This window comes from Corvus kubaryi, unplaced genomic scaffold (genome assembly GCF_017639235.1).
Source record: "Corvus kubaryi isolate FWS band 111438036 unplaced genomic scaffold, C.kubaryi_AGA036_p1.0 37385, whole genome shotgun sequence".
Classification (NCBI taxonomy): Eukaryota; Metazoa; Chordata; class Aves; order Passeriformes; family Corvidae; genus Corvus; species Corvus kubaryi.
The window spans coordinates 9,806,190-9,869,296 of record NW_024581127.1 but is presented as its reverse complement, the minus strand read 5'-3'; the positions used below and the strand labels follow the sequence as shown (position 1 = coordinate 9,869,296).

Below are 63,107 nucleotides of genomic sequence, written 5' to 3'. Positions count from 1 at the left end.
CGTGCATACCTTATAATCAGTGAAGCTCTTGAGGAGCATTTGTATGGTCCCATTACCCCTAGAGCAGAAGATCATATTTATCCCGTGGCCGAGATCGCGCGGCCGCCATCCCGGGAGCACATGTCTGCAGCCGTGCCGGCGGAGGTGCCTGCACTGGATGCGCCCGGCCCCCTCGGGAGCGCGCCCCTTACCGCAGACCCCATCCCTGTCTCGGGGTCCCCGGCCACACGGCCGCGAGTGAGGGAGCGATGCCGCAGGTGCCGCGGTGCCGTGGGCCACGAGCAGCCAGGAACCGGGCATCGGCGGGGCAGGCCGCTCTGAGCACACGGCTCGGAGAGCCCTGTGGAGGGAAAAGCGGCGGTTTCCACAGCGACACGAGAAGCCGCGCAGCGCAGTGCCGAGCCGGAACGGGGCCGCTCTCAAAGCAGCGTGGAGTTTGCGGAGCGGAACCGCTCACAGGGCACGGAGCCAGCGGCGATGGCAACGCGGGGCCGTGCAGAGGCCAGACACGCGCCGGAGCAGCGCCGCTCGGAGAGCGCGGAGCAGCCGCAACGCGGGGGCCCGGCCGAGACCTTGGAGTCGGCGAGGCGGCGGCCACGCGGGACCAGCAACCACGACAAACACGCAAGCACGGGATAGGAGGAGTTGTAGCAATGAAAGTCACAGGAACTGTGAAATGGTACAATGTAAAAAACAACTATGGATTTATAACACGAGATGATACAGGGGGATCCATAGAACTGCCATTAAAAGGAATAACCCTAAAAATTACCTGCAAAGTGTAGGAGATGGGGAAGTTGTACAATTTGATATAGTGCAAGGAAAGAAGGGTTTACAAGCAGCAAATGTTACTGGGCCTGGGGGTATTCCCGTCAAAGGCATCCATTATGCACAAAATTATAAACAATATCCATCCCAGCAATTTCCCTACTCACAGCCTACTTTTCCCTTTTACCCTGTACCTAATATGAACCCTTTCCTAAATTTACCCCATCCCCAGTTTATTCCTAATCCGTTTTTCACCCCATGGCTTCCCTATACAATTCCCTTTCCCTACAATTCCTCTCCGATGCCGAGGGGGGGATGAAAAGGGGGAGGGAAGAAATTAAACCCTCTCCTGCCTCAGTTTCCCCACAAAGCATGCCCGGAGAGTTCTGTCTCCCTCGTGTCAGCCCTAAGATGTTCCACAGAATCTGTTTGGACATTTAAAGACTCAGGAGGGTGGCTTGTTTTGTCTTGAAACTGTTCTTGTTATCCAGTCATTTTCATTCTCCTTTTATTAAAATAAAACGGGTGAGATGTTGGGGTCTCCTCCCCTGCCATGGAGCCCTGGGAGATGGGCCCTGGGGGGGAGACACGGGGTCTCCCTGCCCCTGGCCAGCCTCATTCCCCATTGGTTGGTTTGTGTTCCCCTGTGTGGCCAAGGACCCTCGGGTCCCGTGACTGCGGGGTTCCTGAGCTGAGCCCCAGCCATGCGGCTGGAGAAATAAACATCTCTGAAACATCTACCACGAATCTGTCCATATATACTTCGTTTCCACGGGGCTCCTGGTTTGAAACATGCTTGTTGCAATAATCCCCGCTGTAACACTTAAATGCTAAGTGTTTGACTTTGCAGAAAGTGTTGTGGTTTAAAATAAAAAACGAAGGAAAAAAAACAGTAGGGAACATCTAAGAAAATCCCTTTATGGGTGATATCAGCATGTGCAGTGAGAAGCTTTCTGATGATTTAGTGGCTGTAAATGTTTTCTGGGCACACACCGTTTACCCTAGACTGTGACCACAGGATGAATACACACTCCCAGTACATCAGAAAGGAACTACTGTGTGGAAGCATATGGACTTCTGTTTGTAGACATAAAACTTTCTTCTTGGTCTTTCTACTATGTTGGCAGGAATTTTCACCAGAAACACGAAGTAACCTAAGTTAGGTGTCCAGCCAAACAATATATTCCAATTACCCAAGAGAAGAAGAGGACCAGATAATGAAGAAATGGTAGACAATCAATTACATGTGGTATCGTCAGTACAACAGTCTAGAAAAAAATTGATTAGAAATACCTAATGGTTGCTTTACTAGGAAAGGGTATTGCAATCTATAGGAGGAAGATGAAGAGCATAAATTGCTTAGACTAACAAACCAAGCCTGAGCTAAGTCAGTAGTAAAAAATCATGGTGTTGAGAGAATCTGGGGCTTGAATTAAAGCCTGATGTCACAAAAGTACAGTTAAAACAAGGTTTTCTCAACTACCATAACGTTATTATTTTTCTATTAGTAAAGCTTCAGAATGAAGTCCTCTATGTCACAGTGTCTCAGGATGGATGATACAGTGTTTGAGAATTTTCTGCATTCATGTTCTACTGAAACATCTGCCATACAGAGAGTTTCTTCTGTTAGCTTTGTGACAGAGGCACCTTTACTTAGGTGCCTTGTGCGGCAGCAGAAAAAGGAAGAATATCCACGTACTGAGTAATAACTGTGGAGTGTGTAGTGAAAAGCATCTGAGTTGCAGGAAGAAAGGAACCAACAAAACCCATGAACTACACACCAGCTCCTTCAAGTAGTATTACCTCACTGGTTCCCTGGTCAGACCTCCAGCCATTGCTGCCTTCCCTCTTTTTGCTGTTTTACTCATTCCCCCCAAATATAGGTGAAATATGCAGAATTCAAATGGGAAAAGAAAAAATTACAACATAGTCTTACTGAAATTCCCAGAAAATTCAATTACAGTACATACATGCACACAGGTATATTAATTTTGCTTTTTTTTCCTCCGTAGCCAGGAGGTTTCAGTTAGTCCAATTCACAGACTTAGTCTGTGACCAATTCATAGTCAAATTCATGTTAGTCATACACATGTACAGAAAGCTACTGGGTTTGGTTTTTTCTTGCTTACTAATCCTTATCCCCAGGAAAAACTAGTGCAGTTATGAGACAGCTAAAGTTACCAAAACAATGAAACAACTACATTCTTGTGATGTGCTGTCTTTTTTATTTTGTTCAGTTACTCACAGATTCACAAAATTCAGCAGTTGGTAGTGGGTCACCAAGTCATTCATTAGTGCAAATTCATTAACTGTGACATTTAGCCCTCCTTGTCTTTTAGGCAAGTGACACACACTCCTGGTGCCTGGCCTTTGACCTTCTTGGTTTGTTTTCTTAAACTTCCTCCATTCTAATCAGCAAAAGTGATAATTTAAGTGGATTTGCACTTCAAACGAATTCAGTGCTATATAAAAATGGTTTTGCAGAAGATATTTGGTGATGTATGAAAAACCCTCAAAGTGGTGGAAATTTTTGAAGCTCTTACAGAAGAGTTCATGTAAGACAGCAGTCTGTTGGGCCCGCTGCACCACTGCTGTGACCAGAGCTCTGTACAGGTACAGCTCCAGTGTAAGCTGTGCATATTGAATACAAAGCCTCGAGACAATCCCGTATGTAGAAAAATAAATTTCTGGCAGAATTCAGCTGCTGTATTGTAAAGATACATGAACAGATATAGCTATTTTTTCCACATGTACACTTTTAACAGTGCAATATGATATGTTAACACAAGTGTGTTGAATTGTATTCTAAAATCATTTTAATGTGTGTACAAAATTCTGTGTAATTTAAATGTAATGGAATTTACAGATAATATTTAAAGCATATTACAAATGGTGATTTAAAACATTTTTACTCTAAAATAAGGAAGCACAGTTTGCTAAAAGTAGCATTTAATATAATTCACATGAATAAGGTGTTAAATTTTAGTACTTTTTTAAACACATCTTTGCAGTTCAGCAAATACATGCCAATAAAATGCCAATAAAACTTAATTTTAAAATGCTTTTATATTATTGTGCACTTAGGACAAACCTGACCTACATAGAAGGATGACAGGTTTTAGATGTACTTCATTCAAGTACATCTAAATTGCTGTTATGAACTTTAGAGAAATGAGAGTATTTAATACTAAATATTTTTATCTGTGCAAAGCTTAAGTAACTTTCATTTTATTTGAGTTTACTAGATCCAGTATCTGAAACTGAACATGAACACAGAAAGCAGCAAAATTCACATTAACTTTTGTATACCCTTACAGCTCAGTTTACATTAATATAACTCTACAACGTTATAAAAAGGACATGATGGATTGAAAAGGGAAACCAAATAAAACAAAACAAAACAAAACAAAAAGCCTGCAAGACACCAGACCAAGAAGATAAAGGGTAGTATTTTCTCTTTTATTATTTTTTCTTTGAAGATTACCTAACATCCTCGTGGTAATAACCCAAGGTACTATGTAAACAAATTTCAATGCTGCTCAAATGAATTAAAATACTCTGTTCAGCTCCTGCAGTAAGTCAGAACAGTGGCACCAATTCCTTTCAACATTAAATCACATTCATCTCATTGTACATGACTCTTGTGCAAGTAGTAAAGGCTTTATTCATGACCTTGGCTACATCAGTAAGGAGGGATATATCAGCTATTTATGTATTTAAAAAAATTAAACTGACAGAAAACAGATTCTGTCATCTCAAATACCAGCAGCATCTTTCTACATATTTAGGATACGTTTGGCCTAAGCCTTTAACACCTTTTAGAACAGCCATGCAGTAAAACAAACTTGGAGATGTTTCTTAAGAGAACACTGAGCAGTTTAAACATTTTTCTGAATGATAAAGCCAAGATAAAGCAAATCCAGGCCCTTTCAAATGGCTGCAACTTTTCATACACTTAAAGCTCTATAAAACTAGAGCTCATTAGTATATATATTTATATTTTTTTATATATATATTTTAAATAAGTCTCTTGTCTGCTTTCAAAATTTATGGAGGGGTTTTTCTGGTCTTTTGAAAGGGCAATAAATAAAAGTAGAAAAGGCTGAACTGTTTTGCATATATTTGTGGAAGAACGGAGAACAATTAAACTTTTAGAGTTCCAGAAAGATCACTGTACAGAACAAAAAGCTTATATACAATTAAGTGTGCAATTTTAGTTGGCTGGGCCTTTTATTATGCAAGAGATCCTTTTTGACTAGAAGCCACTTCTACTCTTGTCCAAATCCCTCAGTTTCTTCAATGGCAAAGAGCAACTTCTCTTTTAGTTGTTCATAGCTTTTATATGGTGGCAAATCCAAACGATTAAAACTGAGCAAAAAGAAAACAGAATTTTGTTAAGTTTATCTAAATCCCATGTAAAACTCTACAGAACTCCACTGTTATAGTAGAAGTTATAAATGTTCTGATCTAACAATTAGAAAAAAAGAAATAAAAATCAGCACTATCTCACTGCCTTGACATTTCTACAAGAAGTAAAAACAAATTTTCAGAGGAATATTTTAAGAAACAAAAGACTGTTACCAGATAAAAAACTAGAATCATTAAAGACTGAAGACAGCCCAAGATACAGGGAACTATAATACTTAGAAAAAAAATCATATAAAAACATGATACTTACAATAATAATTACTATTTCTTATAATAGTAATACTTAGAAAAGGAAATTTTCAGCATGAAGTTTAATATAGTCCCAGTTTGATGCATCTCCAAATTTCAACAACAGCATGAAAATCAACTTTTCTCCTTCCTACACATGCTTGGATATAGGTGGGTGTTTTTTCCTCCCAACTTTGCCCTTAAAGGCTTCTGCCAAAACATTTCATTCCACATCTTCCCCAAAATTATCCTAGACAAGACATGTGTAACTCTTGCAAACATCACTTAAAAAAAAATCCAGTGGAGAAAATGTAAAATGGAGGATAACCTTTAAGTAGTTTAAAAGCATGATGAATATTATTGTCACATGGTGCCAAAGGAAAGTGTGTCCATCTTGCAGAGTTATATAAAAAACTGATCTGTGTACCTGTTGCACCAGTTCAGTATGCACAGGAATGCCAAGCCAATAATGGCCCATCTGAAGCTGGTGGGAAATAATATCAGCATTCTTGGCTAAGCATCCTTGTTTTGAGCGTTTGCTGTGATTTCTTCTCATGACTATACATTTTATCTTTTATAAGGTTACTGCATAATAACTGTATCTAATAACTGTATGTACCTACTACTAACATGACTTGTTCAGTTATTTAATATTCTCTAAAATAATTAGGAAAACACCCCTGAGTTCTACACACGGATGTTCTCATACTTTTGATAGATCTGGCACTGACAAACTGTTCAGCACAGTAGCAAAATTTAAGAAGAGGGCAACTAGAAAAGTTTTCAGTACTGTCATAACAGGGCAATCAAACAAAGCTGAAGATGGAGATAGAGATTTGATTCAAATTAGATTTCATTTAATTTGGCCAATGCAAGCCTGGAAGAGATAAACCACTAAAAGTACAGAAAGTTTACATGTAACAACTCACCAAGTGTGACTTCTTGGTAACCAGGTTTCCTTGCCAACTTTTTCAATGCAGAATTTCTGAGGACCATTACTTCCTAGAAAAGAAGATTTTGAAAAGGGTAATCTGTTCCCTTTAAGTAGCATACATGATATATACGTCACATAAGACACAACTCAGACACAGCAGACAGAATTCATCAGTTATATGAACATGCTTCTCACAGAAACAAGCTAATTTCCAAATAGTTTATAAACGTATTCATGGGATTTATGATGTCAAAAGCCCTTCTAGATACAAGGTGATGAACATGAATTTCCTCTTACCTGTACGCTTGCAGCACGGTTCATTTGCAAATGACACAGTGACAATATAAGAACTGTTTTGGTCACCTTTTACTTACCCATAAGTTCAGCAAATCCACCCAGAGGTAATCTGCAAGTGCCAGTGACAAACTGCAGAAGTCGCATGCGAACCTCGTTGTCTGTTTCTTTTACAAACTAGGCACAGAAATTCAAATTACTTAATAAAAAGTTTTAACATAGCTGGACAAAAACAAAAACCCCATGAGGTGGTTGGAAAAGTCTAATTCCATTTAAAAATACACCACCTTCGTACCAGCTTGCATTTCTTGACTTTAGCAAAATTGGGTGGAGGGAGAACAGTGATTTCAGATTATATGCACTGTCATCCATTACAGTGTGAAGGCACAGCAAATAAGAAGAATCCTTACTATTTTATTCTACACTAAAATATAAATCATGCCAATGCTTTTTATAAAGACTACTGCCATTGTTATTAAACACAGCACTAGTCTAGCCACAGACTCAGGGTATTTCAAGACTAAATATTCCTTGTATGTGGAAGTCTCAGTGAGAGAAAACCCATCCATAACAGCTGCATCACTTTGTCAGGAAATTCACTGGGAAAGGAAGAGGAAGAAAAGAGAGCAGAGATGGAGAACATCTCAGTAAGACAGGGGGCATTAATATACCTAGAATTTTGACTCAGAAAAACTTGCATATAAATCTTGATACTTAAACGTCTTTAGATTCTTTCAGTACCAAGCATCTTAAAAAGATATATCATCAGATCTTACAATATAAATAGGAAATAATTGATTTGCATCACTTTCCCAGAGAAACTTAGTCAAAAGCATCTCTAAAATGGTGATTTTTCATACGATAGGAAGACCCTAGGTCTGACTTCTCTTCAGGAAAATTCATAGAAGCTGTGAGCCTGAATAGTATTTGAGGATTTTTCCTTAGCCAACTTCATTAAAATAAATGTGAGTGAAGATTATTCAGTGCTAGACCAGAGCAGTTAATATGACAATAATCAAAAGTACTATGTGCCATTTTTAGATCACAGAATCATAGAATGGTTTGGGTTGAAAGGGACTTTAAAGATCATCTGGTTTCAGCCCTCTGCCATGGCAGGAATACTTTCCACTAGACCAGGTTGCTCAGAGCTCCATGCAGCCTGGCCTGGAACACCTCCAGGGATGGGGCATCCACAACTTCTCCGGACAATCTGTTCCAGTGCTTCACCACCCTCACAGCAAACAGTGCCTCACACCCTCACCCTCTTTCTGAACCCATTTCTCCTTGTCCTGTCACTACATGCTCTTGTAAAACGTCCCTCTCTATCTTGTAGGCTCCCTTCAGGTACTGGAAATTGAAGATGTACAGGTGTACTACATACATAAACATTAAGAAGGCAAATGACTGCTCAGAATAAAAAAAAAACCTCATTGAACAATCAGTAAGGACAATATACAGAAGAAAATATTCATTAGCCAGCATCCAAATGTAATGTGTGTATCTATCTGCCATTTCTCACCCTAAAGTATGCTCCCTAAAGACCAGTAATCCTCCTTTCCTTCTCTGAAAAGAAAAAGGAAAGGAGGCTGTAAGAACCTTCATTTGGATGGCCCTCCACTCCACATGTCATTTGTGCTCCAGAACAAAACAAAACCTAAAGAAGGCAGAACTGTAACTGATTAACATACCTGCCAGAACCATATGATCTGCTTGCTATTCCTTGTGTAATGACGATAAACAGTGTTCCTCTGCCAGTCTGCTAAATCAACTTCTTGCATACCACAGAGCATAACCTAGAAAAGAAAACAATTTCTTCACATTAAACACATAAATTAAGAGTATTTTCTATTTTGTATGAGATATAGTAAAAAAAAATGAAAGTTTTTGCTCCAAAAAAAGGACTGGTAATTTCTTCATTTTACTACACAATTAGATTTTTCTTTTTCCAAAGTTTACAGAGCTACTGCAAAATTGTGTACGTATTTAAGTGGTCTGAAAGACTGAATACCAGAAACTTGGTATCTTCCAACTAATAGCTCAATAATAAAAGATACTACCTTTCCCATAAGAGAAATTTTTATATTAAGAAGGAGATTACCCTCTCCATTAAACTTTTGCCTCATATTCCAAAATGATAATGATTATATTGCTGCTGCTACTACTAATAAAAATAAAACATACTGCAAAGTGTAAGTCTGAGAAGTATTCAATACAAGAGGCAGTGAAAGCCTAAAGTTCTAAAGGCAAAGCCTTCTACAAAACTGAAAACTGAATAAGATCGAGCAAAGCCTTTTCTTAGAAAAAACCCTCCCATTTTACTTAAGAAGGTTTCAGAAAGCTGCTCATATACAGGGAACCTTGGCAAGTCACACAGAAATAAATGAGCACAGCACTACAGAGCCTGTTGTCCCTACTCCAAGTCACAACCCCAAGATTGAACACAGGGCAGGCTGATTGTTAAGTAAACATGGAGCATGCAAGCAATCCCTGTTACCAGCCTTTGGGTTACATACTGAGGATCTGCAAAGTTCAATTTCAAACCTTGTTGGTTGCTCCAGCTTTCTGTCTTTAAATGTAAGAACCCTAGAACCTTAGACTGTCAATGTGATACCAAGCAATCGCTATATACTACACTCAACTTCTTTGTCATCTGTTACATGTCTACCCATCTACCAGAGAAGGAAAAGTCTGTGACTCAGAGATCCATAAGTGATCTGATACACTTTCACAGATAACTTTCAAAAAAACATTTTAATGCTGAACTGTGGGGTATGCCCAGCCTGGAGGGATTGCATAGCCTCCCAGCAAGATCCCCTTGGAAAAGGCGGCATTTCTCAGTGAGGGTGAGAGAAAACAGAACCACGATCCTCTGGGAGACCCTATGTAGATCCTTTGTAACCCACTGGCTTTTACCCTCTCACACCCACCCTTGCATCCCTATAAGAACTATCCCTATTCCCCCTTAGAGATCGGAGAGCTCATCCCTGGCCTCCCCTTCGCGGGGAGCGGGTCAAATAAAGCTGCCCCATGCAGAACCGCCAAAGGAGCCTCTCGTCTCTCTCCTCCTGGTCCAGCCTGGGGTTTGCCTTGCAGGACAAGAGCTGAAATCACTCTCACTGAAATCCCTAAAGAGCTGACAGCCTGCTGAGACAGGCACCCCTCTGCGGAGGCAGCCCGGTGGCTGAGGGATCCCCGCAGACCTCTGGGGGACTGTCCCTTGCAGGACGCTCTCTCTGGTCGGTCACGGCTTCCTGGGTCTGAGCCACAGACCCCATCCCAGCCGCAATGCTGAACACCACAAAACGCTGATTCAAAATACTGATTCAATTTTATCATGATTTAATCCCACTGCTCCTAATAAATTCTCCATGTTCTAGAAGCTATCAAATGGAGGATGCACAGATGAGATTCAAGCTGACATATCCATTTAATCTCTCCATATGTATAATCCTTGCAAAAGGTAAAAATGTTGAATAGAAAACCTCACCTCCAGTTCCTTTTCATCAAAATAATGTAGCCATTGTAGAGGAACTACTTCATTAAAACCATCAAGAAAAGCTTTGGTTTGTTCTCTAACTCCCCGAGAAAATCGCCACTCTGCCATTAGCCTGGGGTAGAACAAAACCAAACGTGAATTAAACATCAATTGTGCATTCAACATGAAGAAGTTCAAACACATAGAATTGTGTGTGTGTTCCCATCAGGTAAGAATCCCTCAAGTTTTACTTCTTACACTGTTCAATTCTATTAACTATAAGGAACCTACTATACTCTATTATCCCAAATCTTCAAACTCAGGTAATAGTAAAGTAGCAAGATGTAACTTAGATTACCATTCCAGTTAAAAATAAATATTATTATTAACTTTAATTTATCTATATACTATAGAATATATATATACTATATATATATGTATCTATATACTATATTTCTCTCAGAAACTGAAGACCACTAATTTAAGTGGAAACTTTATTTGTAGCACTGGATATACACTGCATCACAGAAAAGGGTCTGTGTACATCTGCTTTTGCGATCAACAAATAGACAGATCAGAAACAGAGGTTCAGAAAAAGAAGGGCAGTGATAAAATTAGGAAATAAGTAGAAAACAGCAGCAGAAAGAGTTTAAAAACAACAGTTGAAGTCACAGCATGTTACACAGCATTCTGAATTTCCGTTTCCACATTTAGAGCCAAGTTCTGAACAATTTTAGAATCTTCTGTTAAACAGATATCTTCTCTCTACCTGGATTTGTTACCTGAAGTTACTGAAAATAGGCTTGCTTATTTCAGTTTCACCTGTTCTCTCACTGTACATGTACAAGAGCACAACAGGTCATCTCCTCACATGGTCTCCTTCTGTACCAAGTGATTGTGTATCAAGATAGCAACATGTACCAAGATACCATTTCAGTAACAGCCACAAGAATTACATAGTATCATGGGAAGAAAAAAAAAAAAAAACAAAACCAAACCAAACCAACAAAAACCACTGTGCCAAAAAAGACTAGAGCAACAGGAGAAACATGGAACACTTTTTTCAGCATTTACACCTTCCTACCCAATATATTCTTCTTTGTTCTCCTCAGTTACCAAGATATTTGAACCTCCTGATTTCAGTTCATGTGAGGTTACTTTTCCTAAGAGCTCCATATCCACACAGAAGTACATTTCCAAGTTACACTCCTCAATGTTATTATCCCTGGATGGCAAGAAAAAAATATTGTAATGAATTCTATATAAACAAAAAATCCATAAAATATCAAAGACACACACAAAAAAATTAACTACAAACCTTATCCAAATTAGGGAATTGTAGAATTCAGTATCAATAGATTCTAAGTCCTTAATAGTAAGCTTTTTGCTCAGCATTCGTTTGTAGAAAGGCAGAGAAAAACCAGTGTCAATAAATTTCCCATGAAACAATGCCTGTTGAACAGAAAAATATGTTCAGTTTTTATTGAACTACTGACTTATTGAAGTGTTTCTGGACTCAAAGTCTTTTTTTTTTTCCTTTCTCCTTCAAATAATAAAAAGCACCCAATAGCAGTACCAGCTTTTTAAAACTGTATTTATAAAGAACAAAACATTAAATTAAATGGGAAGCAAAAAAAAAGACAAAACTTATCCAAGCATATGTTATTACGATTTAGAAATTCTTTGATTAAAAAAAAAAACTTCTCATAAAAGGACTTCATCCTTTCTTCACCTTCATTATGTGAATAGGCATAATTGTGTTATTTTATCCTACTTGATCATAATATTTGATCCTACTTGATCATAATATTTGATCCTACTTGAGTACTACTGCCATTTTTTACTACATACATACATCCAACAACATCATCCATTACAGAATGCTACTGCAGCTTGTAAGAAAGAGCTTTGGGAATCACATTTTTTTATAGGTGAGTAACAGAACTGAGGAATTGAGTTCTCCACGAAACTGAAAAAAAAAACCAAACCCAAAACATGGTCACACTTGTCTCACCACACTGATTTCTAGAATTAGAAACCTGCTTTCTAGTACTGAAGCATAGCATTACACACACACAGACACACACACACAGTGTTAACCTCTACACTGAGTCAGTGCATCTGAGAGCTCACAGAGCACAACCATAACCCTGAAACCCTTTTTTCCCCTCAGCTTTATCAAGTACACTTTCCTCACTAAAATAGCTCTTTAAAGAAATCATCCTAAACATAGGCCATGTGTGGCATTCATTGCTTCTCTTTCATCACATCTGAAATTCTGTGAGCAGAACAGCCAATTAACAGCCCATTTCCTCTAGGCTCCATCTTTTTTCCCCACCTAATTTCCCCCTTTTAGGCTTAGCATGCATTTTCTTCTGCTTAAGGAGAGCCTAAAGAGGTTCTCTTAGAGGCCTTTATTTGTTTGTTTATACATTTATTTATTTTTAAGCTAGTCTACTCTTCTCATGGGAAGGTGACCTGATAGAAATTCAATGTCAAGTGCAGCATTTGGGCATGTGATTTTCTGCTTTTTCAAGATTAAGTTCTTAAAATCACCTTATTTAATATGTATGGTAATCTTAGAGCAAAATATAAAAGCTGCCTCAGCCAACTTCATTTAACAGGTTTTTATTACGAAGTAAGATGCACATTCTTTATGTTTAATCCTGTTTCAGTTGAAAACATTTGTGGTTACTTCAGTACTTAAAACTTAAAAACCCACTACTATTTTAGAACTGTGAGAAGAACAGTAACTGCAACTGCATTTCCCAGTTACATTATTACCTGAGCTATCTTAAGCCACTAGAGGATATCCCAGGAAGCACTGCAGAAAATACCACCCAGTATAAACCATGAATACACTCAAACCTTGCACATCAGGCACTGTTACACAGGTCTCTCTCGCCCCACTTGGAGAATTTAAAATAGAAACACATATATACTTCAGGAAATAAAAGTCTGTCTTTTAATTACATTAATTACTTTAATTAAGCTTTTTACTTTGATCTGTACTGTTATGAAATAGCTTTCCTAAAGTTAACATTTCTTACACACAAGATCAAAAAACACCAACTAAAAGAAACAATGGCTCTAGCACGTAACTGGCTTTATCATGCCTTCCTTCTAAGTGGCATTGTAACTTGCTGAGGACTCTAAAATAAAGAAAAAACTTGGCAGCCTACTGAAAGTGTTAACACAATGAGATAAATTTTCATGACAGCATAAAAACTGTGAATTCAGCCATAAAACACTTGAAATCAGAGATGTTATCATCATAACTGAATAATTTCTCAAGAAGAATCTATAAGAAAAGCAGAACTAAGAAACCACCCAAACCTAATTTATTTTAAGTCTGAAAGTATTTTTTCATTTATGTTACACTTGGCTTGTATTTATTCTAATTTCATACACGAAGCCTGAACAACATAAGGCAATAGTCTCTTCAATATGAACTCTTTTTGGTTTCACTGTTCACCATGTTCAGGGGTGTTGCTGAGGACTACCTGTAGACATGATGATTATGTGGAAAGATGACAGTATCACTACATGGAAGGAAAGAAATGTGACAGAACAGGAGTCACTACAGAAGACCAACTCAGCGATACCAGAAGAAATGATACAACATGCCTGATCAGCTTGTAGTTAAAGAGAAATCTGATGGCAGAGAATCAGCTCCCTGACAGCTTTTGGTCTCTGCAGTATCTGACTTTGGTATCCAAGCATGTACATTTAAATTAAGGCTCAGTGTACTCTGCAAAACATCCTAACTCATTTTTTCAAATACACTAAGGTATACCAAGTCCAACTGAGGAGCTGTTTTCACAAAATATGTCACATTTTTCAGAGCATCAGTATTCAGACACTCAATCAAACAGCAATTTGCATGAAGTACACACATCCAATTGATGAAAATAAAATATTATATCGAATGTCATATTAACTTTCATTACTCTCCCAGGAAACATGAGTGTGGAAGAGACTTAACTCTCAGGGAATTGGCTCAATAAATTTATATGCCTTAATCTTCCATTTCTATGAGATTAATATAACCTTTAATAACTGTACAAACAAATACTGTTCAGGAGTAAATGTATAGCTACAGCAAATATAAAACCTTAAAAATCTAACCTACCATGGCAATAAAGCGCCCAATGAAACAGAAATATGAAAGATGGTCAGGATTGATTGTTGATGCTGGATTTATCTGCAGGCAATAGTTGCTCTTGCCAGCATATTCAAATAGGCAGTACATAGGGTTCAGTACTTCATGGGAAAGCAAGAAAAACCATTCTCTAAGGAAAAAAAACATGTATACACATAAAAAAACATCAAATACAGATGTTTATCACCATTCCCCTTAGGTAACTAGCAAAATGGTCAAAATATATGCAAACTTTGAAAAATAATATAAACAGTGTTGTATTAGAATCACAGAATAATATATGGCATTATACACTTCTTAAATATAGAAAATTAATTATCAAACCAAATAATGTTAGAAAGTCATAGTTTCCAAAGTTTAGAAATTATAGTTAAGATTTTCACCTTGAATGCACCCTCACAGCACAGGTTTTAGCTGCCTCTCAGTAACATTTTTTTCTTACGCAGTCCTTGCCTCAACTAGTACACAGCATTTACCCTCCTCATGCCTACTTTACTGTCTACAACTCACATCTTTACTCAAAAAAAATCACAGATTATTCCAGGCTTATTATAAACAACTTAGGTAAAACAAAACAAAGAAATTGAAACCTTAGCACACCTTATTTGCTTTTCCAGTCTGACAGAAAAACACACACTGAGTTACTGTAGTTTAACAAATTACCATGTATTGGTTAAGCCTACACGACATGACAGTGTAAAAGTATCTTTTTGCTGAGGTTAAATGAATACATGTTTTTCACCACTTCAATTGTTTTCAACTCAAGTGATCTGAAATAATACCAGGATCTGGCATTTCAGTGTTCAGATAGGTGATTCTTATAATATTCGTTGCTTTACAGTATTTGCAGAGACCTCAGAGCAGTCATACACACTCAGGAGCTCCTGTATCAGGCACTAAATGTTTGGTACTAAATAACCAGGCTCAGTGACATAAAAAAGCTAAAAGTCTGTCCCATAATAACTTCAGGGACTGAATTCCATTCTTACTGCCTTTCAGCTGTCACATTTAAGAGGCATCTTTTCTATCCCTCTGTATTTACTCAAGATCATGGAATAGAAATGAGGTTTGCTAGTATGTTTCTCCTACCAGTGCTGCAAAACTCAAGTCATGGATCATGATTCACAATGATACACTTCCAACCCAAAGGCCAAGTAGGAAGAGTAAACAGAGAAAGGCAGCCAGGATCCAATAACCCTAACAGAGTTCCACGTATCTTCCAGTAAGCACAAGAATGTTGTACAGCATTCTAGGCAAGTTTCATAGTGACACAATTACATTAACTACATAGAAGCATCAAATTTAACAGGCATTTAAATTAAAACAAAGTCAGATAACACGGGAGGAATTAACTAAATCAGTCATTAACAAGAAGTTGTGGGAGCAATGCATTTTTCACACCAGCAGCTAAAACTTGCCACAGGACATAATGTCAGATTGGTCCTGCTACATGCAAGGTAAAAATCTGAAGGGAACACTGAATTTAGTCTGCTGAGAGACAACTGATCTATATTTGTATTAATGCAGTATTTCATTAGTCAGTACATGAACATTTATTTAGTGTCACTTAACAATTCTCAGCTCAAGTTACAGTGAGATCCTGGCTGGTTCTCAGGGTCACATACAAAATCTTGGGCAAGACTTAAGTAACTATGAAACTATGAAATTACACTACTTATGTATTATTTATTTATTTATTCTACTACTTTCTATGATTAACACACTGCAGTTAAATTATTTTAATATCTTTTCTATGGAATACTCCCATTTCTATGGAAAAGGTTATGTGAACTGTCCTGGTTCCCATCTTACGCCTACAGCCCTCACAATAGGGACACCAAACAAACAAAATCCATGCAAAGCAAAAATTGAATTCCTCCCTGCAATCACTCCCCAAAAGCCTATGTGATACTGTAATCAGAAGCAAAACACCACATACCCAAAGAAGCTCAACCTTCAGAGGCAAGCTTCCTTACTTATAAATAGTACACGTTTTCACTGAATTCCATTTTAACACAGGAAGTTACATAAAACCAGAACAGAACCAAAACAGAACATTTTTACATTAAAAAAAAACCCGAAACAAAACCAAAACAACATGACAAGAAAAATTCTATCACCTATAACCTCTTCCAGTTCCCTGGATCTACAGCAGTACTGAAATTTTTATCCTAGCAGTAACATTTCATTCAAGTAACAGGCAGCAGTAGTCAGTGGTTGTATTATCTGTGGTCAAGAAATGAAATTTTGTCTGTGTTTTTCTTGTTATCAGGTTTTTCCCCTCCGACTTCCAGTTCAGATTCTAGAAAAACTCATACTCCAGCTGTTTCACATTCCAGTGGAGCTGACATGATCTGTTTGCTGTTCCTTCATGCCTGCACTACTCTCCTTTGGTTTTTTTCCTTTCTGTTCTTATCAGCCCCAATCTGCTGTTTGCTTGCCATTTTTCCAAATAAGCAGCAGAACACTTTATTTTCCCATAGTCCCCACTTCTAGGAAAACTGAGCTTTCTGATAGAAAGGTTCTGAAATAACTCAGTCTAGAGCAATTAATTTCATTCTAATTTAAACATCCCTCTTTGTCAAAGAACTGAACAACTGAGACCATAGTTTTACCAAGGTGAAGTTACAACCTGTAAAAATAGCCAGTGCTGCCAGTTCCACCTCCTTAATACATTTAGGTACCTAAGAAGGTACCTAGGGTCAGACTGCAAGAGAAATCAAGGCTAGAGTGCTATTAAAAAAATAAAAACTATTTAAGCAAATTTCTTTTACCTTGCCAAGCCACCATAATCCAATCCTTCTTCTCCTCTAAATATAACGTATAATCTTCTCCTCAAATCATAGGGTTTTAATGCCATAATCTATTAAAAAAATAAATTAATAAGTTATAAATTATGCATTGTCACTACATCACTCATTCAAATTTAATTTAATGCTGATACAGAAATGATATATATGTCAAATGTTGCACAAATTTGAAAAGCAAGTAGACCATCTCATGGAACATGCAATCAATGAACTACACACAAAAATACCAACTTGGATTTAAAATCCTTGAGCAGCAGACTGCTAGCAAGTGGAAGGAACACCTGGAAAGTATTGCTGTATGGGTACCCTGTTCTTACAGTCTTCCTAAGGCAGGCATTATTAAAGGAAAACAGGCAAAAAGGCACTTCATCTGATATATATGATTTTTGGGTTTAGGGAAATCACTTAAAGAAATAATTTAATCCAGAATAAATTCAATATACTTTCATTTATAATATACTTTTTACTTATAGAGAATCCCTGCCAAGAGGTCTTGATGTGGTGACAGCAGCAAGAATTTTCATCATACACTGGCTGCAGATTCTAAGAGCTCAAGGACTGTAAGCTTCAATTACACAGATTTAATCTTTGAAGGATGAAGCAGGACGCCAGTTTTAACTGGAGAAAACAACATATTGTAATGTATCTAAACACACACAGGAATCAGAAAAGCAAATCCAATGTGGCTGTTGCCACAGTAGGTTAAGCTATGGAACTCTACCACAGGAGGCTGTAGATGCAAAAAGTTCACCATAGGAACACAGACAAGCTCACAGAAGAGAAATCCCTTGAGGATTATTAAAATACTCAGAAACTACTTGAAGCTCAAGAAGTATTTCAATTGTAAACAGCTGGAAAATGAAAGATCATATGATAAAAGTATTATATACAATACTTCTGTTCTTACAGTCTTCCCTAAGAAACCCCACTAGCTAATACCAGGGGAAGACTACTGTGCCTGAAGGACCCTTAGTCTGAACTGGCTTTGGCCATTTTTGTTCTTCTGCTTTGACTTCATAAACAAACACAATCATTTTTGCAGGCTTACTTGCTGGAAGGAATCCTCAAACAAAGTCTGTCTGGATACATTGATTTTCACATGACTTGGCAGTGCATTGGACTGTAATCATAAGGCAGTAACATTAAAAGGCAGCACATACATACGTAAAAACTCAAATCATTTCAATAAGTAAATAATTACTAAATCAGTACCTGACACAAGTAACGGAAATGAGCAAGTTTCCACCTAAAGCTACGCTCATAAGCAATCTGTGGCCCTTTATTTCTGTAAGGAAACATATTTGAGATACATTAAGCATGCAGACATCAAATAATACTTTCAATGCTAAACAACAGCATGAAGATTTCAAAAATACACAGAAATTGTTATTGTAAGATAGGATCAAATGCAGCTGGTGGCTTGGAACGCCAGTCTTCCTTTCCACCATCCCTCACCCTTTTTTTTTGCAAGTCAATTTACCAAACTTGATAGAAAGATGAAAGATGAAGAGGATATCAAATCCCTATGAAACCTGTAAAAAGTACAAGTCACATAAAGGAGAGACATTTAATTTATCATCTTCACTGAGAGAAAGACTGCTAAGTTAGGCTTTATAAATTTAGCTTCTTCTGGAACTATGCAGGACTTCCTAGTGCAACATTCTACACGCTCATTGAATGAAAAGCCATCACCACGTTGTCAGAAGTAAACCCTACCCCATATAAAAGACATTAAGAAAGCTACTATAGGTTGGGTCAATACTTCTAAACAAAATATTCAAAAGAAGATTTGCATGTAAACTTTTTCAGAAGTATTTAGTAGCACTTTGTTTAGACATTACTGTTGCTAGAGTGTGTATCATTATAAGCAATACTCAGAATGATCATTTTCTGTTTCTTAAAAAATATAACTATTAGTTACATTAGTTCATCATTCAGGTTTACCTCACTTCCCCTCTCTATTAATAAAATTATTACAATCTTGGTATTTCAATCAGAGCAGTACAGCAAAGTGTGACATAGATAAAGTAACAATTAAAATTTAAAAATATATTAAATTTGTATTACAAAAACTTGTTTATAACTTAGGGTGCAATTCCAGCTAAAACTGTAGATCATTTTACAGTATGAGAAAAGTTCACTATTAAACTATAACAAGGTAAAACATTCAAAAATATATTTAATTTCTCACTTACACAGAAGATTTCCCAGTACGAGGATCATTGAAGGTGGTGGTTCTTGTATTATGATCAACAAAGTATCTGACACCTTCTCTGGTATATCTGATTTCCCAGCCCTCTGGGAGAGGGTCCTCATTTTGTAAACTGCAAAAGAAATTGCAGGCAGTGCTTTTTCTCCCATATCATGATATAAAATAATTAAGCAAGACCTTTTGTATCTGCACAGTCATTATACACACCTACCCTTGAGTTCGAGGGTCTTCCCACTGTGTTGTCTTTGTGTTATGATTTACAAAATACACCCTATCATTTGAATCCACTCTCCTTTCTACGGGAAAAAAAGAAAAAAATCCACTATACAACAACTGCATTCCAAATTTCTGTAACAGCCACCTCCTGAAATCCACAGCTAATTAACTTACCCCAGCCTGGTGGTAAAGGCCCAAGTGGATCATTTTCTGCTGACAACATCGAAGCCTATTTAAAAACAAGAGGACTTCCAGTTAGGCCAAATATTATTCATACTTTTTTCTCAGTGTGTTTTAAGATTACCACTAGTCCTGAAGACTATTCATTCTGCAAGAAAAAAACCCATCATGCCATTTTTAATCTGGTTTTGCAAAGAAGCTTAGATTATATGATAATAAAATATGCTTTGCACACTTGTTTCCAACCCAATATACCCTCCCTCTCCCTTCCTACAGCAAACTTGAGTAGTGGTACAAAGTGTTCATACAAGTTTTGAGGAAGCATGTATCAGCAGATAAGCACCAAGTTCTTGTTTATCATAATAAACATTTCCACGCACAGTGACTACTGCCAGCACAGGGGGTTTTACTTCCTCAATACATGATAACTTCCCTGGATGTTTGGCTATTTTCAAATTCTGTAATTTTTTTTTTTTAATGCAGCTGCATTCATATGTGGATGGGCAAAATTATACCAACATACAGTAATGCTAAAAGGGAAAAAAAAAGGGATTATGTTATTATGTAAATGCAAGCTAAGCTCATAATATACTATAACCTTGCAGAAGTCCCCAAGTAGCTCCCAAAAATACAAAGCATGGAGAAAAATAAAAACAAAAGGCAGAAATCCCACAGACTATAGGATCCATGCTCTAATTTATAATTAAAAGCATCCACCCCTAAAATTTGTGGACACTAACTTTTAGTGTGTGTGGGTGCAGAATGGAATTTTGATATAGGGGAACCAAGCTGTGTCCAAGCTATGTTTTCCAAAGAGTGTCTTAGGAACTAATACTGCTTTAAATGGCATTTGCAATACAAAAATGTCAAATGAACTTAGGAGTTTACAGCAGCAAATTCAGGCAAAAACAAACCTATGATATTTTTTATCTGAAGGAGAAATAGATCAAGGACCAGGAGGAAATGCACTAGTTACACTCAAAATTGAGCTGCGTAGTTGTTCCAGCCACCAGCTACTACACGAGAACAGAGAATTATAGTTATTTCAGCAGCAAATGCAGTAAGTCTTTTCTACTTTAGGAGACTACACAATCACAGTGACCCTCTAACCAAAGACTTCCCTGTGGTGAGTGTAAAAAAAGAATAGCGCACAAAAGCAAAATGCTGTCTGCCGGAGAACTGAATGGTGGCACAATTCAGATACTTCCAACCTTCTTAATGGGTCCGAGGATTTGTGTGTGGCTGCTGGCCACACAGAGCTGTATATTTAACAGAACACACTGAAAGACCAGGCAGATTCATTTCCAAAATGACTATGATAAATTAATCCAGGTAAAATTAATTAAAACAACTATACCCCATCTACTTTTCTTTCTTTACATAGATAAGCTTTGACCACAAAAGATAATTGAAACTTTCTCTAACCAAAAGTATTCATCTACTTTTTCCCAAAAAATAAAATACAATCTCACTCAAACTGCTATATAGGCAGACTCCTGGTACATCACCAGAGCATGAAAAGGTAGCTATAGTTTGACCTTAACTATTCTAGAAGAAAAGTATACAAAAGCACACTGAAGTGAAAACAAAACACTCTTTCTTGAATATAATTTCAATTTTTCCCCCTCAATAAACTGTGAATTCTACCTGTGCAACAGATATAATACTTAGAATTCTAAAGAGATGCAAACAGTCAAGTTTTCTTTTCCTTCAAGTATATTCTGTCTCACTAACAAATCCTCATTTAATGATTCTAAGGTCAGATGAGACATTTTAAGAAATGGGTCTGTGGTTTTCAGTAAGGGTTATCATTTAATGAAGGAAGTAACATAATTTTAAAAATACATTGTTCCTTGAAGAATAAATCTAGCTCAAAAGAAAGTCTTGGCATCAGAAAAGAGAGTTTTCTCAGATGTTTTATGCAACTGATCAAAGAAGTACACAAGTACACAAAGTCAGTCAACAAAAGGTTTTGGCTCAACATGCTTCAGCTGTGATTCTTGGATTTGCATTAGAAGTTACCAGTGTGTATAAGTACCTGAAGGAGGGTGCAAAAAGGATGGAGCCAGGCTGTTTTCACTAGTTCACAGAGGCAAAACCAGAGGCAATAGGTACACACTGAAACACAGGGGGGCTCCCTCTAAACATTGGGAAACACTTTTTACTAGGAGGGTGACCAAGCACTGGCACAGGTTTCCCAGAGGAGTTGTGGAGTCTCCATCCTTGATCTACAAGACATCAGTCCTGGATGGCTGGCTGTAGGTGGCCTTGCCTGAGGAGGGACATCGGACCAAATAACCTTCAGAGGTCCCTTCCAGCCTTGGCCATTCTACTTTTCTCTAACTGCATAAAACAAATTGAATTTGATGTACAGCTCTGGGAGTTCAAAAATTAGTGGTGATGCATGTTTCTTCTATTGCTAGTGACAAGATACAATGTCTAATTCAATAATGAGAGGTTGAGAACTTTTAAGTAATGCTGCAGCATCCTTTACTTCAGAGGGGTGTGTGAATAAAGTCCATCAAATTCAAATTAGGTCTGCACATGCAGAGTCCTATTCCAATGAAGCTGTTTGAGACTTGTACTTCAATGGTTTCTTCTTTACAACACTCCAGTTTTGCTATAGATGTTACAAAGTCTCTGGGATCAGATAATTTTAAGAAGCCAAGCACAATTCTTAAAGAGTTTAGAGTGACACTGTTTAGAGTGACAGCGACACACAGGCACCATTGATGCACAGGCAACATCGTTGTTAACACTGAAGAAACAACTATCCTATTTAACCAGTCACAGATGTGAAAATCTGACTCAAGAAATACCCTCTTTGAAGCTACTCAAATTTTCTTCAGGCAGAGGTAAGCAACTATCTGAGAGAAACGGAAAACCACGTAGGAAATTCCAGAGCTGAACCAGATGTATAACCTTCCAAGTAAGCTCAAAGTAAAAGAACTGCCACTTACATTAGTGAAGGACTCCTAATCAGTTAAACAGTTTTGAAGACTATTTACAGTTCAAAATGTCCCCTAACAGTGTTTACATTCCTTTTCATTTTAAGGGACTGCTTTAGTTTTACCCCTTCCCACTGGCATTAAAAGTCTTACAAAAATGCAGTACACAAAGCTCCAGTTGGGGAACAAACTCAGAAACTCAGAAGGGAGTACCTTCTGCCTCCAAGGATGATTTTTAACTTTTTTCAGAATAATCAGAATCCAAATTCCTGATGCAAAACATCTTCTAACATATATGATTGAATAGTTGTAAAATCACTTTTTCTAAAGTTAAAAAACAAAAAGTATACCTATACCTCTGTACTGATTTCTAAATTTTGTACACTTTACCGAATAGAGGTATCGTTGGTTGAATTGTTGCATAGCTCCCTGCAGTTGATTCCGTTGAGATTGCCATTGCTCAAAGTTCCTCACTGACTCCATTGTTGGTCGCTGCCACGTTGTTGTTCTGGTGTTGTGGTCCACATAGTAAACTCTCCCACGATCATCAACTCTTCTTTCCCAGCTTTCAAAAAACACAAATGTTAACAGCTAATTCTTTCAGTAGTATTACTAACCAATTTTCTCTTTATGCTAAATTCCTAGGTGGTACTTGAATGAACTACTGGAGTCACAGGCATGATTTTAATTTCTGAAGGACACAAAAGCACCCCAACTTAATTGGTAGAAGAACAACCGCAATGAGCAAACACAGACTTCTAGCAATTGCCTGCTCAGCTCTCTGTCACCTCATTTTTAATTTTGTAAACTCCTGTAACTGCAAGTAATGTTGGCAGATTTCACAGAGAACACGTTGCTGGGAAATCTGAGGCTTAGAACCAGTGCACTACACTCAGTGGTGCCACCTAAATAAAGGCAATCAAATATGCATTATTTCATGCTTAAGTTTTAAAGGAAGAACAAAATACCTTAGTTGCTGTACTTGAACAAGTGATCAAAACTAGTGACATCTCCAGTATCAACATTCCCAGAAAAATAGCTGCAATTAATATAATTAAATGAAGGCTAGAATTTCTTAATATATGATATAGAATACAGTTTTGATGAGCTGCTGTTTGTTTCCAGCAACAAACAAACAAAAATATAGTACATTTATCATATTTAATTCAAAAAAGTCTACATTACCCAGGAGGCAAGGGCTGTGGTCTTTCCCATGTTGTAGTTCGTGTGTTGTGATCAACATAATAGGTTCTACCATGAGGATCCTTTCTTTGCTCCCACCTTCAAGACAAAGAGACTTGCACATAAGTCAAGGTGAAAATACTTCTTAGGGACTTCCCACTAAGACAAAAAAGTACCTTGGCATTGCATGAAAACACCGTGGTCCAAAACCCATTCTAGGACAGGAAAGAAAATTCACACCAGAATACAGATCAGTTACTTCCTATCGAACTCATACCACCAAAAAGACTTCTTTAAAGGACTTGGCACATAATGAGCATACATCAATAGTCACAAGCATTTTCCTATTATATTTAAGCTGAGAACAAAGTCAATTAATTATGTGCTCAATGCTTGGACACTAAAACAACCTCACTCTGAAAGTGCTTAGAGATGCATTCTTTGGATTTCCAAGTTCATGCCTCTCAAAAAATGAGAGTGTTTACATTTTGAAGCTCTGTTCCCTGTATCCAACAAACAGTACCTTTCAGAGTGAACCTTAAGTGTGTGCTATCAGATGGCTTTCCTGTGTTTCTATTTCCTATCCTGGTAAATGCTGTATCTGATATCCTGGGGATTACTTCTTTTTGCAAAACAACCTTACATTGAAAATGGAGCTAGGACCAAACATTATCAACAGCTGAAGTTTCATGACGCTGAGAACTACTATAATGCAATAAAAGTACTTATAAATGGAGGGGAAACCAGGATAAACATTAGGTGAAAAGCTGAAGTGCTTGTCTGCAGTTGATACATATTTGTTTTTCGTACATAAATACTTAATTAGCTCCTAAAAATGTAGACAGAACACCTGGCCTGCTACTCATAGGATTGGATGTGCATTTCCTCACTATTGCAGAGCATTGTATAAAACTACAAAAGTTTTTCTGCAATTCAAGAGGTTATATGTTATGATTTCAATAAGAGAAGAAAGGAGCAGCAGCATTTTACAGAGTTCCTAGGTCTCAACATAATGGAGACTCAATTGGCAGGGGAGAGATAAGAGGGGGGAAGGGAGAGGAAGGAGGGGGGTGGGGAACCACCAAATAGAAACCCCGCAGAAACATGATCAGGGAATGATGAAGAAATGCAGTTGGCCATAGTGTGCACTATGCCTGGAACTCATGACCCTGTCCTCAGTGGGAAAGCATGTAATTAATTTAAAAAAGAATGTGTGAAAGAATTCCCACCCATAAGGACAGAGCAACTGAAAATTAAATACTAAGTAACTCTTCCACAATTTATATAAAATACTTCTATCTTTTTAAATGTTTGTTTTCATGTTTATCTAATGGCAGAAACTCAACTGACGTGTCACTAATAACTTACTGAACCTTCTTCACAGGGGGCAGGTATAAGACAAGCTCTCTGAAAGATCAGCTACAATGACAAAAGGTATATACACTTTGGGTTAAGAAACAGTTTCTGTGACCAGAAAATGCTAAAATAGTTAATATTTACAATATTATGGAAATGTCAGCATTTCTAATTTGAACTGAAGGTATCTTTTCACCCCAACATGAAAGCATGTATAAAAAATGTTAAGATCTATCTTATGTACATTTGAGCACGTACTGTATTTTCCTTTAATGTCTAAGCAGATTTTTAATTTTGTATTTAAGACTACTAAAGCAGTTTCTAACAATCTAGTAAAATGAAAATATTCTAGCTATTCTTAGCATATACATACGTACACATCAAATCTTATTTTTAACTATAACATTACTAAATTCATTCTTACGCAGCAAGCACATCCAAGCATTTATAATACTAAAAATTTTCACTTCTCTGTGCTTTGGTCCTTACTACCTTCTCATAGCTTAAGAAACAAAGAAGTTACAAATTACAGCCCAAGTAAGTTTGAAAATATCAAATGGAAAGTCTTCACATCCATAATGCCCAAAAGTTTGTCTGTTAAGATCACAATACCATCTCAGCAAATCAGTTATCAGTTGTTACTTTCTGGGACAAGAGTAGCCAGTTACAGCAGCAGTACAAATCCCATTTTAGATCAAACAAGCCCATCTCAGTCAGTTGACCTGCATTTGACAATCCCTGTATAGAATTAAGTTTCTGCTTCTTTATATGCACATTTAGATGACACAAAGCAAAACAACATACCCTGGTGGCAAAGGTTCTGTACTGGCACTACCAGGCTGCTGTCTTACAGGTTCTGCAGATGCACTTGGCGTGGAGGAGGATTCCCTTGGCTTTGCTGCATCTGCTGCTATACTGTTTCGAGCATTAGGCTGAGCACAGTCTGTTGCAGCTGCAGGCTCTAGTCCAGCAGACACACCAGGTAATGCAGAAGCGTGGCTTTCAGAACAACTAGTTGCTTCTGTTGCTGACTGAGGTTCTGCTGTATCATTAGTGCAATCTGCCGAAGACACAGGAGCTTCGACTGAACCCATCGGAGCCTCAGAGACAGAAGAATTACCAGCTTCAGGCGCAGGGGCAGATGACTCGCCATTAACTGAGAAATGGAAAAAAAAGAGATTACTCTGTGAGACTCGGAAAGCTAAGAGGCATTTCTTACAGGTAATTTCTTTCCTTTTTCAGAGCTGAGGTACAGAACCCTACAATTAACTCTACACCTGTGTGTGACTTGGAAAAAAGATCCCCCGCTAAAGGAGGGATTAAAATATAAAAACTATTATTGGCTAACACAACTTACATAGATCAAGGAATGAAGAAACTTACTTCAGAATCACAAAGTAAATCAATTCTATCTTTTAAAGAAAATATAAATGTCATCAAACTCAAGCAAGCACAGTCTCGTAAAAAGTTTAAAGCAGGCATGGATTTAGCAGGCAAAGGGTGCTAAGAAGGCTTTATTAGTCCCAAGCCCACTTGGCCAACAATACACCAATCATCTGCTGGGCTAAACAGAACAGTATCTCAACAGGACAAGATCTTGTCTTAGGCAAGACAAGACATCAGGTACAGCAGTCTGGAGGACACCCATTAAAAGTCAAGGCCCTATAAAAAGTAGTGCAACATCACTCAGCACTTTCATTTTCTGCACCACTAATCAACATCATACAGTGACAATTCTATTTATACTTAGCAGCTTGTACCTGTTTTAGAGTTGGAACAATTTTCTACAGGACTAAGGATACACAACATAGGCTTCAAGCAATTTTCTTACCTTACAGCATATTATCACTTTATCATGCTAAGGGCTGAAACCAATACAATTTTATACTGTTAACTCTTAACCTTAGTCATACACATTTGCAAAATTTAACCCTACACTAGTGCCTATAAAATGTTGCTTCATTATTTTAAAGGGGTCACTTGTTTAATTCTGTCATCAGGAATGAATTTAAATTAGCAAGTCAGTTTCTTTAAGGAATTATCACTGTACCATATGAATTTTCTTGATATGCATAATGATAAGCATGACTTTACAGGCAACAGATTTTTAAGTTTTGTAAAGGCACTACTGTTTCAACACAACTTTTCCAGGGTAACACATCACTGCTTCCAGATGGCACAAAAGAAATTAACTACATTAAGACATATCAAGATTTTATATTGTTTCAGCATGACATGAAAACTACCAACAATTTGATCAAGTTCCTCAAATTTCTCCTTAAAGCAGCAACAACTTAACTTACACAGGAAAAAAGCCAACTGAAATTTCAACTTCCATTAAAAAAATTCAACTTATTCACATGAAAGACTGAATAAGATTACATAATAAAGTTAGAAGCAAAATACTGAACAAATCATCTGCTCTATTAATAAGTTCATCTCCAAAGAGACCTACAAAACATTACAACAGATGATTACTTCACCTGTTATGCCTAAAACAGCAATTATGGCAACATCACATAAAATTACAACCCTACTAAGCACAACAGTGGGAAATAAAAAGTGTCATCAAAAAATGCCGGAGACCTGTTTTATGCCTTGCCGTAAAAACATCTTCACCAACTGGTAGAGTACTTGACTACTGCTATATCAATGCCTCAGTGCAAGCTCAGTGATGATTTCATCAATATTACCATTTGAACAAATCAATTATTTTTCAATTCCTCTATCATAACACAGATTTCAAATGGATCTCTCTGCTGTTGAAGAAAAAGGGAGCAATGTCTTAATAATATATATGCCCTCTAGCCTTGAGCTGAAAAGAGAGGGGAATCAAATTAAAGTTCTCCAAATAGAGAAAAGATTCAGAGGCAGCCTAATTTAATTATTACCTTTTAAAGTTCATAATTGTTTCTGTTATCTTCCAACCATACCAACATTTTCCACTCTATTACAGAGAGTTTGACAATCTCTGTTCTACTATTTAGTAACAACTTGCCTATTTCTATTTACAGTTGTCTTTTCTCTCTGCCATCACTGTAATCTCTCTCAAACAGCTGAGAAAAGACAAAGTGCTTAGAAAGCACAGACATTATTAGATGCCAGAGGAACAAAAATCAAAAACCACTTTCTTCTCACTAGCTTCACTGTACAAAAAGTGAACTGTAGTCAGAATCAATGTTTTTGTGTTTAAGAGGAAAATGAAATTCAGTATCTGCCACAACCTGTTTTTAAATAGAATTTTTGAAAAAATTGAAGGCATGGAGAGTCTGCAACACATCTCGACTCAGAGCACAGCAGTTCCCTGTCTAAATCAGATTTATGTAATGTCAGGAAAAACTTAACCACAGTTACTCAAATTAATTGTGAAAGAAATCTGATTTTTCCTCCAGACAATCAGGAATACAGTTTCATCATCTGGGACAGAAAAATCAAAGATTTTGGACACTTTAATCTTTCTTCATCAGAGAAAAGAACTGATGATAAAGTGTGAAACTCAGTATATTTAAGAATGGGTCTACTGCAGAAAAATTTACTAGGACACACAAGATTATAAATTCAAGCCTAGAAACATCCTTTCAGTATTTCTGAAATCCAACAAAGACTGTATAGAAAAAGTAGCTCAACTTCAGATACAATTAGATAAAAAAGGCTTATGGAACACGTTCCCATAACTCTCCCATTCTTACCAGTGCTGTTGACAGGCTGAGCTTCAAGTGGTTTTGGTACTGGGGTATTTTTGGGTCTGGCTGCAACATGATTAGGAGATGGTGAGCTGTCTCCATTCACAGCTTCTACACAGAATGTATTCTGTATCACAGAGTTGGAAGGTACTTGATTGTCTATCCCATTAGAAATGTCACAAGGAGATCTTGGTAAAAATAAAAGATGATTTTCGGTTACTACAAGCAACATGTTAAACAGTTATGCAACTGAACTAAATCCTACACTAAACCATGCTATAGAAACAAATAAAGAAATGGTCGTAAATTAACAACTGTTTGTAGCATGGTGTTTGCAGCCTAGATAATTGTCTTGGTCTCGCACTTGACTGTTAAGAAAAAGGCAAGAATCGGTTTTGAGGATTTCAGATACTTAAAACAGGTAAGAGTTTCTATTTTCACTTCCTCTTTACTTTTAATGACATATTAGAATTGAATTGAACAGACTGATACACCTGCCGCATCTTCCGAAACAGCCTTAGGGACCCTGCCAAAGTGCAGCTATGAGCAGGAAAGCTTTTTCTCTCATTAAGCAAGAGGAAGAACTGGTTTTGTTAGTCACATCATTAAAAATACTCGTAACATAAGAGAGCAACAAAATTCTCTCTCAGTAAAAGGAAAATAAGATGAGCTTCTCTATGCACTGGCAGGATGGGACATTGTGAGGACAAATACACAGAGGCAGCTCTGTGTTTACAAGGCCACACAGAAATAAATGCAGTTTAAGGGCTTGTGAATGGAAAGTTTTGTTCAGTTACAGTGGTACACTGGTTTTTTACTTAAATCTCTTTCAGAATGCTTAAAGCCATCTACCAGAGACACATATTTTGATAATTACACTCAATGCCAACTCCTTATCTTCTCAAGGAGTAGAGGCTAAATAGTGAAGTTAAACAGATGACAAAAATGTGAGGTTAGAAGTCCAACTTTGTGGAGTAAGAAAGGAAGAAGCAGCATTTCCATCCTACCTTATCCAACTCCAAAGGAGCGGTATAAACAGAGAATTAAGGTATTATCCCTTTTCAACTCTGGACTACAAACTCAATTTGCCTCCGAAAGACATGCAGAGAAGCTACCTTAAAACTGTTCTTCATCTCTTAATTTTAAAACTGTAAATCATAATTGCTGGATAGTTGTGTGGAAAACTGCAGTAAATTAAAATATCAATATCAAGAGCAGGATCCCAGTAAGAGACATTATCTACAGCAACAACAGCTGAATGAAAACGAATTACTGTTACTACTGTTTCAAAATGATATGCAGATGTGTTTCAAACCACTTTTAGCAGTCCCAAACCTTTCTAAGGAAAAAAAAGCAGAAGCAACTTTTTATTCTCACTCCCTCATCTTGAGCACCCATCAGGGAAGAGAGACAAACACCCATATATTCAAAAAAAGAATCAAGTCAAGCATACAAGGACAAATGTGTCCCTGTCACTCAAATGCCTAGCAACTGGATTTTTTTTCACTCCAGTGAGTGTCAATAACTTAAACAGAAATGGGTTCACACAAGGTAACTGAGCAGACCAATAACATTAAATTGATCTGAATTAACCCGTTTGTCTTACTAGTGATGAGGGGGCAAAAAATCTATTCCTACTTCTCTCCAGCCAGTCCTTGAGCAGGCATAATGGTTGAGAACCCAAGAACGAAGCTCTAAATTGGTCCCAATGTCTTTTTCTTGCCACTTCAGGAGGAAACAGGCCTTGGCCTCAGTGTTACAAATACTACTTGTGAAACTCAATACAAGTCTCTTAAGTTCCTTATCACGACCTTAAGGCGGCTGAGGAGGAAGTAATTCAGGCTTTCTTTTCCTTTTCCTTCTGTTCAGGTGCTGCATTGCGAAAAGCTGGTAGACATTAATAGAAATGGTTCTTAAGCAGAAAAAGGCAATAAATGGAATGAGTAAGTAAAAATACACTGAGCCACTGCTCCTCTAATTTCTGCTGCAGCACTTAATAGATTTCCAATCAGCTGAACTAAATTATGTAATTGTCAAACAAATAATGTTTCTAAAACCTGTGGCAACATAATTTAGACCTCAGAAACTGAAATCTCTCACCTTCAAAACCATTAAAATAAATTTTAAAAAAACAGAAAAAACCACACCAAAACACAAACAACCCAAACATTTCAACTGATAAATTTTCTAATATACCTCATATGGCATAAAACACAAAAATGAATTCCAACCTGGATGAACTTCTTGCTGAAGCATCTCTGCTTTCATGTACAGCCCCGCCATTTTGCTGAACTTCTACTGAACAGTAAGAAACAAATTCAACAGAAATATTCTATTATATCTGTTTGAAATCTTAATCCAAATGTTATCATTGACTTAATTATTTTAACTTACTGGTTGCTGATGAACTGAGATTTGTAAGAGATTCTTGTTCAACAACCAAACCATCTAGCACAACTGTCAGTTCACCTGTTTGCACCATGCCACTCTTGTTTTCCAAAGAGAGTTTCAACTGTTCTTTTACCTTCTCCACTAAAAATGGAGTTGGGGTGGGTAGGGGAAGAGAAGGAAAGAAGGGGTAAAGGAGAGATTAAATTCTAAATAATATTAAAAGAGACCTTCAGCACACAAATGTGATATATGCATTTAGTTCTACAAAACTGAACATGCGAGATACTCAAATCAATGCAGAAATCACTATGGAGCTGTGTATATTTACACGTGCTGTGGGTAAATGCACACTTTGTTTTAAAAATGAACTGTCTGTTTACATAGTATACTCTATAGGTATGCTAAAGAATCCATGCGGATTCAGTACTTTGTTGTTAATGATTTCCCAGGTCTGTCATTTCCCTTAAGCCCTTTGGAAATTACACACTACTTACATAACATGTAATGGCTTAAAAGTCAAACAACTTCTGAACCACACATCCAAATATCATCAGTCACTAGGAACCTCATTTTACAACCAAGGCTTATATTCATTTCCCATAGCACCTTCCAAAACTAATTCTAAAAGACCACGGAAAAAAATATCTCTTTGAGGAAGAAGTAAATGCAAAGACTGCATAGAGTCACTCCTCCCTCAATTTTAAAACTATTTTTAGTAAACCCTTACTAGCATTTTCATAGATTGCAGCTCCAAGGATTAAACAGTAAGAGAGGATGCCTCAGGTAACCGAAAGTTAAATCAGAAACTATTTTCACTGAAAGAAAATTTGAGATAACTGATGGTGCAGTAAAAGTATTCAATCTGACTGACAAGCAGTACACGCATTTGTAGAGAGACATACATAATCCAGAGGTAAAATATGCTGGGGATGCTACATAATTCTCTCTAAATCAACTACTACCAGTACAACAGTTAAAGCTACATGTCATAAATCCAAACACAGTCAGCTAAGAGTTCACATTCATCTGGTTAAAATGCTTAAGACCTTTTAGTGTTTGTGTTCTCAGATTAAAAGATTAGTTTTTTAAGATATGCCATCATATTTCCCTCCATATGATAGCATCCCAAGTTAAATTTAAACTGGGCACTTCTATGCATTAAACTAGCATTTCCATTTTTTCTTCATTCTTAACATGCATCATAAGTGAAAAATAAACACGAAAACAGGGGAGGCTACCATAATCTATTGCCAGATACACCCAAGCTATTACTTGAAAGAGCAGGTTTGACAGTGTAGCTGGGCAGCAGTTCCCAGCAGAAACACGCTGCTGTACTACAATGCATTTTAAAGGACTTTAAATCTCTGGAGCAAGCACAAAGCTCCTAAATCTACAGGATTACTGATTTAGCAATCTGCATTTTGCAAAAGAGTACTACCTCAAAGAAGAGAAAAGAAGAAACTAGCCTACCACAGAATTGTTTAATTAGCACATTCATAATTTTTGTAAAGGGTGGTTGGTTTAACTTCTGCTATTTTAACAGGTTATCTTCCTAAACCAGATCAACTGTTGGCTGTAGTTCAGCTGAGCTGGCAAGAAAACAAAAAATTGTGGGCAGCAATTTAATACTGGTGGTGTTTCGCAGAAAAAGTAAACTCATTAATTCTAAAGTTTCTGCATTTAGAGGACTTCCCATTCCATATTCATCAGCAAAGAGCCTTTCAAGTGCTGCATTTTACAATAGGTATCAATAACTAAATGCATGAAGGATACCAATTAGATTATTCTACCACTGAATTCTTAGATAATCCAGTAAGTGTCAAACTACTGATTTGCCCAAATAAGAAACATTGCACATAAATTATTTTTGGTGCAATGTACAGCAAACTCAGTCAACCATTCCCTGAAAGAATTTGTCAAGTTGTTAGGTCCTACCTCCCCTGGATCTAATAAAATATTAACTATTTTGTTAGAAATAGCTAAAATAATAATTACTTTTTGGGGGCTAACATTATTATAACACAGTTTCTTCTGATACAATTTTCTTATTTAAGAAGAAAATTTTCTACTTAACTATGAAATTTACTGCTGAATTATTATAACACTGGTGAAGAAGCCCCACTTAATTTTGGATTCTGTTCCACTTCTCTGTAAGACTCAGAAAAATTTAGCTTTTTTTTTTTTTTTTTTTGGCTCTCCTTTCCCCGCCACACCCATCTAAACAGACACCTCAGGTTTGTGTATGTAACTTGTGAAAGAGGTTAAGATTGGTTTAGCTGGAATTCTATTGCCACTCTGGAATGGAATTTAAAGTGTGGATTCACCATCTTGTTGTACTAAAGAAAAACAATTTGTAAAGCAAATTAGATATATCCTATTAAAAATATTTAATACTAGAAGTTACTTAGAACAAACAATCTCTAATGTACTAAAAGGAAGATCACAATTGTTTCATTAATCAGTGTTTTCTATTGCTCTCTGGGCAGCTAAATTATGAGGGACAAATATCCAGCCTTTCTATTAGTGACTCCAGAGAAGGAAAACATTAAAAATTACATGGCTTTTCTGAAAGTTTAACTTTTTTTTTTTTTGGTTACCAAATCTAAAACAGATCTTCTACCAAATTAGTTACCAGCTTGCTACAAAACATTGTATTTAATCACTTCTGCTTTTACTTAATTTTCAGCAACTCATACTCTACTGTTTGTTTCAAATGTATTATATCCCATTGTTACATTTAAATTGTTCTCAATAGCACAGACATCTCTAGAAGAGAAAAGTAAAGACATTAACTAAAAGCCAGTTGTAATTACATGCATAGTTAGTAGCTGGTTGCCAGTTTGATACACAGATTAGTAATAATAATTCTACTTTATTCAAAATATCTTTCATGACAACTTACATTTTCTATTGTGTACTTCCAAAGCTTGTTTCAAGTCTACAGTGGCTCTTCCTAATAACGCATCTGCTTTTAAAGTGTGATGGCTCCACACTCTAAATTCCAGCGTAGTCTGTGGAGTCACATTCCTGCATATAAAATACATTTAAAAAAAATATATATACAGATTTTAAAGAATTTGTTCTTGTTATTAGGAGTACTTGAACTTCATTCACCTTCTTGTATTTCTTGATACTATTTCTTGAAGTGAAATTCTGTATTGCAAGAGGAAATTTTTAACTAAGAGCTGTGAACACTATGACATTTTCACTTAGGATCAAACTTAAAGTGAATTACTATGATAGCATAAGGAATTTGAGAACTATCAGAATAACCCACACTAAGCTCAAATCTCAGTTATATAAAACATATCTTTATTTATGAAAGGCATATTTCCCCTATTCCTCCAGAGTTCTACCTAAAAGCTTACATTACTAAATATGGAGAAAAAGGTGGGAAGTATGCTTGCCTGTCGCTAAAAAAGAAAAATACTAAATATTTTTTAAAAAGGAAAAAGCAATGAAGCATCTATTTGCAAGCAGGAAGAACCCACTTAAGAGGTGTCAGCTTGCCATGAAAGTGTCGATAAACATTTTTTTGTGAATCCACAAATATATATATAACCATAAGGCATACTCTCAGAAAACACAGGGGAAAAATCCAATGATGAAGCTAAAGTAAAAATTGGAAGCAAGCAGAAAGGTAAAGGACCCACTTGCAGTAATATTATGACAAGCTTTGGCATTGACCTTTCCCTTGCTAAAGCTATGCTAGGTCCTGGAGAATAAGTTTTGTAGTACAGGGTCTAGTACTGCAAGGGTGCTCTTGACTGTGAAAAATGGGAGTAGAAGTACTTTATTGCAAAAAGTCAAAGACTACATATCCATCGGTATTGACCTAATATATATAGAAAGTTATGTCAGAAATGATGAAAATAATAATAAAAACAACCCCCCCCTCCCAACAACAGGACTAGAGCTCTACAGTCACTTGAACATGTTGGACAAGGTGGACCATTTTTGCTGAAACACAAGCAAATATATTTTTGTATTTTGAATAGGCTGCCTTTTAAGGGAGGTCTTAGTAGAAGAGCAACAAGGTAAAGGAAAAAATCCCCAATACCTACACACACAAAATATATTGCTGCCCCATGGAAGTGAGGGGAATTTGGTAAGCCAGAGAGTTCACCTAATGTCAAATACCATTCCAATAGCCAGAGGAAAAGGGGACCAGAATATCTTAAACATATTTATAAGGGTAAGACCCTAAGTTAGCAATACTCATTACAAAATGAGTCTGCCTTTACTATGCATTGCAAATTGTCCCATTTCTATCAGATCATCAAATCCTGCCAAATCAAACCCACCTCCTCAACAGAAACTCGAGTCTCTGTGAATATACCGATAGCTCTGTACTTGTTCTAGTTCTTGATCCTGGAAATCATCCTCACGTCCAAGACTATGTTATTCTCTTCTGCAACATTGCAAAGGGCTAATAAGTTCACTAAACCTGAAATACCAAGAAATGAGGCACAGGAATACTCTACTTGCTTCAGACCAGGTCTGGAGTAAGTAAGTGCTCCCAAGCAGAGTTTCCCAAAGATGTACCACTCCCCACTCTCCAGCACTGTTAGTTACTGGAATCTAGCATGGTTCCTGCTACTACCAAACCCAGCTATTGCACACAGACACATCAGATGCCGTGAAATGTACTGGCCCAGGCTCAATGCCACTTGATAGGAGCTATGCTGTTTCCAGACCCAAGTCTAAACCAATACAATCTTGCTTGTGAATAAAGCATTCTAACCAAGTGTTCTTGCCAGTTCTTCATGAAGTCCTATTCAGGTATATCTACACCCCTAGCACAGTTAAGCCAAACTAAACTACAAGAAGATTAAAATGGTCAAATATCAGGGTAAGTTGCAGGGTCACTTTGCAGTTTTTGTGTGCACATCCCTTCACTGGGAAATTCAAAGGAAGAAGTGACCTTCCTCATAACTATTACTTATCCAGCTGAGACTTTTTAAAGTTGAGAATTACATGGTTACAATTAGTAACTTTCTAGGAAGGTGTGCTAAAAACAGTGCTAACAAATACCAAGACTATACCATGTACAGCCACGGTATGCAAGTAATACACTCAGTAGGAAAAAAATATTCTCAAAATATTGTAAGGATTCAGAAAAAAATCATTTGAGATAAATACCAACTTATGTCTGCATTTAGACATCAACAGCCAGAGCAAACTATGTAGGCAGCCAAGCTTACTAAATATTTGCCTGCCATGTCTGTCTAATAAATAGTATCAAACAACCAAAAAATCTACTTACACTGTCAGCTGCTCATCCCATTTGGGATTTGAAGAACTACTTGATTTTGCTGTTTTCTTAATTTCTCCATCTGCAGTTAATTCCGTGTAGAAAGTTGTTCCAAACCAATTCTTTTTCCGTTTCAGTTTGGCACTAGAAACTAATAAAATACATTGCTTTATCTATAACAGCACACTGTTGCTGAAAAACAGAAAACGTACTGCCTACACACTGTATGAAATAGATTGCATGGCAATGTTTTTCCTTCTCTACTTCTGCTGAACAGAAAGAAGTCAATGCAAAAATGGTAGCTTTTATTTTGAAAAGCTACTTTGTCAGATAGTTGAAACCAAGCATCACATACTCTTCCCCACATACTGGCAGGACTGGTTTTAGAGACAGCACAATTATTTTAGGGATAAGCACTGGAAATAACATAGGTTATCTTCTCATTGTTCTTCCTATTCTTCCCTAATTGAAAAATGCCCTAAGTATGATACATCTTATGATGCATCTGAGAGATTATCAAGCCTTATTTTTTTAGTTATATATTGTTATGAAAGTCGACGCAGTTCACACCTATTTCAAAATGTCCCTGTATAGCAAAGCCTATATACAGAGCTTCATTTCTTTCCCTGTATTACTGTATGGTTGAATTGTGGTTTTACACATCCGTTTGTCAAAATTAAGAAACCTGATCTTAGATCTCCCCTATTTTAAACAGCTTTGCAGATGAACTCAAAGGTTTCAGGTAAATATTCAAAAATTAAGAAACACCACATGACCAAAGAAGCTATTTTTCACCTCCAAATCACTGGTGAGTTCCTCTGTGCTCCTGAACGTAAGTCTGTTCACCCTCTTCCATGCCCAGCTGAGGAAATCCAACAGCAGCCTAACTGCCAAGATTTTAAATTCTATTTCAGGCAGATGGTGTCTTGAAAAGACCACAGGAATGGACTCTCAGCTATACTTACCTGCTGGCTATGCCTTCTCTCTTGCTTCAGTGTGATCTTGCTCCCTCCACTTGCAAACTAAAACAAGGCTGAGTGTTTTCAGCCGTTTGGAAATAATTCTTCCCTGTTCCTTTCCATAAAGTACCTTTATGGTACTTGCTAACTCAATGTTTAAGTTTGCTAAACTGAAAGGGAGAGATGTTTCTGGATTTCAGTATTCTGAGACATATACATCAGTTATTTAAAAGTTAGTGGGATGCAAGCATCCAAGATTCTAAAGGTAGTAGCCATGGACTTTTACTTAGATTCAAACAAAAGGCGCAAAATTAACTCCCTCATACTTGGAAAGCCTAGTCTTAGTAATGCTTCATGGGTCATAAAAGGGTACTACAGCCCAGAAAATGATGAAAGCTTGAATGTAGAAAACTAAAACTGTAATTCCACGAGTCACATTTTTTCATCTGAAATCATGATACATTTTTAAGCTTTGACAACCTCTACTTCTTCCACATTTTTCCTCCAGAATTTGCTTTCCAAAGGAAAATACAAGATTTATTAAAACACAGGTATTAGTAATGATATTCAAGCTTCCTTTTATTTTCCCCGCTTGTATCTCATTATGTTTTAAGTTAGTAAATTTTGAGTGCCCAAACATAAAAGGAGACCATTGTCATCTTTTGGTTAGGACATCTTCTAAAAAAAACTATGAGTAAGTAATAATACCAGCAACCCTTCCAAAACAAGATCTCACCAAAAATATTTGAACAAATACTGATGGCAAAGCACGCCTGCAACATGCTGCATCTGTCCAAACTCAAACAAGTCACCACTCCGTATGAATTCCTTGTCTGCAAAATGAGTCTATGAGACTTGCTGCCTTTATAAAAGTGCTTTTTAAGTGTAGTTCTTGAAATATAAGTCTAGCTTCTATAGCAGCATAAACAAAACTGTGCATAAATATGAAGTGTAGGTCAAGCAATACTACAGTCCCACACTCCTCTGTGTCCCACTACTTTCCCTGTACTGGCACTGGCATTCCTGTGATTTTGCAATAAAAACTGGTTAGAGAAATAAACCTTCAGAAAACTAATCCTAAACTTTGTAAAGACCTCTTCCCATTTGAGCCCTGACCCAGATTTCTTGGAGTCAAAAGAAGTCCCAGTACCAGAATACAAGACTATTTACATAAGGAGCAGCTTAGCACAGGATACAAAATTACCACTTCTGTATACACAGATCTGAAGTTAAGGGTAATTCGTGCACGTCAGTTTACAATTGTATATTTACATTCAGTCTAAAGGTGGCTCCATCTCTGCTGTCAGCTGTTGCCAGATTTGATGATTCATCACATTATTGAGTAATGTGCTCCTTACATAAGATTTATCAGTTTTAAGATTCATCTCTTATTTAATTTCATAACATATCCATTTGGGGCACTCTTCAAAATTATATTTTTTTCTCAGATAACCTGGCCATCTTTGGATCATCCAACAAGACGCATCTTTCTTTGGATGCAGCCTTTATTAAGACATGGTGTCTTACTCATGTTTTTTCCAAATTTTTTTCAGGATAGCCTTAATATATTCTTGGCCATGCATTCATTTTTACTTCAGTGTTCCCAGATTTCTCAAAATCCCTGGAAAGTTCAAGTAAGTTATCAATGGTAAAATAATACTTGTACACATAAGTATTTACGATAGATGTATTTATGCACTGTATTTTGTATACATATGTATGTATAAATACATATACTATGTGCTGGTAACATTTTCACTTTTAACTGCTGTAACACTGTCACAATTAGCTATCAAACTTGTTTACCTAGATGCATTTTGCTTATCTTCAGACTACAAGGAAGTCTCAGTTCTGCTCTGCCATCCCACAGAGAGACTAGCTAAGACTGACATCAATTGTCACATCTTTGACCAGTTCTTGTCCATCAGTAGCAAAATGCATAACCTACTTGGCCTGTTCAACATCTACTGAAAAAGCATCCCCAGCACAATCAGAAATTTCCAGGCCTGTTTGTAGCCTACTGTGTTTCCCTTCCATGGATACCAGGATGGCTGAATTCTGCCTCGAACTATGAGAACTAGCAGAGCAAAAGGAAAAAAAAGTAGTCACAAGAGACAACATAGTAAATTTCAACTCGATAGAAGGAAAAACAATCACAGTGACGTGGTTTATCACAAGGAAAGCTGGTAGTCTATAGCCTTTGAGATACTGAAAATTCAACTGGACAATACCATGAGCAACCTGATCCAACTTCAAAGGTAGCCTTGCCTTCATCAGAAGAGTGAACAGGGAACCACCAAAGGTCCCTTCCAACCTAAATTATTCTATATGTCTGTTTAATCCAACCTGCGGCCCTAAGAATATTATACTCAACAAGTATTTACCTGATATGTAGTGAAAGAACTTAATCTTTTGAAGGGCTAGCAAATTTTGTGATCCCCTCCAGTTCTCCACCTTCACTACAACATTGTACTAATTTTCTGCTTGGGGTTCACTACAACCACCAATCTTTTTCCTAGAATTTCACTAATATGTGTTCCCTCTTCAGAACACGTCATAACCATTTGTTCCCTAGCAAATTTTCTTTCAATTGTCTGTACTGTTGCACAGAAGATCTCTTTTTTTTTTTATTTTGAAGATATATTAAACCCTGTCATGCAACTCACCGTATAATCTCTAATTAGCTTCAAATCATCTACATGCATTATAGTCACATTATTAACTGTAACATTCATACCAGTTATTAAAATATTAACTACACTAGTTAAGTTTTACACTCACTTCCAGGATTGCTTTTGTACAAAACACATGTTTTCCTGTAAAAATCACTATGATACTAATCACCACTTGCCTGTTACTTGCATCTGTAATCTTCCATTACGGTTGTTACTTGTATCAGATCTTGGTGAGGCTGTGGCCATGTCAGAGGTTTAGGCTTCAGCCTAAAAAAAGCAAACAGGTAGCTTATTAAAAAGTACTTATCTCTGCATGTTAGCAACAGCTATTAAATAAAATGTTCAACTAATCAAGAAGTTACCATATATTATTTAGGTGAGGCAGAACATATTATTTCATAACAGCAGTTATAAAAAGCAATCACTTTGGAAATTTGTCCCATCTTACGCCTCTAAGGATGCCAAGACACTTCAGTTACATACATATTTATGTAGTTTAGAACAACTGTGTAAGGCAAGAATAGAAACTCAGCTGTGATGTATCAATAATTCTCTCTCTAGAAGACATACTCATGGTCTCATTTCAGATAAGCTGAGCACCAACAACTTCAAATGAACAAAACATGTGAAGTATTTACATGCTTGAAAATCATGCTGCCACCAGAACAATACACTCAAGCAGTACCAAAAGCGATTCAGACAAACATTTGCATTCTATCCCTAAATTTGCCACCAGCTTTCTGCCCCACTGTTGTCCACCCACAAATCACTTCCCTCATCTATTGAGGCCATATGCACTTTACAAGGACCACCCCACCTTACCACTCAGCAACTAAAACTGTGTGTGTCAGATCCCAGCTGGGGCATCCCAGCACTTAGACTTGCAGACAGCATCACTCCTGTCCTCCTGAATTACTACACTGGAAACACATCTAGAAGTAAAATATTCTATCAGACAACTACTTTTCATGAGGAAAGAATATATACCTGAATATATATATTCCCTCACCTCGATGAACTTCCACATGTTTCTGTGAACACAACTGGTTTCAATAACAATATGGGAAAAGCTGTCACCAAACGTTTTTGATCATGCACCTCTACAAGTAAAAAAATTTTGAGTGCATATCCCCAATATGTGTGTATTTATTTATAAATTATATATATGTACCACCGTACTAATACATTCTGTATATATTACAACATATAAAACCAGAAATTAAAAAGGATAAGATGAAGATGGAATAAACAGTATTTTTAAAGAATTTTTAATGATAAAAAGCTCTTTTGCTCTTACTAATTTTTTTTTGGTTTTTGTGAGAGTCATGTGACTGAATATGCTGCAGCATTTTTTAATATGTTGGCTTAACACCTTGTAATACAGTGATTTGAAGGTCTAGTTTTAAATTCAGTTTATTGGCTGTCATATATGGAAAACACAATTTACAAAGACATGTACATCCAAAATCAAAGTGCATCACTGGCTACACTTTCTAAATCATGACACTCATTTTGCCTCTCCATCCACTAGTTACACAAAGTTTTTTCTTGAAATTTGGCCAGTAAATTTCCATCTTCCCTGATATCAATCACTTGTTATTAAAAGGTAATGGATGGTGTTGCATCTTCATACTTTTAACAAATTTTCAGATTCTGAAACTCTTAATTGGGAGGACTTTTAAGCAGATGGGAAAATTCTGCTTCCAAGTCTAATTGTACAAATATGGGAGGTTTTACAGATGACACACATCTTTTCTGGTAACAAAAATCACACAACGAAACATTTCAAAACATCCATTTTCAAAATGGTCTCTCCCTAGCATCAGTTTATTAAAAAGCAGTAGGATTCTTGCTTGGTAAAGTACCATCTTCACCTTCAAGGGAAGGTGTCTTACGTGTCTTAACTTTTTTGAAAATAACTGATAGTCAGCATACTGCTGACTGTTATCACCAAACAGGTCAGGAAATTCCTAACACTTGTCTTTTTGTGAGATAGAACATGTAATTAATGTTCAAGTTTTACAACTCTTCTAAGCACTTTGCTGTGATAACTAGCAAACCTCTGCACAGTACAAAAGATCTTCCTGGTCACACCCGGTGTCATTACAGATTATTTTAAATACTATTTAAAGGTTTTGTTTTCATACAATGAACCACAATGATGACATCCTGCAGCACTTTGTGCACTTACGGCTCCAACTTTCTTGTTGCTTGCCTATGGACCAGGCAGTGAATGAATTCTGCATGTGGTGCTCACCTTGTAACCTTAGCCCAGAACCTTTTTTACTTTGGTCAATCAGCCACTCCATCTGTGGTTACTTTTGTACAGTTTTTTCCATTTAAAAAAACTGCTGTTATTAAAGAAGATACTGCTTAGAATTTATGGTTAAGAATGTCTCCGGTCTGATACATCTTTCCCTAGTGAATTTCATTATGGACACAGATCTAGCAATTACTGTAAGTCGAGCCACACCACAAACACCTATACTTTCATCCAACTGTCTGTACAGCAAGCCACTGTGTAATTTTGTCTAATATTTGTCTCTTCAGAACTTTGGCAATGTTTTCCAGACATCTTCCAACAGTATCTGCTGACAAAAGAATGTTTTAGTCTGTCACCAAATTGGTTTTATTTCAGACATTTTTACTACTGCAGGAAGATGAAGTGCTTCCTCAACAGCATCTGTGTCTTCTGCTGAGAAATCTCAAAAGAGGCTTCTAATGATTTATCACTAAGTTCAGTGAAATCATGTAAAGTCTTGGATTAAGTATAGCATGACTTTAACATTGCAGAAAAAAACTGTAGATGTTTGCCTTCATGTTCAGGGTGCTTAGTTTTTAAATGCCTTGCTAACTGTGATGGCTTCATACTATCATTAGCTGATACCTCAAGAAACAATGTTCATCATTTCCAATAGTGGATGTATATCCGTATTTGAAATACCCTTCTTGATAAAGCAAATTGTTTTGGCTGACTTCTTGTCAGATCTAACTGCCAATGGTTTTATCTCATAATACATCCAACCAAGAGCTCATGCTAGGAGTAGAAGGAGCATCAGCTCCGCCATGTTCTTATTATCCACATTATTAATATTATCTTCAATCCATGGTCTCTTTGCAGGAATTTTTTTAAGCCACTTCCCCATTTTGTGAGGGTTTGTTTAGTAAAAACTAAATATTATAATCCACAAATCCTCCTAACTGGGCACAAGTAAACTGCATCCATTACAATACACTGGAAGTGAATGAACAAATGAAGGTGACCCCATCATACAGCGGATCCGTCTTCAGGACACCTCACGAACCAAATGTGACACAGGACCATCCCACAAACAGACCTACAGAGGATGCCAGTGTCAATATGTATACTAAATAAAGCTTAATTCCTGTCTTATTTTTCAGGTAAAATGTAAGTCCTAGATTTTCTTCCTACATTTCACTGGATGGTCTTCTACACCTAAGTTTGGAGGCCACTGATATGGAAAATGTCATAAAAGCAACACATTCAAACAACTCTGAGGCAAATAAATTCAAATTCTTCACAAGAAACCAAGATCTGCAATCTAGTTCTACGCACCCACTAAAAAACTAGTTTAGGCATACTTTTTTAATCGACAAATTATGATTGTTTCTTTCCTCTAACTGTTTAACCTGCATAGATCTAAAACACTAGGGGCATCTTGGTTTTTATTTGGTCAGTTGGATGGGTTTTGTACTTTTTTTAACTTTACATCAAGGATGCACAAAGCAAAATAAATACAAAAAATAAATAAATAAATAAATAGTGTCAGAGTCCTCAGGTAGACAGTTCAATGTGTAACCTCCTCAGACTTCAGGTGTTGATTTATCTGCAAGCAATACCACCTACCCAAACCTGAGTTTCTGGCTCTGCTAGCTACTAAGCTGCTAACTGCATTTGGCAAACATGTTTGCCAATCTTCTGATAACAGGGAAGCGAGAATTCACTACACTTAGCTTTGCATCTTTCCTCTTGAAGGAAAAAATGACCATGATGCCTGGGAGAAATTGCAGTGTGAGGGAGATCTCAACAGCTGATGGAGATGAAACAAAGTTAGCTTGGGGCTGGCTGAGGGGCTGTATGTAAGTAACTACATGACTGCAACTCACAACAACAGTCCCCCGATATTCTGTTCTGCCCCTGTTGAATTAATATCCTTCTGTAATAAGAATCTATTTTATATTTTTGGCAATATGGTACACTTAGGCCCATTCACACAGCAATGATTACAGTTCCACGTTTTCAGTATGTTGTAAATGAAATACTGACATTCATGTCAAATACTATTTAGAAAAACAAAATAAAATATATGGAAGCTCAAAAAACAAAATTTAAACCATTACAAATAAACATAGGTCTTTATCAATGATACATAAAGTTTTGTGTCATAGTTTATATTGAAAAGGGCTTTACTGAACAGATCAAATTAGTTGAACTGACTGATTCTGTTTTCATCGTGTTCCAAAGATTCTAACGCTGCAGCCCACCCATTCTTGCTTAACTGATTAGAAATCAAGAACTGTATTACAAATTAAGGAGAAAGGAAACATTAAATTTATTTAAGGCTTCAGTCATCAGTTATTTTCATCACTAACTATCCAAACTCAGCCACTGACATTTTTAAATTAGCAGGTTATTGCCTAATCAGCTCAGATGTAGGCTGGCTCTTCTGGGAGACAGCCTGCTGACATGACGATGTTTGTCATTTTCATTCAAGATCCAAAAAGCTACTCTAATGTTAATATTTAAAAAAAACCCCAGAATTTCAACTAAACATGTTGTCTGATCTGAAGGAATGCATGGGATGGCAATTAGACCAAGAGAAATGAAAATATTCATTAGGAGGACTGAGTAGTTTTCACATCCAGAGTAATGACAAAAGCAAAATACCTGTACTTTCTTGATCTAATTTGCAAAAAAGTCTCCATGAGAAACAGATGGTGAAGAAACCCTGAAAGATGAGGATTTTTTTAACTCAACAATTTTAAAAGTTATATTTCAAATAATGCAAGCCCTTACCACTAATGGACAAGGGAACACTAGGGGCACTAATTACTGTTTTCCTGCATCATGGACAAACTTTTTTTTCCTCATCCCAAAATCCCTTGGTTTTGTTTCTCAAAATAAACACCCAGTTTGGCTCCTGAATATATTAAGGGTTAAAATCTTTGAGGTTGTCTTTACATAATCTTAAAAAGAGGATTACATACATCAATGTAAGAGTCACAATTCTTGCAGTTATAATCTTCCTGAAAATCAGGGGATTAATTCTGACAGGGTTACAGTCACCACACATTCCCAAATACGAACTTACTACACCTCTTTATTCAAGCTCTAGGTTAAACTTCATTGGTCTAGAGTATGTGAAGCTTTACTTTCAGAACTGTTTCATCAACACATACAAATACCACCCCCAGCCTCAAAATTCCTGGACAACAAAAATTCACAGAGAGACTCTGGAGAGCCCCATGAAGACCATCGTGATCACAACATTTCTGTCTAAACCATCCTCATCCTACATAACTGTCACATCAACTGGAAGAGTACAATCTCGTTATTAACTCCTACAGCTGATATTTCAATACTACTTCAGTTGTATATATTATTTTGGGTAACTACACATTGATTAGGACAAAATAAGATCCAAGAAAAACCATGGAATGGACAACATAGTAGTGTATTAAAAAAATTAAAGGTTCATTTTCTAATTCATGTGAATAAACAGTTCCATGGAATTCAGTCTTGTTAACTATATTTATAAAATTTACACTTCTGTGAACAATGTTCTCTAAATCTCAAAATGCTATTAAAACATCAGAAATAAAAGGGAACTACAACAGTGAATACTTCATTTATTTATTTTTCAGTAATTAGTAGAACAATTACATATTCATAGAATTTAAGCAGGTACATTTTAAATTGCATTACTCATCTGGTAATGAGTGCACCTGGTGCAGGTATTTCTTGTGAAGCTGAAACTTAAAAAGTATCACTGGAGCAGCAAACACATGTTTATAAATTTCCTGATGCTGTGAACCAGTAATTGAGGAGGTATTTCATGAAGAACCAAGGCACTCAAAAGCAAAAGAGTACACCCACCAAGAGAGAAAACCATTTCCTAACTCGTATGATACCACAAGACTCAAGTTAGGAATAAAACAAACAAAAAAAAGTACCAGAATAGTCTGGTCTAATTACCCATGATATCATTTCATAACATATGGAAAATCCCATCAAAGAAAACAGTTAATTTTTTTCTCGTTTTTTTTTCTTGTACTTTAGTTCATTAATGTAAAAAGGTCAATTAATACTAAAGGTTGGAAAGGTGACGAGTGATTTCAGAAGGCTGTAGGGGTCAGAATCCCTGTACTGTAGCTGTTCTGATATTCTGAGTGTGAGGTATGGGAAGGAAAGATTCTCGGGAAACTCTGCCCATGGTGGAGTATGCAGTACAGGGTGACAAAGCAACCCTGTGAGAGCATCTTTCAGGAAAAGACAGTTGTTCCACTATGTTGGGGAGCATAGGAAATCATCCACACTTCTAGTCCTGCCTCCAGGCCATCTTCTTCCACCAAAGAAACAAGGCTGGGGTGGGGGGAAGGGAGTTATGACACTGATGAAAATCAGCAAGTATAGGGTTGGAAGCAAGATTTTAATGTAAAAATAAGGAAAAAAAAAAAAAAAAAAAAGGAAAAAATGGCTTTTCTTATGTCAGATCCAAGTAAGTTTCTTAATCGATTTCCTTCTATTAAGACTTTCAAAATCCAGAATTTTTAGTCAACACAATTCTGATTGGAAAGTCCATTTCACTATTTATCAACAATAAAAATGGTGATGATTTTGTCACAGCTAATTGAACATATGTCTAATTAACTGGGGCTTTTTGGAAAAACCCAAAACCGTATTCCTTCCAGAGAGAACCAGTAACTCTATTTTAAAAAATGAATGGTTTCTCCCTTTGCCATTGGGAAACTTTCAGCTCAATAATTCAAAATGCACAAACAGAAACCAGGTCTGAAACAGAACTGGAGAAATATCTGTAGACTCAAAAATGCATTGGCCCTTCTTAAAATGAGCAGCATAGTAGAGTCATTTTTACAATTCCTCTTGCCCGCTGCAAAAAACCAAAAACTAACAAAAACTAACAAAAAAAAAATCTAAGACTTGGCATTCCCTAAATGGATAGCTTTAATCATCAAAAGCTAAATTACAGTAATATTTACACATAGGGAAACAGAGAACTTAAAGGTTTATTTCTTTGAGTGCTACAAACCCTACTACAAACCACTTGCCACTTTAAAAAGCAATGGAAAGACTTACCAGTAAGACAAGACTTCCACAAACACCAGCACGGCCTTCTAAGAACCACTGAACTTTTTGCTCCATGTTGAAGACAAAACTAATTTGTCCTTCACAGAAATTTCATCTCTCCTCCTCCATTTCAGATGTCCTCTTCCTCTTTAAGATTTACTATTACAGGCCAAGTCGGAATGGCCAGAGTTTCATTCTCTTTTCTGAACAAATATATGGTAACCAGGAATATACAGTGAAGCCCAATATAAATTTTGGTTTAGGTGCAATGGACTAGGGATACAGAAAAGACATCACGTAAGCCAAGGTACTAGCTCTAATTAACCAGCAATTAATTGGTGTATAGGGCAAGGGCGGGGGAAGAGAAAACAACCCTACTCCTGTGAATATTAGCTTCCAGTAAAAAGCTATATTCATGGACATCTTACATACTCAATGAAAATATTTTCTGGTTTGATTATTTTCAACAGAATGACAGAATTTAAACTACTCATAAAGCTGGCAAAATGGTACCTTGACATGCTTCAGCCACTTAGAAAAACTCTGTCACATATGCACTCTGTTACAGTCACTCTTAAGGAACCAAATTGTTTGAACATAAGAACAAACTTTAAGAAAAGGAAAATATTGTCTAGCTATACTATTGTTTTAATTATTTCACATTACACATCTTTCAAGCTGGCAAGGACTTTAAAAAGAGTTATATATAGCTATAAATGAACATATTGTAACAGTTAAGCTGGCAATAAGTTCCACTCAAAATTACTAAAAGTTGCAAAAACATTGAAGAGATTTTTTTTTAATGTCAAATAAAAGCATTGACATTCTTTAGTTAATTGAAATTAAGTAAATTAATTCAACAAGAACTATGGAGTAATGAAGCACTATTAAGCAGTAGGTGGGGTTTTTTGTCTCTCTTACACATATACTGAAAGAAATGGTTCAGTGGCAAAGCCCAGTAAGTAGGGCTTCAATGTGTGACTCCTGCTAGACACATGCAAAAAAACCAAAGTCCAAGTTATACACACAGCTCTAACCTTTGATTTCTAATCTGGATGCCTTACACTGAAAGTCTTGAATTCTTTCAATTTAATTTAATAGGTCTGTTTATATGACACTGAAATGTGGGATTTTTTTTCACAGATTAAACCAAGTTCCATGTCTTCTGGTATTCTGGCTTTTGCCTCAAGCAGCCAATTCCCAAATACATTTTTTTATCTGTATGAATTCAAATACTTCTTGGCTTTTAAACCCCTTATTTTTTGTTGTTTTCACCTTTACTACTTTTAAATTTCAGTCCTACGAATATTTTTCTCTTTGTATATTATACCCATGTATTTTAAAATTTTTCTGGGAGATATTTTAATTATTCAACACACAACTACACATGAAAGCCATATGTTGCAAAATAAAAAAAATATTTAAGAATGGAACAAAGTAGCATACATGCTTACCATCAGGTTATGTCTTAAAATTATGCATAAAACTAAAGAACCTGAAACATTACAAATCCTAACTTCTGGGATAGTATGCTCAACGAAGGAAAGACTATTAACTTTTAGAATTCCCGTGAAAACAATTTAAGTCCTATGCTCAAACTGAAGTCAAAAGATGGAACAAAATGTATTCAGAATCCTAAACCATACAATAAGTTTACTAATTAGCCAGTAAATTTGTAAGATGCAGTGAGTAGTACTGAACAGTTTCCTCACCTAGGAAGTACCATTTGTAAAAGTATTATAAATAGTAGCTTAAGTCATTGTTTAATAGCTTAGAAAATATTAGAAATGGAAATCAGTTTTTCACTGATCATTTAAAATAATGCTAAGAGCACTGATTTTACTTCTCATCACACAATGGAAACACATGACGACAGTACTTCTAGGACAGGACTGTAGTAAAGACCATCATTTGTTGAGCAACAAATTATTTTCTGTGGTACTACTGTTAAACTTGAGTCAGACAAATACTGATAGACTGAAATGCAGGTCTCTACCTTAAAAAAAAATCTAGGATAGTTTATAAAAATCCAAAGTTAACAACTTGAAACTATTTAACAGAATAGTTAGCTACTTATCAAGACCGTAAGATTCCTTCAGATCCCTTTAGAACTTACTTCTTACTAATAGTTTCTCCAATTCCTTAGGTATTGATGAGTTTAAAATATGTCTGTTAAAAAAAATAACTATTCCATCAGGCACATAAATATTACCTATGCAAACAGATCTGGAAAACCTGAAATGACAGTAATATGTACTGTTCAAAACATTTGTAACTGTAGGGCATATTCTATGCTAATAGTGAATATTGGCAACTTTTTTTTTTAAGTCAAAGCAGAGATGGTCCAGTGCCTTAATCATCTTGATGGCCCTTAATTAAACTCTCTCCAGCACATCCATGTCTCCCTTGTACTAAGGAGCCCAGTACTGGGCACAGCACTCCAGGTGTGACCTCATCACCAGTGCTGAGCAAAAGGGAAGGATCAACTCCCTCAACCTGATGGAGATTCTTTGTCTAATGCAGCCCAGGAACCAGTCACCATCTTTGCCCCCATGGCATATTGCTGCATCATTTTCAACATCATGTCCACCAGGACCCCCAGATCATTTTCTGTCAGCAGAATGTTTTTCTTCTCCTTTTAAAACTCAAAAGTACAACAAAAATCATCTTCAACTGACAATATCCCTCACTCCTTTATCTAAGAACAACTTACAAGTATTCCCCAAAAGAATGAGAATTACTTGAGGCCGAGAGGACTGAAAAAGGACCCAAATTTGTTAATTAGTACTCCAACAAAACAAGGAGAAGAAAGCTATGAGAATATCCTCGTATTTTCTGTTTTCATCAACATACTTTTGGGAGTGAATTTTCAGACCAGCCTAAACAGTCAGGGATATAGGAGCATTTAATTGCTCATCTTTTTGCCAAGCCCACAGTACATACTGGTGGGTATAGATATAGTAGTGGCTTCCTCAGGATCTGCTTTCACACAAGTAGAATTTCAGCTTCAGCACTCTCCTCCTCCAAGGTTTATGAGCCCTTGCCAATAAGACAAGGCATTTGTTCTCCCTGACAGTAAACCAACAGCTTCTCCAGAGATACTTCAATGTCCCCGATACATCGTAAATATTTTGTTACTAAGTTCCAAGTTGCCAACCCTACAGCAGACCAACAGAGACCTGAACTGGAAAGCAAACTGTAACTCTTCCTAAAACACAGGACGTCCTGAGATGGAAGAGACCTGCAAGGATCATCTCATCCAACTCCTGACTCCACATAGTGCAACATAAACAATGTATCTAAGAGCACTGTCTGAACACTTTCTGAACACGATGGATTGGTCAAGTTCCCAGGCTATGATATCACTGGTGTTTGTAAGACTTGGTGGAATGAGTCCCATGGCTGGAGCACTGGGATGGAAAGCCACAGGCTATTCAGGAGCAATAGGCAGAGTAGGTAAGGTGAAGGAATTGCACTGTATGTGAGGAAGGGTTTGACTGCACAGCCCTTACAGTTAGTGATGATGTGATTGAGAGCCCCTGAGAGAGGATGAGGGGGAGGGGAAAAAAAGGAGTTGTTGCAGTGGGTGTCTACTCCTGATACTCCAGCCAGGATATAATCATTGATGAATTACTCTATAAGCAATTTAGGGGAAATCCCTGAATTTGTAGCCCTTGTTCTTATGAAAGATTTCAATTAATATCAACCAGGAGCACCATACCACTGTGATGAGGAAGTCTTGGAAATTCTTGAAGTCTGCAGGAGATAACTTCTTGTCACACATACTCAGTGAGCCAACTAGAAAAGATGCCCTCCCCAACTTGCTATTTGTGATAAAGGACTCGTGGGGGATGTGATGGTAGGTTGCTGTCTTGGCTGGTGTGATCATGAAATGATCCTGTTTAATTTTACATCTTTCTAGGATAAGGCCACCAACCTTGTGGATCAAGGGAAGGTGGCAGATATAGTTCTGGATTTTAGCAAGGCTTTTGATACTATTCCTCACAACATCCTTCTGGACAAGTTGTCCAACTGTGGGATAAGCAGGCTCATGGTATGCTCAGTGAAGTACTGTCTGAAGGGCAGAGCTCAAAGGGTTGTACCAAATGAGACTACATCTGACTGGTGACCTGTCCCAGTGGTGCTCCTCAAGGCTCAGTTCCAGGGCACATCCTGTTCAATATTTTTACCACTGATCTGGATACTGGAGTTGAATGCTCCAGTAGCAAGTCTGCTGATTGGAAACTGGGGAGGGAGTCAGTGATCACCCTTCCAGGGTATTCAGTGACAGGACATGTAGGAATGGTTCAAGACTGAGTCAGGGGAAGTTCAGACCTGACATTAGAAAGTACTTCTTCACTGAGAAGGGGGTCAAACACTGTATCAGGTTTCTTAGAGAGGTGGTCTATGCCCCAGGCCTGTCAGTGTTTAAGAGACATTCAGACAATGCCCTTAACAACATAGTTTACCTTGCTGTCAGCCCTGAACTGCTCAGGCAGGTGGACTAGATCATCACTGTAGGTCCCTGACAATTGAAATGTTGTACTCTCTTTTATTCTTGAAGACTGACAGCTTGGGGCCATGACCACTTCCCTGGGGAGCTTGTTACAGTGCTTGACCCAACTTTTGAGATCCTTTCCAACATACGCCATTCCATGATTCAGTGGAGAACTTCTTCTTATTAACCAACCTGGACTTTCCCAAAACAGTTTTAAGCAATTCCCTATCACTGGACACCAGAAGATGAGCACCTCCTTATCTGGTCCCCATCATATGGAAGTTGTAGACAGCAATGACGTCACCTCTCCATTTCATCTTCTCTAAGCTGAACAAATGTAGTATCCTGAGCTGCTCCTCGTAAGTCATGTTCTCTACTCCTCCTTTGTACAAATTCTAACATTCACACCGGGTCTGATATAAATACTACTGTATTTAATTTTCTTAAGCCAAGCTATATGCATTTTCCACCCCTCCACCTCAGAAACCAAATCATCTACTCCTGTTGATATGGAGAGCAAGCTATACACAAAAAATATTTTCTGCATTTTTTCAAGCACATTCACTGACTCGTGTTACAAATGCTGCAGAATTGATCTGTGCATTATCCATAACATATTACCAGCCTCATATTAGGGTATAAGAAAAAACATAGTACCATTACAGAAGTTTACAAAAAACTATATTTCCGAGTGTTATGTAAGAGGCCCAGACAAATGACTATGATTCCACTGCACACACTGCCTGTTCTGTTCTGCCTTATACTTGGACCTTTTTAGCCTTGTTTTCCCAAGCAAAAATCACATGCATGACTCATACTGTCCACCTGCCTCTTCCCCCTCTTCCTTTCATCTCCATCCCTCTAAGTGAATCTGTTCACCACCAGATTCAGTTAAAATAAACTGAGAAGTAATATCCCCTAAAACACTAAGTTCCCATCAGTTCCACAAAGTTCAGTAGCATAGAAGAGGAAAGGACACAATTTCATGTGCTTGCTAAGCAAAGGGCTGCAGTATGAGCTCAAGCTTGCTACACTGCCTGACTCAAAAGCTACACCAACACCACAGAAAGCTCTGAATCAGCCTGAGCTGCAGCAGTGCATAGTGCCTTTTCTACTACAAGTAAGAAAGGTCTAGAACAGCACATGAAGCAACGAATTGTAAGAAAAGTCTGTATGGAGCCTAGTCCCACTGCTACAGAGCAACTTACAGCAAAATATTTACAGTACACGTTGCTTGCGAATCTTAATCACAGTAATCACAATAATGCTTCTACATTCACAGTCCTACCACAATGTCAAATAATGAAAAATATCACAATGCCTCCTCTGTGTATTACAGATAAAAACACACACACAGTGAAACAGAGTAAACAACTTCCAGGTTTCTTGAACAGAACAACGGTAGTTAAAGGCCAACACACACATCAAGAAATCAGGGAAGAATATTTTCTCCTTAATGCTAATATTTAGCTGAATAGTTCTCATATCTGCTAGAACATGTAATATGCTAGCTACACAAGTCTTTCTGGGTTGTCCTCTGTTATGGATAACCCTAACACTTATTGTTCATCAGACTTGCATCAAGAGCAATGTAAAGCAATATATTAAGATAGATTGTTAGAATACGGGCAGATTTTAGTGTACCTACACTGCAAACAGGAAACTTCACCCTAGTTACATACAGGCACCTCCATATTAAACTATATAGGTAATCAATTTTAACAACACGGAAAATGGAGAAGCGTGAGCTTCCAAACAGGCAGAGAGCCTGAGCACATACCAGGAGTGCCCAGATAGCATATAAAATCCACTTGCAGGCATTCATGCCTGTCAGCACCACCTTATTAGTTACAATAGCTTTGACTGGTGTAAACACATCTCTACTGCAGCCACAGCAAAATTAGCAAACGAGCAACAACTTTAAAGATGTTAACCAAGAGTGCTGCTGTTACTGTTACATCCCCCCCACTTTGTTTTTAAGGGATATCAAAAAAGGTGACTAAAGAATACCAGTAATGGGAAATACATTAACACTGCCCCACAAAATAGTTTGCCAGCCTCCCCATTGTTTTGGTAAGTCATAAAAACGATTCAAAGAGGGGAAGAGAAGCCTGCTCAGTGTTATGAGAAAGAGGCAGAAAGGGTTTTGCACAATTTTTGTCAGTAAGACATTTGATGTGATCCACCTCTCACCAGCAACTTTATCTCAAAAAATAGCTCAAAGAGGTATAAGTAGAATTCACTGCATGTTCTCACTCTCTTTTCTCTGAATATTTGATTTTTTAAAAGTGCTATGCAAGGCTCTTTCCAGCTGTCAATCTCAGCAGTGTTAAAACACGTCTGTCCTACTTCCAGTCACAGACTGCACTAATCTTACCTACTGCTACCTGGGAGCATTCAGCCCATTCATTGTCACTTACTTTTTCAAAAACAGCCCTTCAGTCTCTACAGTGCTAGAGAATTCAACCTGATCCTAACTAAGGCTCCAAGGTGATGAATAATTCTCACTTCTTAAAACAAAGAGTTTCCTGTTTCTGCTAATTATTTTCCAATCAAATTTTAATCTGAGTTAATCTGATTCCAAAATTTAACTACAAAAAAAATCACAAGTCGAGAACACGAAAACTAATAAAACACGAGTCTTACCGGAAGGGCCCAAAGCTTGACTTCTCAAGGGCCACAATAATACATTGCATATTAAGTTTAACACAGCATTATAAAAGCAACAGTGAAAGAAAACACACTCTCACAAATGCCAGTATCCTTTTTAGTGAAAATCTAAAGACTAAGTTATAAAACTTAAAATGATTAACAGCTTATTCTTGAGAGCAACACTGCCTTGAAATCAGGTGGCTACGTAAAGCTCACAAAAAAGACCATCCAGCTTCCCACTGAAGGATGTGAAAGTTATTCCCTAATTCAGGCTGATTTTCAAGGGACTTGCAAGGGTAGCTATTAGAGGAAAGACAAGCAAGAGAAAAGCGTCTCCAGCATCCTTTACCCACACAACATACACCTGCATGATATGGTCAACACACAGGCCTTCAGCCTGAAGAATATTAAAAACCCTTAGTCATTCTCAAATTCTTCTTCCATATGAATCTCTCCTCCGCTTGCTGTCCTTTTTTGTACCTTCTCCAGTTATACTGTCCAGCTTTTAAGACAGGGCAGAACATGGAAAAGTTGAAAAAATACACAAAGCATTCACTCAAGCTAGGAATGCTGTGTGCACATAAACAGTGGCATGATGACATTGTCTGTTTTATTCTTTAGTCGATTCCTACATCAACCTTTGAAACCACCAGTTTTTAAGCTGTGTAGCATCAATAAACATCTGGGAAAATGTTCTTAGTTCCCCTCTGTTATCAGGGAGGGATTGAAACACTAAATGTCCAACTATGAAGGAAAATAAACCCAAAGTGAATGTCTCTGCTAATACAGATTTATTTAATCAATTTTGATTTCTTACGGCCTTTAAAGCTTTGCAACTGAAGCAAGCAGCATAACAGATTTATACAAAAGAGACAAGAACAGCAACCAACTCTGAAAGGAAGCTGTCCCTGACAGTTCTAGTCAAAAAAACCACAAAACCAAAACATAAACAAACTATCACCAAGAAAGGCTACAGTGGGCAGTCCAGACTAACTTGCCCTTAGAAAGTATTTTAAAATGCATTTAGTTTATGCACTAAAATACAGTGCATACGATCTGTATGATCTTTTTTATTAAAATCCCTATTTCTTAGCAATGGATTTTGTCCTTGTCTGTATGACAATTTATTCCTTATTTTGAATCACACATCAGTCAATCTCTACTGAATTGTGTAAGAATTACTTCTTCATATACTATCCTCCTCAACTTTTCAAAGTGTGCTCTAACATCTCCTTGTTTAATTGTATGACACAGGCTTAAAAGCATAGGCTGGAATTAATATTTATTAGATTTAATATTTAAGGTTCTGTGGGCCTCTGCTAGAGGCCTCTCTTCACTTTTTTTTTTAATGCTAAAAAGTAACAACATTTTTCATTTTATTAGCACAGAAGCTGCACTACTCTGATAGTTTTCTTCTCAATCAGTTATTTTTTCCTGATGAAAGACTGAATACAAACAAGAAAGAAACCCAACAGTCCATTTCTAAAAGAGCCAAAGCTAGGAGATTCCCAAAACCATTTACCATAGAATAGTAACAAATATGCTTATGTAAGTAATATAAAAATAGCATGTAAGCTCATATATGTTATATTCTGAATACATTCCAACACTGAGTTTTTTACTCCATTCCTGATGGGACATTTTCATACAACAATTCTTAACTATGTTTGGTACTTGTTAACAAATACTTCATTACACCTCATTTTGAGGAATAGTTGCAGCTGCTCTTTCCAACACACATTAGGTCTCCAACGTTAACACAAAAAATGTACCTATCACCAAATATTACACTAGCCACTGTTATTTCCATCTGAAGGTTCAACTTTCATTACTCAATAAATAATTCTACTACCTAAATATTTTGCCAGTTCATTAGCAGGAGACAGTTTATCATGTTATGAACTAAGATTCCAACTAGTTTTCTTTCCCATAGCTATTCCCTTGACAATGCAGTTTAACTTGCCATCCCATGAAAACATTTTGTCAGCAATCTATTACAAGACATTCAGCCAGGGATTTATTTTATTTTGGAATGACACACAGCTATCAGTCTTCCACCACATTTTCAACACTGACTGAATTTTTCCTGTCCTTGTAACTGGCATCTTGAAGTCAAAATACATCTTTTTTTTCTTTTTTTTTTTTTAAGCCCAAAATCTTTTCAGCTACTAAGTAAGAAGAGTGATCATTTTTTAAAAAGATAACACTGTACGAAGATAGCTGGAAGTGGAAAATAAATTGTGCCAAGAATGGAGGAAAAAAAGGAACTGAAATTTAAGAAGAAGCAGCTTCCACACTTCTAACCTGAGGGGAAAAGGGAAGTTTGCCAATCCTATTACTCTTCATCTTCTATTGAGCTTTCCTCTTACATTTTATTTTGCTTTTTAATTGTTATGTTTACAAATATAATTTTATGTCATCATAGATGCTAGGAAATGCAAGAGAGTATCGTGTATGTAATTTAGTACACTAGTTAGTAAAAACAAGGCTAGCTTTCAAGACTAAGGTATCTGTTCAGCAGTTTTAGTTCATCCTTACAAACAAACAACAAAAAAAATCTTTCCGAATTTCTCAAGAACTAACAGAGCACTGTGTTTCAAAACTGGATGTGTTATTTTTTCAGTTCTGATGCCAAAGCATATTGTGCAATTTTACAGATCATCAACTTTATCTTTCCTGTTTACTTTACCCCATTCTAAAACTACAAATCATTTGATTTGATTTATACTGAGAAATTGCTGGCTACCTTGAAATGCACATACAGTCCAAAGTTCTCTCATATTTTCCACCCACCTATAGGAGGAACAGATAAAATGGTTTTAGTTGCCGCCTTTTTTAAAGGATTCTTCTGCTAATCTCCGGCTCCATTTAGAGCTTACAGCAAAAGATCTGGGTTAAAAACCCAGTAATGAGAAATGTGTGCAGGGTATCCTGTTTACTGCTGTCTATGTTCAGAAGCACAGATGAGAGCTCTCCTCTGCCCACTTCAGGCTGCAAGGTGAAGATACTTAAATGCATAAACCAGAATTATTTTGCTGCTTATCTTTAGAATCTGACTTCCTCTCCTCATCAGTTTTTAAATTGCTTTCTTCTATCTCCAAAACAATTTCCTGCAAAATAAGTCTAAAATCCTAATGGAATAAAAGTAGATGGGAGCAATTCTGTGCTGTTTGAACTACTTGAGTGGTCAGTTACTAACAGGTATTTGCATTGCCAATGTCATTTACACATAAGACAAATCAAGAGATTGTCCTACTGTGTAACAGATAATTTTATTTGAAAAAAAAAGTCTTCATGTTTTGAACTGGTTACATTTAAGTATACTCAGACGCTAGCCATTTAAACCAGAACATAAGCATATCTAACATATTCCAACGAGAAGAAAAACGGTGATTAATAAAAAGCCAGGAACGTAGTCTGCTTTGTTAGATGCTTCACTCCAATTTTATTGATGACTTTATTTTAGTCAAAAGCCTTTATAAAGTAACACAACCAGCTCAGTAAATCTCAGTTGGTTCTTCAAAATCAGTAGAATTTATAAGTTAAATCCAAAGCTATATTCTCTTTTAACAGGATTTTAAAAGTGATTTTTTTTTACAGTACTGAATCATCAAACTGTACATTAGATTAACAGTTTACACAATCCTCAACACTGACTGAGGGGAGAGGAATTAAAATATAATTGTTTCTTTGCCATACGTAGGCTGCTATAGCAGTACAGTCATGTAAACCTGCAATGATTAATTGCTTCTTCTTATATGTGCAATAATTAGAAAGACCTATATGTAACAGAAACCTAAAGGTTTTCCTGACACTTTCCCTGCAATGCTAAGAAATTAAAAAAAAAAAAAAAAAAAAAACAAAAAAACAACAAAAAACTAGCACATTCTTCTGTAAATAATTCTGACATCTATAACCACTCTGACAGCTGATTGCTTCCCTGGAATCTCCAGTGTTTCTCTGTAAAGCAACACTACACTTGCAAAACAGAGCTAAACTTAAATACGCTTCTGGTTAAACTAGCAGGTCCTCAAACACAGCAAACACATGCCCCAAGCAGCAGTAATTAGAGCTTTTCACTTACAAAGAGCAATTAAAAACAAAAACTCTCTCTTACTCTCTCTTAAAAGTACCATAGCAAATTTTAGCAAAAACTATGCCATGTCAGTGTTCTACAGGGGAGGGGGGAGGGCAGGGAAAGAGGGTGCACCACTCTAAGACTTGTTCTTTTTTACATGCCTTTGGAATGCCTCTTCTGGACATTCCCAACACCTGCTGATAAGAAGAGGAGATTTCTCTTTCCAGCCATATTATTTTTCAAGAAAACAGAGGTGAGATCTCCAATATTTCCAATGGCCACTTTATGTAACCACAGGAGAATGCCAGGATACTACAGTAAATCTGAACAAACACCTACGCAAAAAGGGGCCTACTGTTGCAATGGCAACAAACTTTGAAAGAAGGGCCTGAATGTAACCAGCTCCTACTGTCTGCACTGGGACACCTAAGAATATAGAAGAGTGTCACTATGCATTGCATAACACAGAATTCAAAGGAAGAGTTCAGCAGTTCTGATTTACAAGTTTCACAAGGACAGCAAATATAACAGGGTTTTTGCCTAATACGACACTACCATAGAAACTGGGGAATCCAGCCCCAGTTTACATACTTTCATGCAGGCACACAGGAGCAGCTTTTCTGATTTTGACTCACTATGCAACTGATTTTCTGGCAGAGAAAACAAAAAAATCAGGAAAGTTTTTCTTTTTTTTTTTAAATTCAGGTGAATGTTACACTGTGCAGAAGCAGGCAAGTGCAGTACTAAGGTCACTTAAAAGATAAAACACTTTTGTCAGTAGCTTCACTCCTTCTTTTCAGTCTTTACAAAGAGTCTTAATAACACAGCTAAAAGTAACTTACAAGAATCACTTAAAGACAGCTTGCAGCAAGCACTTATTTTTGTTTATCACTCCATCCATTACCTCACCTAGCCTTTACATTTCATTATCTCAATTTCAAAATGAACTTGGGGTTTTTTGCGGGGGGGATTTAGGTTGTACGGGTTTTTTAAGCTAACAATGAGCGTTTGCTTTAAGTGCATAAAGAGTAGCCATTTCCAATTAATAGACATGGCTTAGGTCATGATGTTTTGACTATGGCACCTTAGTTTTCAAGTCTAACGTTTTAATGGTATAGGAAGCACGAAGAAACTGAATGCGATACCAACTCCCTGTGGTAAATCCTTACTCCTGATTCTTCCTGTCCAAAACCCAGCAGGAATCTTGGTCCCCACATACATTCTTTCATGAGAAACAACAGGGAAGTGGGTAGAAATTCCAACTTATCAAAATTTCCAACTTCATACTAAAAGATAAAAAGGAAAATGAAAAGCAGTAAAACTAGCAAATATTTCTCCTTCTTCCAAGGCTTCCACAGACTCAGGAAAAGGGGTTGGCTCTGAACTCCATCAGTATTCCTGTGATTTAAGAAGCGCTTGTAGGCAAGTGATTATTTCAACTTTATTGAAAGTCCTTTAATAAAAACATGCTGACTAACTTACAGTGGTTTTTTCACTGATGTTTAGCAAAAAATGTAAACTATTTTACAAACAAAAATAATCCGTATTCTTTTGGTAACTAAGTGTCCCATACCAAGAGAATAAATCAGTCCCAAAGCTCTCAAGCTTCCAAGTATAATTGTGTATTTAAGAGTATTATTCTACAGTATCATTGGGGAAAGTCTACAGCTAGTACTAAGTTGCTCAAGCTAGAAGTACTTACAGGACTAGCCCTTTAAAATACAGTTCACAATACACACTGAAGAGGTGACAAAGGGATTCTAAACCCACAAGTTTACAAGCAGCATCAACCAAAAGTATTTCTAGATGCCCCACTTGAAAGCATCTTTGTCATGACTCCAAGTAAACTGTGCTTTTGTGGCTGCAAAATTTTTCTCAAAAGGATGGAAAACCTTCAGATTTTTTCTCTATGCAGATTTCTTTAATCTTCATCAGTATTAAAATCGACCAGAAATAGTAATTCAGTTTATACCTTGACCAACACGGCCTCAGATAAGGCAGCATGGAAAATTTTTAAAAAATAAACAACCACTCCAAGTTAGTAAAGCATTATCACAGCCAACAACAGTCCCTTTGTTTCTATACTGCAAAGAGATTGAACCAGAATACCAATTTTAAGAGAAGACTCTTATTACTACGAAGACTGTACTGTCTTTCATGCGTATGACCCAGCTACCTGCAGTCAGTGATTGCAACCCCTAGTAAGTCAGCATTACTTAACTTGCATAACCTGAGGTTTTTTCACTGCACAACATCCTGATGACTTTTTATGTGACACAGCTGCCCTGTGAAAACGCAACTGAAATATGAACACCTCTTATTACAGTTTCACCCAAACATCGAAGAGCTCCTATTAAAATGATTAGATGGTGTTAAGTCCTTTTCTCTCTTTGATGTACAGTTTAAACATTTATAGATCTGGAAGCAGAGCTAGATCATCCTAGTTAAACTGGGATGAGAATTGGTATCGTTCCAAAAATAAGACAACGACAAATAAAATCAAGTAAATAAACACACTGAGTTGTAACATTTTACAACAACATAAACAAAAATAAACGACACAAACAGGTCTTTTGAGGTCTTCAGTTCAAGAAGTGTTTCAGTGTTTGGCTCAGCCAAACACCCATCGCAGGGACCCCGAGATACGAGCAGACACCTACAGCCTGAGCGGTGACCGGAACCACCCCGCCGTGCCCCCTGCCCGTGAGCCCAGGCAGCGTGAGGGGCGACAGTAGCGCACCGGAAAGAGGACACGGCTCCTCAACGCCTCCCTCCCCGCCTTCACCAAAGGAAGGTGAACTTAAACGTAACAATATCCTTCTCCTCTGCTTTCACCCCGCACATAAGCAAGCCAGGGCCGGCCGTGGAGCTACCTCACTGACTCCTGGTCACTAAAGCCTCTCGCAATCCACTCAGCGTTGACACAGGTCGCGACTCAGCCCTCAGTCACCCTCGCAAAGGCCGTAGACAGGAATAAACAAGGTTATTCGCCTGACACCGGACACCGGCGACTCTCCCCCCCCTCTCCCCCCGCCCCATAGCGACACAGGCTCACCACAGCCCCGACCCTCCCGACCCTCGCCAGGCGCGGGCCCAGAGGCCCTCAGCCCTGTCCAGACGCGAGCCAGAGTGGGAGACGGCAGGGAAACACAGCAATTCTCCGAGCACCATGTGGGGCACCGGGAGGGGAGAAGCAACAGCAGGCGCCCCCCACCAGGAGAGCCCAAGGGGTGCGACGAGTCGAAGTGCCGGAAAGACCGAGACCTCACTACAGCTCCCTTCGCCATTTTAGCCCCCACGCCCATTCCCCTCCTCCCCGCCCCTCGGTGACAGGGGCAGACTGCACCCATCCACCGCCCACCCCCCTGGCTGCCCACGGCCAAGCGAGGAGCGAGGACGGCAGCCGTGTTTCTGCCGGGCCAGACCGCAAACCGAAGCGGCTGCGGCACAGTCTGTTTTGTGCCCTTACCGTGGCTCGCAGCCTCACAACTGCTGCCGCCTCCTTCTCCTTCCTCCCACCTTTCTCTTCTTCTTCGCTTCCTCGCCGCCGCGGCGGCTCCTCACCCCTCCGCGCCGCGCTCCGCCGCCGCCGCCGCGCAGAATGATGCCATCTCACAGCGGCATCAGCGGCTCCCGCACAACAGCCCTCCTCCCGCCGCCGCCCCTCCCGGTACTGCTCCCGCTGCTGCCGCCGGGCGCCCCCGACGGCCGAGCCAGCCTCGTGCGCGCCCCGGGCACGGGCAGCAGGAATTTGTGGAGCTGGAGCCGGAGCCGCTGGAGCCGCCGCCGCCGGGGCGGGAGGGCCCAGTCGGGACCGAGCAGTGCGCAGCGGCGGTGGGAGGGAAGAGACGAGCCTGAACCGAGGCTCTTCAAAGGGGACAGGGCTTATTCCTAGCGCCTGCCCCGGGCTGAACCAAGTCGGGCGCCGCGGCGGGGAGAAGGGCCGAGAGCACGGAATCGACCTCGGGGAAGGCGGGGTCGGGCTGCAGACCCGGAGCGCCGTCCGCGGGACAGAGCCTGCTGGGGCAGGACAAGGAGGGCTCCTGCGAGTCGCTGTCCCCCAACAAGGCTCCTCCGCGGCGTCGAGAGCCAGCACACCCCGGTGCGGTGAGAGCGATAAAGGCGGGGGGTGTCTCCTCCACCCGCCTCCCGCCCTCCCTCCCTGGCCGCGCAGGCAGGGCGGGCTCCTGCGCCTTGCCGGCAGCCTCCGTCGCCGCCGTGATAGAAGCCCCTGCCCGCGATCCCCTCGACTGCTCCCCGTCCTCCGCCGCCGGACCTCTTCTCCCTCTCTGAGTAACGCAGCCTTTGCCGTTCTCGGGCGGACGGATGTAGGCGGGGGAGAGGCAGCTCCGCGCAGAGCTGCCCCGCTGCCCCGCTGCAGGGGCGAGACACCG

General features: G+C 37.8%; 1 protein-coding gene across 4 annotated transcripts; it reads right to left on the bottom strand.

Annotated features, from left to right (window-relative positions):
- Positions 1-2,973: 2,973 nt before the first annotated feature.
- On the bottom strand, positions 2,974-62,371 carry WWP1 (WW domain containing E3 ubiquitin protein ligase 1). Of its 4 annotated transcripts, none has more exons than XM_042036503.1 (24): positions 62,183-62,371; positions 40,332-40,422; positions 36,534-36,672; positions 34,170-34,294; positions 31,271-31,408; positions 31,108-31,174; positions 28,883-29,064; positions 25,998-26,349; positions 23,841-23,936; positions 23,046-23,220; positions 19,702-19,756; positions 19,523-19,607; positions 19,295-19,423; positions 18,312-18,384; positions 18,148-18,219; positions 17,064-17,152; positions 14,260-14,419; positions 11,446-11,579; positions 11,212-11,352; positions 10,140-10,260; positions 8,341-8,445; positions 6,733-6,829; positions 6,354-6,426; positions 2,974-5,136 (listed from the first exon to the last, which is right to left on the bottom strand). In XM_042036503.1, the coding sequence occupies exons 2-24, from the start codon at positions 40,399-40,401 to the stop codon at positions 5,037-5,039; spliced, it is 2,778 nt and encodes a 925-aa protein (XP_041892437.1). In that variant the 5' UTR covers positions 40,402-40,422; positions 62,183-62,371; the 3' UTR covers positions 2,974-5,036. The 4 variants fall into 4 exon arrangements, with proteins under 4 accessions (XP_041892437.1, XP_041892434.1, XP_041892436.1 ...); XM_042036500.1 differs by having other exon boundaries at positions 5,094-5,674; XM_042036502.1 differs by having other exon boundaries at positions 5,094-5,674; positions 31,108-31,171.
- Between the last annotated feature and the right edge of the window lie 736 nt (positions 62,372-63,107).

Bases quoted from the DNA above. Each gene is read 5' to 3' on its own strand.
- WWP1 (XM_042036500.1), bottom strand. From the start codon at position 40,401: ATGGCCACAGCCTCACCAAGATCTGATACAAGTAACAACCGTAATGGA. The intron at 17,153-18,147 runs GTAAGCCTGCAA...TTTTTTTAATAG, and splicing joins TTGAGGATTCCTTCCAGCAA to ATTATGGCATTAAAACCCTA. The intron at 6,427-6,732 runs GTAAGTAAAAGG...CTTCTTTTCTAG, and splicing joins TGGATTTGCTGAACTTATGG to GAAGTAATGGTCCTCAGAAA.